This window comes from Nicotiana sylvestris, chromosome 8 (genome assembly GCF_000393655.2).
Source record: "Nicotiana sylvestris chromosome 8, ASM39365v2, whole genome shotgun sequence".
In the NCBI taxonomy this organism is placed as follows: Eukaryota; Viridiplantae; Streptophyta; class Magnoliopsida; order Solanales; family Solanaceae; genus Nicotiana; species Nicotiana sylvestris.
This window is the reverse complement of record NC_091064.1, coordinates 180,912,450-180,970,949: the sequence shown is the minus strand read 5'-3', so window position 1 is coordinate 180,970,949 and position 58,500 is coordinate 180,912,450. Positions and strand designations below refer to the sequence as shown.

Here is a 58,500-nt window from a genome sequence, read left to right as displayed (position 1 = left end):
AATGCCTCTCCTATGGGTGAAACTAAACTTAGGAGGAAATGCCTCTCCTATTGGTTCAACAACAACTTAGGAGGAAATGTCTCTCCTATGGGTAAAAACAAACTTAGGAGGAAATGCATCTCCTATGGGTGAAACTAAAACAAACTTAGGAGGAAATGCATCTCCTATGGGTAAAAACTAAACTTAGGAGGAAATGCATCTCCTATGGGGTAAAAGTAAACTTAGGAGGAAATGCATCTCCTATGGGTGAAACTAGACTTAGGAGGAAATGCCTCTCCTATGCGTGAACCATTTCCTTCTTCCTGAATTATTTACTTACCTGTGTTGTCTTCCCTCGAAACTGCTGGGGATTATTTTGCTGGGGATGACTTTTCCTTTTCTTCCTTACCCACTCTGGGTTGCCCGAAACTCTGTCGAGGATGCTTCTACATCTCGATGATCCACTGGGGATAACACTGCTGTGGATAACTCTGCTGAGTAAATATGTTATCTTACTCCTTCCAAAATTACTTCCTTTTGAGTAGGATGTTTCATTCCTCTCCAAGCTACTTCCCCCTTTTTCTTTTTTCTCTTTCTTTTTTTTTTCTTTTTTTTTTTTTTTTTTTTTTTTTTACATAGCTTCTTTCTTCGAAGACTACCTCCCTTACGACTCGTTTTTCCTTTCCCCGAAAGGAACCGCCGAGGATACTGATTTTCACTAAACTTGTGTTGGACTCCTCGAGACTGTTGGTGATAACACTGTTGGGGAATTATTTACTTACCTGTTGGGGGATAAAATGTTATCAGTTGTGGATAACACTGTCGAGGATAACACTGCTGGGGGATTCTGATTCTTTCAGAACTAGTGCTTCACTCTTCGAAAGGTTGTTGGGAATGATACTGGCATTTTGCTTTTCTGAGCACAAGATTCATCCCTTTGTTCTGTCTGCTGGGGAACAACTTCCTCCATTGAAACTTATTATGTTGGGGGCAATACTAGTTCAGAGACCACTTCCCTTGAAACTGGTGTTATATTTATTCTTCCCCAAATGGGTACCTGACTTCCAGAAAATTTTCTAAATGGAAGGAAAATTTTCTGCCCCAGTTTTGATGGTATCCCTTGTGGCATGCATTTCTGGCATCAATGCCATTTTCTTTACCTGTTTCAAATCAAACAAAATTTGTTAGTTTAAAACGTGGTGGTTGGTTGTGATACTCCTACTGGGATGGTTTTCCCTTTCTCCTTCCTTGTTGTGTGTTCCACAACTTGTTGGGGATAATATTATTTGCTGGGGACAATCCCTTTCTGCTGGGGATATCCCTCTTCTTTCGTGGCATGGCTCGGAAACTTGCATTTTCCCGACCTTTTAGTCTCGCATGAATTTCCCAAATCATGTTCACTGCTCTCCTTGCTTTGTCCACGGGTCTCGGCCTTGAGGTTTATGACCTTTGGTTTTTGGCAAGGATATCCCTCTTGACACTCGTCAGTCCTTTTGTCAATCTCCTTTTGCTGGAGATATCTTTCTTGTCACTGGCCTCGCGCTTGTTCCTTGCTGACTATACCACTTGGATGTATTAGTCAGATCTCATCTTGGAAAGCCGATGGCCTATTTTGAAGTCATTTCTCACTTGTTCTGACCAAACAGACTCTACTGGGGAATTTTTCTATGAAAGGAAAAGATAAAAGGGAACAGAATAAAAAGACAAAGGAAAAAGATGACTCTTTAACAAAAGAAACTATAAATAAAAACCTATCAAACGCAGATACCGACTCTAATGGTCATGACATGCACATATGGCCTATCCTCCGCTGTCAATCATCTTTCAAGATCTTCAATTGGCAATTCCCCATCTGATTCTCAATCTTATTCGACTTGTAGTGCCCGAAGGGTTTTTACTATCAAGTCTCTCTTATTTTGGTTTTTCTCTCAGCTTTCATCGCCTTATGGTGTCCGTGCAGATTTTCACCGATAAGACTCTCTCATTTGTATCACTTTCCAGCTGGGGATTTGGAGTGTTGCCGGTATGATTCTCTCTGCTGGAGATTAGAGTCCTTTCTGCTGTGGAACAGAATGTTATGTTCGCCGGTAAGACTCTCATTCGTCTGACTTGGCATCTTTTGAAGACTTATCAGAAGGTCTTTCTTTGGACCGTAATGTGGGTTTTTTGGATAGGGCTAGAAAGAAAGGGTATTAAAGGCTCAAAAAAAAATCAATTTTGGGTTCAAAGTTACAATCTTCGGAACTAGATTTATTTACAACGAACGCGACCTTTGCCCCAGTTTCTTGCTTGGGGATATTTTAATTGATTTTTTTTTATTTTTCAAAACTATGACCGAGCCGTGAAGCGCCTACGTATCCTCTTTGAGGAATCAGGTCAATCGTAGTTCCTAATTCCTCTTTTTTCATCTGACTTTTTTTTTTGTTATCATTTTTCTTTTTTCTTTTTTTTCGTTTTTTGTTGATTTTTTTTTTACCTTCCAGGCTCATATTTCCTAGTCGTTGCTATTGATTCCGAACGAGGGGTACGAAAAAAAAAACAAATAAAGCTCAAAAGGGGTAACAAAAGATAAAGTGTTTAGGTAGCAGAACAAAATGCCTTCGTCATTCCAGTCTTCAAAACATGCCAAGTGCAAACAACACAATTGAACATAGATTTATAGTCTCTTCCGATGGTGCTGGACTTGACAATTATGTTAAACACTTGCTTTTTCATTTGTCATTTCTAAAGCACTGCTGGGCGACACTCTCACTCTCATGCACGACCCTCATGCCAATTTGGCGAATCTTGCATTTAACGGTTTTCTTTATGTTTTACTTGCCCCAGTTCCACATGACTCGGGCTTCAAATAATCTCAAACCGTTCTTATTTCCTTTAAATGCTTTGATCCCCTTCCCAGGGTTTAATGATTAACTTTTAAGATTAGGCCCAAACTGTGTGCGCATGTCATGTCACTAGAATCGGCGTTTGAATAAAAATGATAAAAGGACTAATCAAAAGAAAACTGAAAATAATAAAAGACCGGCTTTTGTATTAGACTACTGGCGAAATGGTTTGAATAATAAAACAAACAAAACAAGCAGAATAAAATCCTAACACAGCCTTGACAAAACTTAAACAAACTGATATGACAAAATGGAAAGATAAGAAGGTTTGACACAAGACAATATTCGGATTACAACCCTAAGAATAATCCGGACAACAGAAATGACAACAAAATAAGCCACCACAAGCTTCTCTCTTGCTAACCAAGGAACGGAACGTCCTCCCATTTTATCAAAATTGGCATCTTTAGCCACTGAGCTTTGCATCAGTATTGTCCAAACCATTTTCAACTTTGATATCATCATCCTTAGTCAACAATTCCCAATAGGATTCGAGTGCTTCTGTTATCAGGCCTGATCCCTGCAAAGTGTGCTTCTGGGTCTTGTATTTCCGGCTTACCACAAATCAACTACCTTCTTTCTTTGCGATTCAAAACAAAACAGGTTAGAATGGACTCAGTCGGTCCCCATTATTAACAACATCTTTTCCTCTTTTTTTTTCATTTTCTTTTTTCTTTTTTTTTTCTTTTTTTTGATTTTGTTTTTCCATTTTTCATTTTTTCGATTTTTTCTCTTTTTTTTTTGTTGTGGTCCAATCTTATGGAGATTGCCTACGTATCATGACCCCGCATGAATCAGACCTTGCGTAGTTCGGACCAATAAAAGATAAACAATACTAAACATTTTTTTTAATTTTCATGTTAAAACAAACTGGGTTTAAGGGTTTGAAAGATGACCAACAAACTCAAAAATCAAACAACCCACATATTCTAGTCAAAAGATTTATAACCTCAAAACAAAAAGGCCAGCTTCCTTCCTCCGTTTGCTAATTTTAACCAAATGGTTGTTTTTGCAAACGTGGCCCCTTCCAACTTTCACATGAATTTTGAGGCCGGGAGGATTATTTTATGATACTTTACAAACTTGTCCATTCTTTTACGAAAATAGCCTTTCGACAACTGAAAGATACTCTAAGGCTATTTCGGCAAGAACGGTTTAAGACACTGCCGAAGCTGGCTCGGCTTATTTTGACTAAAAATCCAAACAGTATTCACCTGACCGCTGACTCTTTTTTTTCTTTTCAAATTACAATAAAAACCTGGTGTTGCAAACACGACCTTTCAACGTCTCAGGGACGAAGATTTTTAAGGCTGTGTGGGTCAACTGGACCAAATCTTAAATATGACCCAAAAGTGGCTGTTTATGCAAAGTCAGCCTTCCGGCGTCTCCTTCGGGAACATTCGGCTATGTCTTGATAAAACAGCGTCACCCGACTTCTTAGAAATTTTACATATATATTTTGCTATTATTTTTTTTTTATAAAAGGGGAAATTGACATCACCCGACTTATTTATGACAAAATTAAAAATCTTGACATGTTTTTTTTTTGTTTTTTTTAATTTGTTTTTGGCTTTTTTAGCAAAAGGGGGGGGTTGGACCCGATGAGGGTTGCCTACGTATCTCACATCCGGTGAGAATCAAACCCGCGTAGTTCGGGTAAATTAACCGAACTATTTTAAAACATGACTCTTTTCCATTTTTATTTTTGGCATTTCATAAGCGAATAAAAACTATTTTTAGAAACGAGACTCTCTTTTTTTTCTTTTTTTCTTTTCAACAAATAATAAAACAACCTATTTTCCAAACTAAAAATAAAAGACTCTTTTTCCTTTCCTTTTTCAACAAACAATGAAACAACTTATGTTTTTCAAACTAAAACAAAGACTCTTTTTATCCTTTTCTTTTTCAACAACCAACTTTCCAAAATTAAAAGACTCTTTTTTTATATATTTTTCTTTGACTTTTTTTTTAGTAAAACAAAATAAAACATTTTTTTTTCAGGATGCAAGTTCGAAACAAATATATGTACAGAGCAAGTGGGATGCATCAGGATGTTCTTTTCATTTCAGGTTGCTAGTCCTAGACGGACCCAACCCCTGTGTTGAGTCCCCTAAGTCAAATGCAACGTGATGCAAATAAGCGTTCCTACTAGGGATCCGGCATGAAGTCACGTTATTCTATGTTCAAAACCTGGGTCAGTGTTCTAGACTGTGTACCCGAGCGGACAACTCGAGGCGAGGAGGGGGCAACTTACCGGGAACCAAAAGGCCATCCGGCTTCGTAACTTGTCCGGCCTCTTTCTTACTTCAAGGTATGATACTAACAGAATAGGGAGTCTCAACCAGTAAGCACATCCCCGGAGGTGAAGAGATAAGGGTGTCGGTACAATTTATATACAGTTCAGAAAATATCAAAGCGGTACCATTTAGCACATTCAGCACAAAACATGTAGGAAAATCAGATACAATTAAATACAACAATTTATCTAAGCTCGAATTCTGAACCCTGAACCAAAGATTCTGGGTTCAATTCCCCAGAATTATTAATAGCATCGATTTGAAGGGAAAAAAGATATCCCCAGCAGAGTCGCCAGAGCTGTCACACCTCCTTTTTACTACACACCCGGAAGAGGCGTAAAAGAGTTTTTCCATTTAAAGGACAATCGGAACGGGATTTAATTATTAATATTCAGAGTCGCCACTTGAGAGATTAATGGTGTCCCAAGTCACTGGTTGAATCCCGAACCGAGGAAATTTACGACTCTATTAACAGTCCGCGTACCAGAAATCCGAGTAAGGAATTCTGTTAACCCGGGAGAAGGTGTTAGGCATTCCCGGGTTCCGTGGTTCTAGCACAGTCGCTTAACCGTTGTATTTGATTTTATCTGATTTTAATACATGCTAGCTTATGTGTCTTTTACTTGTGAAACCGCTTATTATCATTATTTATTTTAAAAGAATTGCGACGTCGTGAAAACGCGTTTCGAACCACGTCGCAATCAATGCACCCGTGGTTATCAACGTATTTCAACTTCGTCGAGATTTGGATTTGGGTCACATAAATGCGCACCCGTATTTAGGAAGGTAAAATTATTTAAATAGCGGACCTAAAGCAACTAACGCGTTTTAACTTTGCGAGGGCCATGGAAATTTGTTAAATGGCGCGCCTCGAATTCTACGGATTTAAAAGAAATAGTTAAATGAGGGCTACGCATTTGAGATTTTATTTGGCGCGGTGCACCTCAGTTCCAATTCTAAAGGAAATTCAAACTAAGTTTTCGAGGTCATAAACTATATCTTTCCTAAACTACCATTGAGATTGTTCCTGAAGTTAAGAGATTCACGAATGATTATTATGAAAAAAGAAAAGATAAAGCCGAGTCGCACCTCTTCAAACAGATTCACAAACGATTATTATGGCGAACGACTAGACTACTTGGATTACAAATAAAGCCAAACTCTCAGACCAACTCATTTGCTCTACTTGCTTCTACTGTAATTGCTCCTCCAATTGCAGATTACTCAAGCTTATTTCAATATGGGTCCAAACACTAAACTATACATGGAATACATTTCCTATGGAACTAAACCACTAAGGATAACCAAATCGTTTTAAGGAAATTGGCCAAAAACAGCAAAGGATTTATTTATGGATTAATATGAAACAACACATTATTTTGTTCAGAACTTTAAACCAAACAATCAACTACTCATCACAATAAAATCAAATGCATACATTAAATCTCTAACATATTCAAACTTTGAGCAAAATTTTATGGGACAGTACCTTTAAGAATGAGAGGAGAAGCAGAATACAATAGATGTTAAGTGATATAGAACTCAGCAAAGCAAGTGCAACTTCCGCAGCCAACGACAGTGATTTTAACTTTGGAGCAGTGATATCACAAACAAAATGATTCTAACATTTGTAACTTTCATGAATTGGAACTAATCAACAGAACCCCAATCCGAAGTGAATTCAACAAATGCTTCACAATTACCATTGGAATAAAACATGGTATTTTGATATTCAAAAACATTAGAATTCCACCAGATTTCACATGTCTATAGCATTATCACTCAAACATTCTTCAACTAAATAGAGGACAATAGAGAAACGTCAGACTCACCTACAATGGCAGCACAGTAGTAGAAGATTAAATGACGGAATAGTAACAGAGGAACGGGTGAATCAACAGGACAGCAACGAGAGGAACAAACAACAGCAGCGATTCTACAGCTCAAATAGCACGCAGACTTCCAATCGGAACTCGGCCGATGGATAACAGCTTAGAAATCGGCAACAAATTTTGGCCTGAAAAGGGACCACGACCTGAGCTCTGACAACCTCAAACGAAGGGAGTTTCTCAACAACGAACTCGACGGCGCCTTCGAGTTTTAGATGATTACTGACCCCTCAAACGACTTCCGTTCTCACAGTAGGGGAAGGTATTTCTTCGGCTGAAATGGAGTTTTGTTTGCCGACGAAAAACAGAGGTGGACGATGATGGATGGCGTGAAGAAAACGAGAATATAGGGGTCATTTTTTCTGTTCATTATTCATGCGCAGCTTTTCGCTGCTTTTTTTCAGCTTCTTTAAACCAAGAAGCTTTGCTTCTTCATGCGCAGCTTTGCTGCCTTTTCCTCCGCTCCTTCTTCGTTCCTATATTCTCTTTTTATCTCCAAAGTCTGAAGAGGTCCCCCTTGTCCGTGTCTCTTATTGTGTCCGAAGAGTCGTGACTCTTCTAATGTCTGAAGAGTCGATGTATTTATAAGTCTAGGTTTTAGGGTAGGTTAGTAGGTATTGGGCCTAAAAATAGGTCATTTGAACCCAAATATTATTCCTTCCCCGTAATCGAGAATAAAAACACGACCTTATTTAATTAATCCTACGCAAGCAAAATAACTATTAAACTGAGAGTGATAATTAAAACAAAACTATTTTTGGATATTTTTCAAGATAAAAATGACTACAAAACATTAATGAAACTATTTGTTTTTTTTTTGTAATTTTCGTTTTTATATAAAGATAAAAATATAAAGTACTATTTTTGTATTTTTAGAGTTTATGAGAAATACATGAACTAAAATTTATATATCTTTTTTTTGTAATTTTTTTCATTTTTGTGACGAAAATAAAGTAAAGAAGTCAAAAATAGTTGAAATAGCTATATTAGACCTAAATTAAATATTTAGGCAAAATATGCGAAAATTCTCGGGGAGGGTCAAAAATCACACGTCTACAGTACACGACCCCACGCTCGTCGTCAAGCGTGTGCCTCACCTCAATATAGCACTACGACGTGCAATCCGGGGTTTCAAACTCTCAGAGCATCATTTACAATCATTACTCACCTCGAACTGGCTAAATCTTTAGCTCGCAATGCCTTTGCCCCTCGAATCAGCCTCCACGCGCGTCAAATCTATCGGGAAAAAAGCCCAAGCGAAAACAATCAACAAAGCGCACAAATCCTGAAATTACCAAAACTCGAGCCCCGGGACCACTTCTCGAAACTCAGAAATTTTTACATCAATAGATTCCCCATCTTCCCACGAGTCTATACATATCAAGAATACCAAAATCGGAGTTCAAATGACCCCTCAAATCCTCAATTTAAGGCCTCCTAACTCAAGCCCTAATCCTCCATTTTTAGCCCTTTAATTCATTTAATTTCAGACTTAATATATGAAATACTACCATAGAAATGTGTTTTAGTTCCAAAATCCTTACCTTAACGAGGTTCCCTTGAAATCCCTCTTCCAAATCGTCCAAAAGCTCTCAAGCCGAAGTAAAAAATGGTGGAATAACTCAAACTCGTGAAATAAAATGACTTATATGTTCTGCCCAGGCCTTTCCACATCTGCGGCATTTTAACCGCATATGCGGTACCGCATTTGCGGTCTACCCTCCGTATCTACGGAAATCACTTAAGGGACCATAATCCGCATCTGCGATACAAACTCCGCATCTTCGACTCCGCAGATGCAGCTATCCTGACCGCTTCACTGTCCCTGCCAAATTCCTCCTCGTCCGCTTCTGCGGCCATTCCAACGCATATGCGGTGCCGCACCTGCGGTCCCCAAACCACAGGAGCAAAAATACCAGAAGCAGCAATATCAGCTGCTGCAACACAATTCCAAATTTCTCCGCTAACCATCTGAAATCACCCCAAGGCCCTCGGGACCTCAACCAAACATGCCAACATATCGCATAACATCATTCAAACTTGTTCCAATCTTCGAAACACACCAAACAACATCAAAATGTCAAATTTGCATCGGATTCAAGCCTAAGAATCCCAAAATCTTCTAGATTACGCTTTAGATCAAAAATCTAACCAAACCACGTCCGAATGACCTGAAATTTTACACACACATCCCAAATGATACAACGAAGCTACTGCAACTCTCGGAATTCCATTCCGACCTCTATATCAAAATCTCACCTATCAACCGGAAAATGCCGAAATCTCAATTTTGCCAATTTAAGCCTAAACCTTCCATGGACTTCCAATTGCATTCCGATTACGCTCCTAAGTCCCAAATCACCTAACGGAGCTAACCAAATCATAAAATTCCAATCCGAGATCATATACAAACAAGTTAAATATTGGTCAACCCTTTCAAATCTCAAGCTTCAAACTGGGAACTGTTCTTCCAAGTTTATTCCGATTATCCTGAAAACCAAAACCAATGATTTACATAAGTCATATTGCATTACATGGGGAAAGCATGCCCGAGAACTACGAGCGAAATGCAAAACCTCAAAACGACTGGTCGGGTCGTTACAGTCTTCTTAAATCCCTTTCATACTTCTCAATGAACTCATCAAACTTGATCTCAAATGCTTTTATAAAATCTTCTTTCATTTCATCAATTATGGTTTTGATCGCGGCATCCATTTTTCGTTCTTTTTTCTGTTTTGGGTATTAAAACTAGATGCATTTGTGTGAATAAATCGGGAAATGATAACCTACTTATATAGCGGAAAAAAAATTTCTACACTGTATATGAAAAGACAAAATGCAAATTGAACGTCTGGGGTAAACATAAAGATTTATGAATCACAATTTAATGAAAAGAGTGAAAATGTAATTATTACTGTAACACAACTCCCAATGTGAAATATAAAATAATTTTAGTGGTTAAAAATGCATCAAAGACTGCACCTAATAAAGTAATTCAATGTAGACGAAATAATGAAATATTGTAGGAAACTATATTAGAACTACTTGCATGTTACTGTCATGACCCGGATTTTCACCCTCGGGAGTCGTGATGGCGCATACTAGTACGAGCTAGGCAAGCCAATTATTTGCACAACTTACCTTTTTTACCCATTTTATATTCATTAACAATTTCAAAATAATAACATTTAAACAACGGAATTTAACACAAGCGGAAGAAAGAAACAATAAGCTATCTGAACATGAATATCTAATACAACTGTTTGAGTCTCAACTACCTAGAACTGGTGTCACAGTTTCACAGACGGTCTAAGAATACTACAAGTAAAGGGTCTGAAAGGAATAAATACAACATTATCTCTAGAAATGCAAGAAAGAAACAAGATCAGTAGATGGAAGGAGACGCCAAGGCCTGCGGACGCCTGCAGGACTACCTCTGGTCGCCTGATGATCAATAATTATCAATCTTACTGCGGTTCAAAGTCCACAATACTAGGGTCTGCACAAAAGAGTGCAGAGTGTAGTATCAGCACAACCGACCCCATATGCTGGTAATTGCCTAGCCTAACTTCGGCGAAGTAGTGACGAGGCTAGGACCAGACTACCAAATAAACCTGTGCATTTCAAATATATATATATATATATATATCAAATAAACCTGTGCATTTCAAATATATATAGCAGAAAAGAAATACGGAAATAAATAAGTAAAGATGGGAGGGGAAACATGCTTCGGGGAATAACAGGTAAAAACAGAATATCAAGAGAACTATAAAGGAATCAAAATCCAACCACTAACAAGAATAAGGGAAACAAAGGCAGATTTCACTTTCTTTTCACATCTTGTTGCAGGCGTGCAACCTGATTCCATTCCCTGTATCTCGTGGCAGGCGTGCCACCCGCTCTCATTTTATTATATCTTGTGGTAGGCATACTACCCGCTCCCATTTCATTATGTCTTGTAGTAGGCGTACCACCCGCTCCCATTTCATTATATCTTATGGTAGGCGTACCATCCGCTCCCATTTCATTATATCTTGTGGTAGGCGTACCACCCGCTCCCATTTTATTATATCTTGTGGTAGTCATACCACCCGCTCCCATTTCATTATATCTTGTGGTAGGCGTACCACCCGCTCCCATTTCATTATATCTTGTGGTAGGCGTACCACCCGCTCCCATGTACAAGCCAACAATAATCACAAGGAATCCCGACAAGGGAACAATAATATCAACAAACAATATCCCGGCAAGGGAGAAACATCTATAACCAAACTTGTTACAACATCTAACTACCTGAGCTATAACCAAACTCATTACAACACCTAACTACCTCAGCTATAACCAAACTCGTTACAACATATAACTACCTCAGCTATAACCAAACCTTTTACAATATCTAACTACCTCAGCTATAACCAAACTTGTTACAACACCTAACTACCTCATCTATAACTAAGCTTATTACAACATCTAACACAAAGAATCATCAACCTAAACATCCATAATATCAATTAAGAACACAATGCAAGGGAACCACAACTCAGCAATAGCCCGGCAAGGGAACAACATAATGATCTCTTCTCTTTCTCACTTTTACTTCACAATTCACTTTACAACTCGAACCAATACTCTAGAGTTTCAATTATCACTTATACTTTCACAATTCGTTATACAATTGGAGCCAACGCTCCTCAATGTTCATAGGTCACAATTCTTTCCACAACTTTACACAACAAATAGAAATCTTCACCAAGGCATGAATAATACAACGAAGTCATGAAAATCACAATATAAGACCCACGGTCATGCTTGACACCAACGTATAGATACTCGTCACCATACCTATACGTCGTACTCAACAAGAAGAAAATAGCAAATATGACACAACTCATAATCCCTCAAGCTAAGGTTAGACCAAACACTTACCTCGATGCCACGAACATAATTCACGATTTAGTTATAGCTTTACCCTTTGATTCCACCACCGATTCGCTCGTATCTAGTCACAAGTTACTTAATTACATAAATAAACACTAAATGAATCAATTTGAATGCATGAAAATGGATTTTTCCAAAGTTTTACCCAAAAAGTCAAAATCGCTCCTGGGCCCACATGGTCAAAACTCGCGGTTCGAACCAAAACCTGATTACCCATTCCCCCATGAACTCAAATATATAATTCACGATTCAATTATAGCTTTACCCTTTGATTCCACCACCGATCCGCTCGTATCTAGTCACAAGTTACTTAATTACATCATAAACGCTAAATGAATCAATTTGAATGCATGAAAATAGATTTTTCCAAAGTTTTACCCAAAAAGTCAAAATCACTCCTGGGCCCACATGGTCAAAACCCGAGGTTCGAACCAAAACCCGATTACTCATTCCCCCACGAACTCAAATATATAATTTGTTTTGAAATCGGACCTCAAATCGAGGTCCAAATCCCCAATTTTTGAAAAACCTAGGTTCTACACAAAACACCCAATTTCCCCCATGAAAATAATTGATTTGAAGTTGAAATCATGTTAAAAGATGTTACTGATTGAAGAAAACTAGTTAACAACGACTTACAATTGATTTGGAGACGAAATATTGTTTGAAAAATCGCCTCTTATGTTTTTGGGGTCTTAAAAAATGAAAAATAACTAATCCCGTCTAAATATACTGCCCTCAGATGCCCTGTGCGGACCGCACAAAATCAACTGCGGCCGCACAGGCTTCCTGTGTTCTGCACTGACAGGTCTTAGTATTTTGGATATAACTTTATCTACAGATGTCAAAATTATGATTTCATTACCTTTCTGAAAACTAGACACGAAGGGCTACAACTTTCGTTTTAAATCATCTCAAAATTCCTTGTAAATCAAAAGATATAGGCTTCCAAAGTTGGACTAGTGAATTGTTCTTCACCGCGGACCGCACCAAAGCTAGTGCGGCCGCACATGCCTCTCCACGGTAGCAGTCCATATCGTGCGGACTGCACTGGCCTGATCAGAGGTCCTCCACCTCTCTGAGCCTGCAACAGCTCAGTTTTTAAGCTTAAGACACCCCGGAACCTATCCGAAACTCACCCGAGCCCTCGGAACTCCAAACCAAGCGCACACAAAACCTCAAAAACATCCTACGGACTGATTCGTGTAATTAAATAATCAAAATAACATCATGAACATCAAATTAAATCTCGAGATCAATGAAATTTTCTCAAAACTTATTTAAATATCAAATTTTGCGATTTAAGTCCGAATCACGTCATATAGCATCCGTTTTTTCACGAAATTCCACAGAAATGTCTTAAATCATATATAAGACCTATACCGGGCGTCGGAACTAAAACACGCACCCGATACCACCATGTTCTAAGCAAATTTCATTTCAAATTTCTTCAAATAATTTCAGAAAATAATTTTCTTTTAAAAAAAATCGTTTCTCGGGCTTGGGACCTCAGAATCCGATTCCGGGCATACGCCCAAGTCCCATATTTTCCTACGGACCCTCCACGACCATCAAATCACAGGCCCGGGTTCGTTTACCCGAAACGTTGACCGAAGTTAAATTTATTCATTTTACAGTCAAAACATATTATTTTTCACAGATTTTCACATTTAAACTTTCCGGCTACTCGCTCGGACTGCGCACGCAAATCGTGGTGGTACTAAGGGAGGTTTTTTAAGCCTCGGAACACTAATTTTACTTGCAACACAAGTGATGACCTTTTGGGTCATCACAGTTACGTCATAAAATACCATATTTATTACGTAATACAAAGCAATGTGTATGATATTCCAGCAATTTATTTTGGATAAAAAATTTCCGAGTTTTCCATATTTCTTATTATATATATAGAACTCTAGTATAAGATACAAAAAAAATCAAAATTAGACTCTAGTATAATGGATAAGTATAAATGCTCTAATTACTGTGACACAACTCCCAACATATAATATAATTTGTAATTAAAAATGCATAAAAAACTGCACCCAATAGTTACTTAAGGTACTGGAATTTATAGGAAATGATTAAATATTATAGGTAATAATGAAATATTATAGGTAATAATGAAATATTATAGGCAAGTATACTAGAGTCAGTTGTATGTCACGTCAATTTATTTTGGATAAAAAATTTCCGAGTTTTCCATATTTCTTATTATATATATAGAACTCCAGTATAAGATACAAAAAAAATTAAAATTAGACTCCAGTATAATGGATTAATATAAATGCTCTAATTACTGTGACACAACTCCCAACATATAATATAATTTGTGATTAAAAATGCATGAAAAACTGCACCCAATGGTTACTTAAGATACTGAATTCATAGGAAATGATGAAATATTATAGGTAATAATGAAAATTTATAGGCAAGTATACTAGAGTCAGTTGTATGTCACGTCATATAATAGCTATTACGTGATAAAATACTAATTTCTGTAGTCTGATTTATATCGCTTCATAATTAGAATTTTCAGGAACCAACCTATGAAATCAAACTTATTATGCATAAATCAATATACTTGCATATGATATAGCTGCAGCATAATATAATTTATTGTATACATTCGAGTTTAAAATACTGGAGAAAATAATTGTATTTGATATAGCTGCAACATAATATACAGGAACTAAAATTACACAAACAAATGAAAATTAGACTCCAATATACTGAATAAGTATAATCCTGTAAAATTATGATATCCAACTTAATATTCAAAAATGTAATTATTATTTTAACACAACTCCCAACGTATAATTGTGGCTAGAAGTGCATAAAAGACTGCACCCAATGGTCATGAAGTACTGACGAAATGATTAAATATTATAGGCAGCTATACTAGAGTGACTTGTATCATACGCCATAAAAATAGCTAAGGGGAGTAGCCAAAATTGGTCATAAGTAGATTTGCAGCATAATTTATATGGAGTAACCAAAATTAGTCAAATTTAGGGTAAACAATTCTTGATTTTTCCCATCCGGTGTTACATACGGGACATAGTGATTTAACAATATATAACTCCAGTGTAATATACAATAAACAAAATATTAAATTATTTAATTCCTGTAAATTTTTCTAGATACCAAATATCCACTATTTTCCACTTCTCCATTATAATATACGGGCTTATATCACTTCATATGTAGCATTTTTAGCATATTTTATAGGGAGTAATCAAAATTGGTCGAATGTAGGGTAAAAAATCTGAATTTTTCACGTCCAGTATTAAATACGTGATATAGCGGTTTAGCAATATATCCCTCCAATGTAATATACAGGAAATAAAATATTAAATTATTTAATTCCAGTAAATTATTCTAGATACCAAGTATCCACTATTTTCCACTTCTCCATTATAATATACTGGCTTATATCCCTTCATAAGTAGTATTTTCAGCATATTTTATAGGGAGTAACCAAAATTGATCGAATTTAGGGTAAAAATCTGGATTTTTCATGTCCAGTATTAAATACGTGATATAGTGGTCTAGTAATTGTCACGACCCCGGTTTGGCCTCCGTGAACCATCGTGACGGCACCTAGTCTCTATGACTAGGTAAGCCTAACAAATGCGTAAAATAAATGAAACTTGCGGAAGAAATAATCAAAAGCCAAAAATAACCGAATGAAACAATATTTAAAATGTCGCTTGGCATATACAACACAACTTCTCAGAATCTGATACACTATCCCAAAACCCGGAAACTAACGTAACCACAAGCCTTTGGATATCTACAATGTCTAGCTCCAGAATATCTAACAAGGGAAAGAAATACAGAAGGGCAAATGTTTAAAAGCTAGAATAGAAAGGGACTCCTCGGTTTGCAGACGCGGCAAATATACCTCGAAGTCGCTGGAGTAGTCACCTCGCCTCAAGGGTGATAGGACTGGGTCGCAGTACCTGGATCTGCACATGAAAAACATGCGCAGAAGGGGCATGAGTACACCACAACAGTACTCAGTAAGTACCAAGCCTAACCTCGGTCGGGTAGTGACGAGGAAGGTCAGGGCCCTACTGAGGTTAAATAAAATATAAAGTATAACAGTGTAGAGAAAGACAGTATAATTAAGTGCAACAGTAAGAAACAACATGGAATAGAAAGAGCAACAACAACTAGAACAGAGGCAAAATAATCACGCAAAGGAAATACAACTCACCACAGAGATAACAACCGGGGTGCCTTCTAGGATACCATCCTGTAGTCCCAATTACATCTATCCAGTGGATCTCCCGGGATACCGTCCCGTAGTCCATCATATATATCTGAAGGATCTCCCGGTATCCCGTCCCGTAGTCAAACTATCAGTGCGTGGGGATCTACCGAAATCCTGATCCGTAGTCCCAAATATAAATACCTAGTACTGGGAGAATCTACCGGGTGCATTCCCGTAGTTCCATATAACTGTGCAAAGAGATCTACCGGAATTCCACATCCGTAGTCCAAAAATAAACAGACAAGGGGGAGCTATCGGAATCCCACATCCGTAGTCCCAAAATAAATATACAACAGCAACAGGAAAATATATAGAAATGACAAAATTTCATATTAAGGCAACAAGTGATTCTAGCCTAGCATGCTGCACAGAATTCAGGTAAGGCCGGTTGAGCAAATAAAGCAATTAAGTCACTTAGACATGCTTTCCTAAGCTAACAACAAACTTAATAGTGCAAGTAACAAAAACAGGAAAGGAAACATACTAGTGATTACTTAATGAAAACCGGATTTCCAACAATTAGCACAAGTACGCACTCGTCACCTCAAGTACAAGGCATTTCAATTACCAAATATACCAAATCCTAAGGGAAGGTCCCCCACACAAGGTTAGACAAGCCACTTACCTCGAACCGGCTCAAACTCAACCCGAAACCACGCTCTTGCCACGGGTACTCGACTCCAAATGGCCCAAATCTATTCAATTCAATTTCATAACGTAAATAACACTTCAAGTAACTGATCCTACAAAAAAATTCTAAGCTAATACGCAAAATTAGGTAAAATGACCAAAATGCCCCTCGGGCCCATGTCTCGGAATCGGGTGAAATTTATATTTTTAGAAACCTCGTACTCTTATGAGTCTATACATAATAAGAATACTGAAATCAGAGTCCAAATGACCCCTCAAATCCTTATTCAAAAGTCTCTTAAACTCAAGCCCATTTTTCCCATTTTTCTCAAATTTTTCACCACTAATTAGGTCTTTAATCACATTAAAACGAGTTATGAAATCAAGGATGTTACCTGTAGACATGTGATTTTTGACCTTCCCCAAGATATTTTATATATTAGCGTAAAATATTTAATTTAGGCATAATATAGATATTTTAAGTAATTTTGACTCTTTTACTTTAATTTTATTACAAGAAAACAAAAAATCACAAAAATAGGTTCATTAATGTTTTGTAGTCATTTTTAATCTAAAAAAATATATACAACAATAGTATCGTATTTTTATTTTAATATGATATTTGAAAATACCAAAAATAGATTTGTTTTAATGGTTAGTTTTATTTTAATAATTATTTGAATAGTAGGAATAATTAATAAATGGGCCCGTATTTTTAATCTCGTTCGCAGCGAAAGAATAGAACTTGGGCTCGAACAACCCATTTTTTAAGCATAATTTTAGACCTAGCCCACAATTGCCAAACCCATAATTTCTAGGCTCATACCTCTTAACCTAAAAACCCTACCAAAAAACCTAGACTCTATAAAAAGAAGACACCTAAAATCTAAGGAGGGAGGCAACGCCTAAGACTAAAAAAAGGGGGTCTGAAAAGGAAGAATGCAGAGACTCTGCAAATAGCTGAGCGTCGTTTCCATAGAACCCCCCCTCCCCAGTGTTATTTCTTCTTCCTTCTAAAACCAGACACACACCTATAGCCATCACCGACAAAATCATCAGCCTCAACCACTGTTATTCATTTTCCGCCGTCTTCCTCTTTCTCTGTTAGTACTGGTGACAGAGGGTGACAGATTTGGCCAGAGATCCGGCAACCACTGTTGTTTCATCGGATTCGGCTACTGCCTCATCAGAGTTGCTCTCAGATTTCGACCGGAGTTTTCGTTTTCTGATGGATTTCATTAACTCCGGTGAGGCCCCATATCTTCCAGCCCTAATCTCTAAGCTTCAGCAGCCAAACCTCGAGATTCATTAGAAAAGAACCTTCAACGGCGATATCTTTCATTTCGCTCTGATTTTTCGAGAACGATTCGGACACACACACCTACACGCGAAAGCACACAGAGATACATTTGCTTCAGTCATTTTGATTTTCAGATTTTTTAGGGAGTTCATGTTAATTTTAGAGTTTCGTTCCTTCTGATTTTAATAGAAATTGACTCAAGTCCAATCATGGAGTTTTAGCTGAGTGTTATTGCTGCTTCGTTGGTTCGGTGGTGATTGGTCGAGGTAGAAGTTTTCCGTCGAGGTTGTCGTCACTGTCCGAGTTTTCTATAGTTAAACACTTTCAGATTGCATTTGGAAAGTTTGTCTCAGGTCCGTTCTTCTTAACTTGCTCTTGATTAATGTAATTTTGATGTCTCAATCACCTATATGAGAATGAAAGAAAAATCCTACTATTCATAGTTGCTGCTTTATTATCCGGGTACAATCTGTTCTAATCGTTGCCTTGTGGTGTTATTAGTATGTATTTTACAATTCCAGCCTTGCCGGCTTTGGAGGTTATTGCGACTTGCCGTCGTTTTCTTGCCTGTGGTATGTTAATACTTGCGAGGTTCTTCTAGCCGTGAACGAACTGAAGTAGTATTCATGTAAAATGAGATCTGAGTTCCTCCTATATGTTAGTCTTGAAGTAGAATGAGCAGAGAACAACCTTGAAAGGTTTGGTTAATTGAATTAAAGATATCATGCTTTTAACATCAATAATTTCTACTTAAGCTCAAGAGTGTTTCAACCATAGAGAGCCCGCAGATTTAATTTCTCATATGTAGTACTTGCTTTGTTCGCATCACACGTTCGATACAACAATATGAAAATCCTTTCACATTTATACCAAGGTTCAGTCATATTGTTTAATCTTCCTTGTGCTTAAGAGTAGTCCACCATCTCGTGGTGTGCTATTGACGATCAATTCTTTTGCGTGCTTTGTGGATCTTCTAGGAAAATAACGGGATGAATGAGATGTGTGCGTTATGTAGGTAGTTAACTTAGTCTTAATTTTAGCTCTAGAGGTAAAATGCAACCGCCAATGAGCTGATTGGGTTGTTTGAAAGTCTTGTAATGGCTCAGATTCACTTTTACTGTTTGCTAAGTTTCATTTCACATTCCCTTATTTTCATTTCTTTAATTGTTCTAGATGCTGGCATATTGTCACTTTATTCTGGTTGGTCTTGATGAACATGAAATTGTTTGAAATTGTGTCGTAGGAATTGGGAAGAGGCCGAGCGATTAGTAATTAACTTGTTCATGTCCTTTAGGAATTGGGCTTAGTCAAATATATGACACTAGGAGCTTAAGAGGGAATGAGCTTGAAACTTGGTAAAGGTACTCCATAATCTCGGGCCCTTTGCTCACAACCATTGAATTAGGAACTACACATCTTGTAAAAGCGTGTAGCTGCTTTAGGCGCGTTATTTTAATAATATTACTTTTCTAACCTCGGGTGTGCATTTCATGTGACCCAAATCCAAATCGTGATAGTGTTGAATAAAATGTGTTTCGGATTGCGGGTGCATTTCATGTGGCGCGGTCCAAAGACATGTTTTAGACGACGTTAAATTTTCTTTAAAATAAATAAAAGCGGTCAAAAAGTTAAAATCGGCACATAGGTTCATAATTGATTAAAATCAGATAATTAAGGCGAATATTACAGTTAAGCGACCGTGCTAGAACCACGGAACTCGGGAATGCCTAACACCATCTCCCAGGTTAACAGAATTCCTTACCAGGATTTCTGGTTCGCGGACTGTTAAACAGAGTCAACCTTTTCCTCGATTCGGGATTTGAACCGGTGACTTGGGACACCATAAAATTATTCCAAGTGGCGACTCTGAATTTTTTAAAACAATAAATCCTGTTCCGATTGTCCTTTAATTGGAAAAACTCCCTTATATTCATGCCCTTTACGGGGTGTAGAAAAAGGAGGTGTGACACCTCTAGCGACTCTGCTTGGGAACAAACCCAGAATCTCTGGTTCAGGGTTCAAGAATTCGAGCTTAGAATAATTGTTATAGTTGGCTTTATCCATTATCTGAATTTGTTACATGATTTGGGCCTAATGTGCTAATTGATTGCTTTTACCGCTTTGATATTCCGTGAACTGTATATAAACTGTTGCGAAATCCCTCTTCTCTCTGAGTCTTCTAAAGCATGAAGAAGTGTGCACTTCGTGTGACTTCTTTTCTGTTAGAGTCATATTCCAAATTTAGAACGAGGTTCGGACAAGTTGCAAAGCCGGCGAAGCTTCTGTATTCCCGGTATGCTGCCCCCCCTCCCCCTTGGCTCGAGCTGTCCGCTCGGGTAAGCCAAGTCTAGACCAAATAAACCCAGGTTTTAAACCTAGAAAAACATAGCCTCATGCCGGATCCCTAGTAGGAACGTTTGTCTGCATCACGTGCATTTGACTTAGGGGACTCAACACAGGGGTTGAGTCCGTCTAGGACAGGTGTACCCAAAATAACAGACCATCTTGATGCATCCTATGTGCTACATGTTGCATTTCTTCAAGGGTAAAAGGATCATTTGGCGGACCAATGTAATTGAGGGCGAATGAAAAAAAAAAGGAGAGAAAAAGAGAAAAAAAGAGAGGCTGAAGTGTGAGGATGAAGCGAGTAGGGCCCAATTATATTTCTGTTACATTTTATTAAGAAAAAAAGAGCATGGAAACTTCAAAAAGATTTTGCACTCTTTATCATTTTTCAAAAATAAAAAAAAAAATCGAAAAAAAGAAAAGAAAATCCAAAAGATTTTATATGTCAAAAGAAAGAGAAAAGATGTGTTTTCTATGTGGCAGTTATTTTTTTATTATTCTCGCCCGTATCCAATCTGCTCGAACTACGCGAACCTGATTCTCATCTCTCGGGGCGAGATACGTAGGCTACCCACATAGGGTCCGGTCTTCCTAGTAAATCTTAGGTTCTTGGCTTTGCGGGGTCTTAGCCAAATTTTGCACTTCTAGCCACCTTTTGGCCAAATAAGCCATTTTGCAAAAATAGCCTCAATCGTGTCTTGCATGTGTCTTAGGGAATGTTATTGTCTCACATAGTGTTGGTTTAAAGTTTTCTCATACAGGTGTGGATTTATTTACCGAAGTTTGAGCATGACAGACACCCCGTGACCATCCGGTCAGGATCGCTTAGGCAGAAGTTGCTTAAGGAGATTTGTTTTATGTTTATGTTTTGAGTCTATTCTTCATTTTATGTCGTCTTTTACTTTCTAGTTTTGTACAGTAATGTCAAGTCTTTTGTTATTGTATTTTCTGCTTTATATTTGAAAAAATGTGTTGTAACTCAAAAATCCAAAAAAGAGATGTTGCATTTTATATTTCCGTTATAAGTTTTCTTTAGAATACTAATTCTAGAAATGAAAAAAATTTGAGGTTGTTTTTCCTTTACGCAATTAATATCTAGGACTTAAAATGAATTATTTTTATGTTTCCTTTAGTATATTAGGACCAAAATTCAAAAAAAAAGAGAATTTTATTTTAGTACTTCTTTAAAAGCTTTCTTTAAGGTGTTAATTCCAAAATCCAAAAAGATTTTCTTGAGGTGTTTCTTGGGGAAATTAGTGGAAAATGAAAAAAAAAAAATTCTTTTTATTTTCATTAGAACTTTAGGATATTGTACATAGAAAATATACTTTATCTTTTGTTTATTATTAGGATTTTTTTAGGTAATCATAATTGAAATCCAAAAGCATTTTATTTTATTTTTTTCATTGCTCGTTTCGGAATATCGCGTCAGGATATCAAATGAAAAGTTCAAAATATGTTTCTGTGGTTTATTGTTTAGGTTTCCTCCTTTAAAAAAACGAGTCAAAAAAATATTTGTTTTCTCTTCTAAGGGTTTTCCTTAATAATTTTCCATGGAGTGTTTGTTTCAAAAAAAACGAAACAAAAAAAAGAGCAAAATATATGCTCGTTAGGCTTGAGTTTAGAAAGTTATAGAACATTAAGTCTAGAATTTTTAAAAACAAAAAAGAGATTTGTTTCTTTTATTTCACTTTTCTCGTCAGAGTCATTAAGGTAGAAACAGAGAACGTCAGTTTGTTTCCTTTATTTTCGATCTTTTAGAACTACGCAAAGATTTGATTCATGCGGCGTCATGATACGTAGGCAACCTACATAGGGTTCGATCGAATCATTTTTTTAAAACTGTTTAAACAAAAGGAAAAAAAAAAGAAAAAAAAAAGAAAAGAGAAAAAAGAGAGGTGAAATCGTGAGATGTGAGATATGAGAGAAAGAAAGGGGGATGATTAAAAAAAAGAGAGAAATGAAGGAAAATGGGCAAGCCAGCAAGTGCTAGAAAAGCAAAGAAAAGAGAGGTTGAAATGAACAAAATGGGATGATGCCAATTGACCTTTGTACCCTCGAAGTCATTTTAGAACCGATAACTGTGGCTAAGTGCATTGCACATAAAGTGAGATTATCTGATGTTAAATGCCCTAACTCTAACGTGATGGCTTCATTTTGTTATATTCATAGCAGAAGGGTGGTTGGTTTGTGGTTTTTAAAGTGGTAACTCTTCTCTACAACACAAAGTCAAAAGGCAATGGCAGACAACAACAAAACTGAGTTGGTTGATACCGGTGCCCGGAAGTAGTCGGTTGAACAAGACAATGGGTTGGTTGAAGAGGTAAAGATGCTAAGACAACACATGGCGGACATGTAACATGCTTGGATGACTGGGAAGGCACTACCCCCGTTGCCTCCTAGCTTCCTAAATGCTACCCTTACCCAAACACCGGTCGTAGTGCCAGATGATCCCCCATACTTTCCAGATCCACCCGCTTATCATGGCTTTCCCATCCACCCCAGTAGCTCCATCACTCATCTTCCAATTACATTTCCCAAAAATTGCCCTCCTGTCTTATCCACCATCCCCAACAATGAATACCCACTCAAAGCTCACGATGCCCAATATTTCCTCTCAGAGGTTGCCCACAAGGTTCCCAACTCATACAAGCTGGGTCCGCGGAATGGGCCTCATGTTGAAAATGAAAAGTTCACAGGAAGAAAAGGGTAAGATGAGATACCCAGGAAGCCGAAAGGCATAGAACAGTCCTTAAAGAACAAGCAAGGAATGGGAGACCAGGATAGCGTGGCTTACAAAGAACTGTCTGTGTCCCCTGACGTTCGTCTGCCGCGGGATTCAAAGTGCCAACATTTAACTTGTATGATGGGTGTGGAGATCCGGTAGCCCATTTGAGGGAATATTGCAGTGAAATGAGAAGTGTTGGCGAGAAAGATGATTTGTTGATGGCATACTTCAGTAAGAGCCTGACCGGGGCAGCTTTGGAATGGCATAATCGTCAAGATGTTGGTAAGTGGCCTACATTGGGTGACATGACTCAAGATTTTGTTCGATACTTTCAATACAGATCAGGTGTTATCCCAGATCGCTCCTCCCTATCTCAAATGGAAAAGGAACCCAAGAAAAGATTTAGGGATTTTTGGCTCAGATGGAACGAACAAATTGCTCGGGATAGTCCTCCCATTGATAGAAAAGATGTTGGTAAGCCCCGCCAACTACAGGGTCCAGCGGTAGTTCTTGCTAAATGCTTTCAGCCTCAGTGTCGACCTCCTGGATATACTTGTAATCCTCCCCAATGCTACTTCTCCCCACAGAACTCCCAAAGTCGTACATCACTTTCCCAGTACCCTATCCACAATGCACCACCATATGCTCCACACCCATAAGGCCCGCGATGGCCACACCACTTCCCCAAATGTCTTACCCGCCCCCACGAAACTACCAAAAACCCTCTGGATCAGGTTTCCGGCCCAATCAAGCATTTAAGAAGGAGAGGTTGCTGAAAAAAGAAAAGGCTTTCACCCCATTGGGAGTGTCATACGCTAGTTTGTTCCAAAAGTTGAAGCAAATGGACATGTTGAAGCCGATTCATATAAAATGCCAAACCCTCTATCAAAGAAGTTTGATTTTTCTCTAAGGTGCGCATATTGCTCAAATGCCCCGGGGCATGACATAGAGGAGTGTTGGAATCTGAAGAAAGCAATTCAGAAGCTTATTGATGCAGGTGACATTGTCGTGCAAAATCCAGATGCAGCAGACACTAGCCAAAGTCCATCGCCTGGTCGTAATGAGACACATATGGTGAGTATGATTTGTTTTGAAAAGGAATATGAGAATTCTTCCGAGATCCTCGAAGGTCCACGCGCTGCAAAGTTTTCAGTGCTATCAGAGGTTGATCTTAAGAATGAGCCAGCAAAGGGAACCCAAAAGCAATTTGTTAAGAACAATGTGATGGAAGTTTGTGAAGGTCCTAGTAATGTTGATGCAGAATTCAGTGGCTAAAATGCTGAGCTTGGCAATTGGAAAGACGATCCTTTCTTGGTTAGCCAGGGAGGAATTTTTTGGTGGTTTATGTTGTTGTCATTTCTGTTGTCTGGGTTATTTCAGGGTTGTAATCCGGATATTGTCTTGTGACTCAAACCCTTCTATCCTTTCATTTCGCCTAGTTTGTTTAGTCATAGTAGCCCGTCTAGTGTTGTATAGGTTTGTTCTAGGTTTGTAACCCCAGTTTAGTTTGTTTGTTTTGTTGTCCAAACCCTTTCACCATCTGTCTAATGCAATTTTCTATTTTCTGTAATTTTTAGTCATTTTTGTTTAGTTCTCTTTTCTTTTTATAGTTCTTTTCCTATTGACTCTAGTGACATGATATGCACGCGTAATTATCAGCCTGGTTTTAAAAGTCAGTTTAGTCACGAAGCAACGAAACAATGTTGAAGATGTAGGGACATTTGAGGGAAATAAGTGAAGGCATTTTGAGATCACTTCAAGCCCGGATTGTGTGAAACTGCGGCAGATAGAACATAAAAATACACTATTGAAATGCATCATGCTGCATCGGGTAAAGATAACGGCAAGTTTGCCCAAATTTGTAGGGGGCATTCATGGTAGTGAGAGTGAGAGTGTTGTCCAATGGTACTTTGTATGTAATAGATGTAGAAGGTGAATGTGTGGATATGGTCATCAAGTCTGGCGCAATCAAAAGATGTTAAGAATGTTTTTCTTGGTTTGTTTAATTGTGTTGTTTGTACTTGGCATGTTTTGAAGATTGGAATGACGAAGACATTTTGTTCTGCTATCTAAACACCTTATCCTTCGTTACCCCTTTGAGCTTTGTTTATTTTCTTTCATACCCCTCTTTCAGGATCAGTAGCAAAGATCAGAAATACAAGCGTGAAAGATAAGTAAAGGAAAAGGAGAAAAGAATAGAACGAAAAAGGAGAGAAGAAAAATGAAAATTGAACAAAAAAAAGAAGAGAAAAGAAGAAAAGAAAAAAAAGAGGAAAAAGAAGAAAGAAAAAACAACAAAACAACAAAAAGATAAAAAGGAAGAAAGAAAAGAAAAGAAAAGAAGAAAAAGAAAAGAAAAATCACAACAACAGAGCAATTCCTATGTTATGAACTACGTTCGACCTGATTCCTTTTAAGGATACGTAGGCAGCCTCACGGTTCGGTCTCATCAAAACAAAAATCCAAAAGTCCCCCATGCAAGAAACTGGGGCAGAAGTTGTGTTTGTTGTGAGAAACCTGATTCCGAAAGTTGTAACTTTAACCCATTTGAATTGTTTTGAGCCTTTTATACCCTTTCCTTCTAACCCTGTCCAAAAGCCCACATTACGGTCCAAAGAAAGACCGTCTGATCAGTCTTTGAGAAATGCCACGTCGAGCAAGTAAAGGTAATTCATGTCAGGGGCAACACTCTGGTTCAAGCAGGAAAATAAAAATGAGAGAGTCTTATTGGTGAAAACCCTCACGGGCACTGTAAGGCGACCATAGCTAAGAGAAATAAAAATGAGAGAGTCGTATTGGTGAAAACCGTCGCGGGCACCGTAAGGCGATGGCAAGTTGAGAGAAAGAACAAAATGAGAGAGGCTTGATGGTGAAAACCCTTCAGGCACTACAAGTCGAATAAGGATTGTGAATCAAATTGGATAATCGGAGCATTAAAGCCCAGTTTCATGGTTCAGGGGTATAACAAGAGTTGAACATCAGATTTGTTTGACAAATTAGGCCACTTAATCAACATGTGCATGTCATGGTCATTAGAGTTGGTATCCACATCTGATAGGTTTCTACTCTGTAGTTTTCTTGTTAGGAATCACTCTTTCCCTTGTCCTTTACTATGTTCCTTTTGTCTTGTTTACCTCCTTATTCCGAGTCTATTTGGTCAGAACAAGTGAGAAATGACTTCAAAATTTGCCACCAGCTTTTCAATTGCACAAAACGGGATCTGGCCAGTACATCAAAGTGTCATAAGTCAGGAAAGAATAACAAACGCATTGAGCTGGTAATAATCAACATGCTTTGGGATCCTTATGAAATACAAAGGTTTGGTACACATCAATTCAGGAACAATGCAACAGATGGAGGGTGTTAGGTGAACGGATCGAAGGTATTTTCGGTGAAACACGACGGTTTGGTACATATCAATTCATAAACAATGCAACAAGATGGAGGGGTTTGGTGAATGGATCAAAGGTATTTTCTGTGGTAAGATCGACAAAAGGTGTTTAATCAGTGAAAAGCGAGGTCCACCGAGCAGAAATCAAAGTTATCGTGGCAAGTGAAGGAGCAACAGACCTCAAGGCTAGGGCCAGTGGTTTAAGTCAAGAAAAAACAACATACGCGATGAGTGGGTGACAATTGTCGTGCTTTGAGATTCATGAGAAACACAAAGGTTTAGTACATGTCAATGCAAGAGCACAATGCAATAGATGAAGGGTATTGGGTTGGAATGGATCAGACGTATTTTCCGTGATAAGAGTGACAGAGAAAGTGGTTAATCAATAAACAAGCAAGGTCTTCGAATGGAAATCAAAGTTATCATGGGAAGTGAAGGAGCAACCGTCCTCAAAGTCAAGGCCACAAACCAACCACCACATTTTAAACTGACAAATTTTTTCTTTGATTAAAACAGGGGCAGGAAATTTTGGTTGTTTCGGAGAAACCATCCGTGGAGAAAGGCAGTCACCAAACAGGTCTGATTTTTGATTTTTAGGACCCTCCTGGAAAATGGGACCTAGTTTAAAGTTCAGAAATAACATAATCTAGCATAAATGTATCCCAAAGGAACGTAAGTTGGTTTAGAAGTTTGCATGCTTGAGATAAGAATTAATTAAGAGTTTTCAGGACCCTCCTGAATAATGGGACTTAGCTTTAAGATTTCGATTAGATAACAACATTTAGCGTAAAGTCTGCTGTAGGGTAGTATAATTCAGCCATAAAAGTTGTCACTCTTAAGATAAAATTGGACTTTTGATTTTCAGGACCCTCATGGATAATGGGGAGTAGTTTAAAGATCCTCTTAGATAGCAAGATTTAGCAGAAGTCACACCTGTAGAAGATATAACTTAGATTTTAAATTGTCGTTTAGTTAAGAGGTGTCAGGACCCCTTGAATAATGGGACCTAGCTTTCAAATCCTTAGTAATACTTGGTAATATGATTTATTTTACAATCACATCTGTCCCCAGCCACCAAACTGGGCCAGAAAATTTTCTTTGTTTTTGTCTGATTTGTTGAAGTCAGGAGTCCGCCTAGAGAGTAGGAAATACATTCAAGCGCAGCAGTCAGGAGCCCGCCTGGAGAACAAGGGAGTACAATTTAAATTTTAGCTTTCAAATTCCTTGTTTTGTCTATTATGAAGTCAGGAGCCCGCCTGGAGAGCAGGGAATACATTTCAAGTTGAAGGCAGGAGCCCGCCTGGAGAGCAGGAAATACTTTCAAGCGCAGCAGTCAGGAGCCCGCCTGGAAACAATGGAGTACAATTTAAATTTTAGCTTTCAAATTCTTTGTTTGTCTATGTTGAAGTCAGGAGCCCGCCTGGAGAGCAGGGAATACATTTCAAGTTGAAGTCAGGAGCCCGCTTGGAGAGCAGGGAATACTTTCAAGCGCAGCAGTCAGGAGCCCGCCTGGAGAACAAGGGAGTACAATTTAAATTTTAGCTTTCAAATTCTTTGTTTTGTCTATCTTGAAGTTAGGAGCCCGCCTGGAGAGCAGAGAATACATTTCAAGTTGAAGTCAGGAGCCCGCCTGAAGAGCAGGGAATACTTTCAAGCGTAGCAGTCAGGAGCCGCTTGGAGAACAATGGAGTACAATTTAAATTTTAGCTTTCAAATTCTTTGTTTTGTCTATCTTGAAGTCAGGAGCCCGCCTGGAGAGCAGAGAATACATTTCAAGTCAGCAGTCAGGAGCCCGCCTGGAGAGCAGGGAATACATTTCAAGTCAGCAGTCAGGAGCCCGCTTGAAGAGCAGGGAATACTTTCAAGCGTAGCAGTCAGGAGCCCGCCTGGAGAGCAGGGAATACATTTCAAGTTAGCAGTCAGGGAGCCCCGCCTGGAGAATAGGGTCAGTTTTTACTTTAGTCAAGCTTAGTTTATAGTTCTCCTAGTCTATTTTTTTAGTTTACTTTTATCAGTGCATCAATAGTACAAGTGGTTTACAATTTGCTAACAACTCACAAATCTTCCTAGTGCAAACTGGGGCAGAAAAATTTCTCTGTGTTGTCTGTTTTGTTGTAATCAGGCGCCCACCTAGAGAACAAGCGGAGACAACTCAAGTTTCTAGGGAAAACAGTGTCGAAGGAAGACAACTCGAGTTTCAAGGGAAAGCAGTTTCGAAGGAAGACAGTTCAAGTTTTAGAGGAAAATAGTTCAAGGTGCAAGGGAAAATAGTATCAAGTAACAAGAGAAGACGGTTCGAGTTCAACAGTCAGACGTCCACCTGAAGAAAAGGAAAAACATCTCAGATTGCAATTTAAGTCAGCAACCAAAGAATCTCGCAACAAGAATGTGTGTTAACAGTCCGAGGTTATCAACAGAAGTTAGTCACAATAAAGAAAAAGAGTGAAAGGCAAGAAGTGAATCCAAATGCAGAAGTTGATGAAAGATGTGAACTGCTTAAGTCATGATGGAAGTCACAAGCACTACATGTCCGGTCTTGGTCCGAAAATCTGAAGAAGAACGAGCTAGCACCTGCAACTGGCAAGCGTTAAGGTTCAAATCTAAAGTCTGCATGAAGAACCACTCAAGACTCAAGATCAAGTTTCAGAAGACTTATAGATAGGAATCTTGTAACTCGTAGTTGATAGGCTTAGCTAGTCTTTTTCATATTTTGATTTTGATATAATAGCAGGACTGTGGATTGGAACCTCGACGGAACGGCACCTCGACCGCATCTCCACCTCGGCATACTCCGTCATCTCACTCATTTCTAAACTACACGTGGCCTGATTCCTTTATAGCAAAGGATATGTAGGCAGCCCAGATACCAGGGCTTGGTCACATTCCCCTCTCTCTTAGTTTTAGTTTCTCCAAATAAGGGTCGGGTCAAAAACCTGTCTAGTCAGTCTTTGTCTGAAAACTCTGCGCGTTTCTAGTCAAAAAGGGACAACTGTAGACATGTGATTTTTGACCCTCCCCAAGAGTTTTTATAAATTAGCGTAAAATATTTAATTTAGGCATAATATAGATATTTTAAGTAATTTTGACTCTTTTACTTTAATTTTATTACAAGAAAATAAAAAATCACAAAAATAGGTTCATTAATGTTTTGTAGTCATTTTTAATCTAAAAAAACAAATCTTAAAAAAAATATATACAACAATAGTATCGTATTTTAATTTTAATATGATATTTGAAAATACCAAAAATAGATTTATTTTAATGGTTAGTTTTATTTTAATAATTATTTGAATAGTAGGAATAATTAATAAATGAGCCTGTATTTTTAATCTCGTTTGCAGCGAAAGAATAGAACTTGGGCTCGAGCAACTCATTTTTTAAGCCTAATTTTGGACCTAGCCCACAATTGCCAAACCCATAATTCCTAGGCCCATACCCCTTAACCTAAAAACCCTATAAAAAACCTAGACTCTATAAAAAGAAGACACCTAAAATCTAAGGAGGGAGGTAACGCCTAAGACTAAAAAAAAGGGGTCTGAAAAGGAAGAATGCAGAGACTCTGCAAATAGCTGAGCGTCGTTTCCATAGTACCCCCCCTCCCCAACGTTATATCTTATTCCTTCTAAAACCAGACACACACCCATAGACATCACCGGCAAAATCATCAGCCTCAACCACTGTTATTCATTTTCCGCCGTCCTCCTCTTTCTCTATTACTACTAGCGACGGAGGGTGACAGATTTGGCCAGAGATCCGGCAACCACTGTTGTTTCATCGGATTCGGCTACTGCCTCATCAGAGTTGCTCTCAGATTCTGACCGGAGTTTTCGTTTTCTGATGGATTTCATTAACTCCGGCGAGGCCCCCATATCTTCCAGCCCTAATCTCTAAGCTTCAGCAGCCAAACCTCAAGATTCATTAGAAAAGAACCTTCAACGGTGATATCTTTCATTTCGCTTTGATTTTTCGAGAACGATTCGGACACACACACCTACACGCGAAAGCACACAGAGATACAGTTCCTTCAGTCATTTTGATTTTCAGATTTGTTAGGGAGTTCATGTGAATTTTAGAGTTTCGTTCCTTCTGATTTTAATAGAAATTGACTCAAGTTCGGTCATGGAGTTTTAGCTGAGTGTTACTGCTGCTTCGTTGGTTCGGTGGTGATTGGTCGAGGTAGAAGTTTTCCGTCGAGGTTGTCGTCACTGTCCGAGTTTTCTATAGTTAAACACTTTCAGATTGCATTTGGAAAGTTTGTCTCAGGTCCGTTCTTCTTAACTTGCTCTTGATTAATGTAATTTTGATGTCTCAATCACCTATATGAGAATGAAAGAAAAATCCTACTGTTCATAGTTGCTGCTTTATTATCCGGGTACAATCTGTTCTAATCGTTGCCTTGTGGTGTTATTAGTATGTATTTTACAATTCCATCCTTGCCGGCTTTGGAGGTTATTGCGACTTGCCGTCGTTTTCTTGCCTGTGGTATGTTAATACTTGCGAGGTTCTTCTAGCCGTGAACGAACTGAAGTAGTATTCATGTAAAATGAGATCTGGGTTCCTCCTATATGCTAGTCTTGAAGTAGAATGAGCAGAGAACAACCTTGAAAGGTTTGGTTAATTGAATTAAAGATATCATGCTTTTAACATCAATAATTTCTACTTAAGCTCAAGAGTGTTTCAACCATAGAGAGCCTACAGATTTAATTTCTCATATGTAGTACTTGCTTTGTTCGCATCACACGTTCGATACAACAATATGAAAATCCTTTCACATTTATACCAAGGTTCAGTCATATTGTTTAATTTTCCTTGTGCTTAAGAGTAGTCCACCATCTCGTGGTGTGCTTTGGACGATCAATTCTTTTGCGTGCTTTGTGGATCATCTAGGCAAATAACGGGATAAATGAGATGTGTGCGTTATGTAGGTAATTAACTTAGTCTTAATTTTAGCTCTGGAGGTAAAATGCAACCGCCAATGAGCTGATTGGGTTGTTTGAAAGTCTTGTAATGGCTCAGATTCACTTTTACTGTTTGCTAAGTTTCATTTCACATTCCCTTATTTTCATTTCTTTAATTGTTCTAGATGCTGGCATATTTTCACTTTATTCTGGTTGGTCGTGATGAACATGAAATTGTTTGAAATTGTGTCGTGGGAATTGGGAAGAGGCCGAGCCATTAGTAATTAACTTGTTCATGTCCTTTAGGAATTGGGCTTAGTCAAATATATGACACTAGGAGCATAAGTGGGAATGAGCTTGAAACTTAGTAAAGGTACTCCATAATCTCGGGTCCTTTGCTCACAACCATTGAATTAGGAACTACACATCTTGTAAAAGCGCGTAGCTGCTTTAGGCACGTTATTTTAATAATATTACTTTTCTAAACTCGGGTGTGCATTTCATGTGACCCAAATCCAAATCGTGATAAAGTTGAATAAAATGTGTTTCGGATTGCGGGTGCATTTCATGTGGCGCGGTCCAAAGACATGTTTTAGACGACGTTAAATTTTCTTTAAAATAAATAAAAGCGGTTAAAAAGTTAAAATCGGCACATAGGTTCATAATTGATTAAAATCAGATAATTAAGCCGAATATAATAGTTATGCGACCGTGCTAGAATCATGGAACTCGAGAATGCCTAACACCTTCTCCCGGGTTAAAAGAATTTCTTACCCGGATTTCTGGTTTGCGGACTGTTAAATAGAGTCAAACTTTTCCTCGATTCGGAATTTGAACCGGTGACTTGGGATACTATAAAATTATCCCAAGAGGCGACTCTGAATTTTTTAAAACAATAAATCCCGTTTCGATTGTCCTTTAATTGGAAAAACTCCCTTATATTCATATCATTTACGGGGTGTAGAAAAAAAGAGGTGTGACATTACCTCCAAGTGATTCCCCTTTGTTTTCCTCAAAAATCTCTCTTAAAAGCTTCAAACTCGGATGAAAATGGTGAAAAGATCGCTCAAATTCACGAAGACAACTATTTATATGTTCTGCCCAGTAATTTTCACATCTGCGGCTCTGGGATCGCATCTGTGGAAACTACGTCGCATCTACCACATTCATTTAAATCCCAGCTTCCGCATCTGCGAAACTCTAACCGTAGGAGCGGTTGCGCTTCTGCGAACATTTCACCGCATCTGCGGTTCCTGAGGAATTCCCAAATTTCGCTTTTGCGGTCTCTACGCCGCTTTTGCGGCTCCACATCTGCAGTCCCCAAACTGCAGATGCGAAAATACCAGAAATAGCAAAAATACAGCAACTGCAACATGTTCCTCAATTTCTCGTTAACCATCCGAAATTACCCCGAGGCCCCCGAGACCTCAACCAAAAGCACAAACATCACCTAATACCTTATTCAAACTTGTACCAATCCTTAAAACACTTAAAACAACATCAAAACCTCAAATTAACCAAGGATTTAAGCCTAAGAACTCCAAATTTCCTCAAAATACGCTCTCGATCAAAAAGTCTATCAAACCTCGTCCGAATGACCTGAAATTTTGCACACACATCACATTAAACAATACGGAGCTACTCCAACTTTCGGAATTTCATTACAACCCTCAGATCAAAATCTCACTATCGGACCGGAAACTTCAAAATTCAACTTTCGGCATTTCAAGCCTAAATTAGCTACGGACCTCCAAAACATGATCCGAACACACCCCTAAGCCCAAAATTACCTAACGGAGCTAACAGAACCATCAGTTTCCATTCCGAGCCCGTCTTCACACTGTTCCAACTACAGTCAACTTTCCAACACTTAAGCTCTCATTTAGGGACTAAGTGTCCCAAAACTTTTCGAAACTCAAAACTGAACATCCCGGCAAATCAAAATAGCAGAAATAAACTTGAGAAAAACAGTTAATAGGGGATCGGGGCGTTAATTCTTATGACGACCGGCCGGATCGTCATTTCCTCCTACACTTAAACATTTGTTCGTCCTCGAACGAGCATAAAGACATACCTGAAGTAGGGAAAAGATACGGGAAATGGCTGTGCATACCCTGCTCGGTCTCCCAGGTCGACTCCTCGACCGGCTGGCCCCGCCACTAAACCTTTACGGATGCAATGTTCTTTGACCTCAGCTTTCTAACCTGCCTGTCCAATATTGCCACTGGCTCCTCAACATAAGATAGTTCCTTGTCCAATTGGACTGAACTGAAATCCAACATGTGCGACGGATCACCGTGATACCTTTGGAGCATCGAAACATCGAATGCCGGGTGAACTCCGGCCAAGCTGGGAGGTAAGGCAAGCTCATAAGCAACCTTCCCAACACGCCTCAATATCTCAAAAGGGCCAATAAATCTCGGACTCAACTTTCCTTTCTTCCTGAATCTCATGATGCCCTTCATAGGTGAAACTCGAAGCAGAACCCGATCTCCAACCATATAGGAAACATCACGAACCTTCCGGTCAGCGTAACTCTTTTGTCTTGACTGGGCTATACGGAGTCTATCCTGAATCACCTTAACCTTATCCAAAGCATCCTAAACTAAGTCTGTGCCCAATAATCTATCCTTACCCGACTCAAACCAACCCACCGGGGATCTACACCGTCTCCCATATAAAGCCTCATACAGTGCCATCTGAATGCTGGACTGATAGCTGTTGCTATAAGTAAACTCCGCCAAGGGCAAGAACTGATCCCAAGACCCTCCAAACTCAATCACACACGCACGGAGCATATCCTCAAGAATCTAAATAGTGCGCTCGGACTGTCCATCCATCTGAGGGTGAAATGCTGTACTCAACTCCACCCGAGTACCCAACTCATGCTGAACGGCCCTCCAGAATCGTGATGTGAACTGAGTACCTCTATCTGAAATGATAGACACTGGAATACCATGCATTCGAACAATCTCCCAGATATAAATCTCCGCCAATCGCTCCGAGGAATAAGTAGTACACACAGGAATAAAGTGAGCGGACTTGGTCAGCCGATCCACAATCACCTAAATAGCATCGAACTTTCTCAAAGTCCATGGGAGCCCAACTACAAAGTCCATGGTGATCCGCTCCCACTTCCACTCTGGAATCTATATCTGTTGAAGCAACCCACCCGGTCTCTGGTGCTCATACTTCACTTGCTGATAGTTGAGGAACCTAGCTATAATCCAACTATATCCTTCTTCACCGCCTCCACCAGTAGTGCTGCCTCAAATCCTGATACATCTTTGCGGCACCCGGATGAATGGAATACCGCGTGCTATGGGCCTCCTCTAAAATCAACTCTCGAAGCCCATCAACATTGAGCACACAAATCCGACCCTGCATCCTCAATACCCCATCATCACCAATAGTCACATCTTTGGCATCACCGTGCTGAACCTTATCCTTGAGGACAAGCAAATGACGGTCATCATACTGTCGCTCCCTGATATGATCAAATCAGGAAGACCGAGAAACCACGCAAGCCAGAACCCGACTAGGCTCCAAAAGATCCAATATCACAAACTGGCTGGCTAAGGCCTGAACATCCATCGCCTTAGGCCTCTCTGATGCTGGTAAATATGCCAAACTCCCCAAACTCTCCGCCCCACGACTCAAGGCATCAACCACTACATTGGCCTTGGCCGGGCGATACAAAATAGTGATGTCATAATCCTTCAGCAACTCCAACCACCTCCTCTGGTGAAAATTTAGATCTTTTTGCTTGAACAAATGTTGCAAGCTCCGATGGTCATAAATCTCACAGGGAACCCCGTATAAATAATGACGCCAAATCTTCAGGGCATGAACAATGGCAATTAACTCAAGGTCGTGAACATGGTAGTTCTTCTCATGAATCTTCAACTATATGGATGCGTAGGCAATTACCCTATCGTCCTGCATCAACACCGCTCCGAGGCCAATCCTCGAGGCATCACAATAGACCGTATAAGACCTCAAACCTGTAGGCAATATCAAAACTAGGGCTGTGGTCAAAGATGTCTTGAGCTTCTGGAAGCTCGCCTCACACTCCTCCATCCACTGAAATGGAGCGCCCTTTTGGGTCAACCTGATCATAGGGGCCGCAATCGATGAAAACCCCTCCACAAAATGACGGGAGTAGCCCGCTAAGCCAAGGAAACTACGGATCTCGGTAGCTGAGGATGGTCTGGGCACGACCTCTATCTTCTTCAGATCCACCTAAATACCCTCACTCGATACCACGTGGCCTAATAATGCCACTGAATCCAACCAAAACTCACATTTCGAGAACTTAACATATAACTTCTTCTCTCTCAAAGTCTGAAGCACAGTCGACAAGTGCTGCTCATAATCTTCCCGACTTCGGGAATACACCAGAATATCATCAATAAAGACAATGACGAATGAGTCAAGATACAGCTGGAACACACTGTGCATCAAATGCATAAAGGCTGCTGGGGCATTGGTCAGCCCAAATGACATAACCAGGAACTCATAATGACCATACCGAGTCATGAAAGTAGTCTTCGGGATATCTGGCTCCCGAATCTTCAACTGATGGTAACCTGAGCGCAAGTCAATCTTAGAAAACACCCGTGCGCCCTGAAGCTGGTCAAACAGATCATCAATACGGGGTAAAAGATAACAGTTCTTCACTGTAACCTTGTTCAACCAGGGATAGTCAATACACATACGCATAGAACCATCCTTTTTCTTCACAAACAAGACAGTAACACCCCAAGGTGATACATTGGGCCGAATAAAACCCTCATCAAGCAATTCCTATAACTGATCCTTCAACTCCTTCAACTCAGGAGGAGCCATACGATACAGAGGAATAGAAATGGACTGAGTGCCCGGCAACAGATCAATGCCAAAATCAATATCTCTATCAAGCAGCATGCCCGGAAGGTCAGATGGAAACATATCGGGAAAATCTTGTACTACTGGAACTGAATCAACTGAAGGGGTATCAATACTGACATCTCTCACATAAGCTCAATACGCGTCACACCCTTTCTCAACCATACGCTGAGCTTTAAGAAAAGAAATAACTCTATTGGGAGTGTGATCTAAAGTACCCCTCTACTCAACACGCGGTACACCTGGCATATCCAACATCACGGTTTTGGCATGACAATCAAGAATAGCATAATGGGGCGACAACCAGTCCATGCCCAAGATAATATCAAAATCTACCATGCTGAGCAATAATAAATCAGCTTTGGTCTCAAAACCACTAAGAGCAACCAAACACGACCGATAGATACGGTCCACAACAAGAGAATCTCCCACATGAGTAGAAACATAAACAGGGGAACTTAAAGAATCCCGAGATACACCCAAATACGGAGCAAAATAAAAAGACACATAAGAATAAGTGGAGCCTGGATCGAATAAAACTGATGCATCTCTGTGACAAACCAGTATAATACCTGTGATGACAGAATCAGAGGCAACAGTCTCGATATGGGTGGGAAGGGCATAGTATCTAGCCTGGCCTCCCCCTCTAGGGTGACCTTTACCTCTTCGACCTCCACCTCTAGCTAGCTGAGCAGGTAGGGTAGCAACTGGAGCTATAACCGTAGCCTGAGAACTCTGCGGGTCATGCTGTGGCTAAGAAGTCTGTAGATGTGCACCCCTCCCAAGTCTGGGGCAATCCCTCACCATATAACATGTGTCACCACACTCAAAATAAGCTGTGGGAGGACGTGGTAGCTGTGACTGGCTCGGGCCAGGTCTGCTGGACTAACCTCTGAAAGCACCCCGCGCGGAAAGTGCACTAGATACCGGAGGTGCATAATAAGGCTCTTGAGGTCTAGGAGGAGCTGGAATACCACTAGCTGCTGGAAGAGCTGAATGAACAGGGAAACTCATATAACCCCTACTATAACGGCCTGCTGCTGGGGCATGGGCACCAGAGAAATGGCCCGACTCTTGAGACCTCTTGGCCTCCCTCTCCTCTCTTTCCCTAACATGCATACCCTCGATCCTCCTAGCAATTCTCACCACCTGCTGATAAGAAATATCCATCTCTAACTCATGAGCCATGCTAGACCTAATGTTGGGAATAAGGCCCTCAATAAACCGGCGAACCCTCTCGCGAACAGTAGAAACCAAGGCTGGTGCATACCTAGCCAAACTAGTATAACGGATCGCATACTCTAAGACAATCATAGCACCTTAGTGCAAATGCTCAAACACTGCGCGACATGTGTCCCTGAGACTCTGAGGAACATACTCTCTCAGGAACAGATCTAAAAACTGAGTCCAAGTCAGTGAAGTAGCCTCATCCGGACTGTCTAACTCATAGGTGTGCCACCACTCATAGGCAGCTCCTCGAATCTGGAAAGTAGTGAAGGAAACCCCACTCGATCCTAATATACCCATGGTATAGAGAATGCGGTAACTCTCATCTAGAAATCCTAGAGCATCCTCCGATGCTAGACCACTGAATACAGGGGGCTTGTACTTTTTGAACATCTCAAGCCTCAACTGCTCATCCTCGAAAGCCACTACTCTATCCTCGGGCTGAACCAACACTGCAGGCGGCACATGAATAATCTCAGGGACCTACTCAACATGCACTCGCTGCTCAGGAGTGCGAGTGGCGAGAGTGTGTGTCCTCCCCCATCCTGAGATGTAGCTACAGCAAGGGGAAGCAACCCTGCCTGATCCAGAGTGGTGTACATGCTCATGAACTAAGCCAAAGTCTCCTGAAGAGCTGGAGTAGTAGTAGCGGTAGGCATATTAGGTGCTTGGACTCCGGCTATGTCTGCTGGTGGTACCTCGGTGGCAGCTCGCGCAAGTGCTCTGGCTGCACCACGTGCGCGTCCTCGGCCTCTACCCCAGCCCTGGCCTCTGACGGCTGCAGTAGGGGGCGCGGGTGCCTGATCATCTTGAGTAGCACGTGTCCTCACCATCTGTGAGAGAATACAAGACAGAAGTTTAAAATAGTGATGTCAAAATATCGCACGACAAGGAAATCAAATAAAGTGGAATTTTCCTAACAGTTACATAGCCTCTCGTTGATAAGTACAGACGTCTCCATACCGATCAGCGAGACTCTAATAAACCGGCTTGTGATTCATGACTCCTATGAACCTAGAGCTTTGATACCAACTTGTCACGACCCCGGTTCGCCCTCCGTGAACCATCGTGATGGTACCTAGTCTCTACGACTAAGTAAGCCGAACAAATGCGGAAAATAAACGAAACTTGCGGGAGAAATAATCAAAAGCCAAAAATAATCGAATGAAACAATATTTAAAATGCCGATTGGAATATACAACACAACTTCTCAGAATCTAATACACTATCCCAAAACCTGGAAACTCACGGAACCACAAGCCTTTAGATATCTACAATATCTAACTCTAGAATATCTAACAAGGTAAAGAAATACAGAAGGGAAAATGTTTAAAAGCTAGAATAGAAAGGGACTCCTCGGTTTGCGGATGTGGCAGATGTACCTTGAAGTCGTTGGAGTAGTCGCCTCACCTTAAAGGTGATAGGACTGGGTCGCAGTACCTGGATCTGCACATGAAAACATGCATAGAAGAGGCATGAGTACACCACAGCGGTACTCAGGAAGTACCAAGCCTAACCTTGGTCGGTTAGTGATGAGGAAAGTCAGGGCCCTACTGAGGTTAAATAAGATATAAAGTATAACAGTGTAGAGCAAGACAATATAATTAAGTGCAACAGTAAGAAATAACATGGAATAGAAAGAGCAACAACAACTAGAACAGAGGCAAAATAATCACGGAAAGGAAATACAACTCAACACAGAGATAATAACTGGGGTGCCTTCTAGGATACCATCCTTTAGTCCCAATTACATCTATCCAGTGGATTTCTCGGGATACCATCCCGTAGTCCATCATATATATATGAAGGATCTCCCCGGATCCCTTCCCGTAGTCAAACTATCAGTGTACGGGGATCTACCGGAATCCTGATCCGTAGTCCCAAATATAAATACCCAGTACTGGGGGAATCTACCGGGTGCATTCCCGTAGTTCCATATAACTGTGCAAGGGGATATACCGAAATCCCACATTCTTAGTACCAAAATAAATAAACAAGGAGGAGCTACCGGAATCCCACATCCGTAGTCCCAAAATAAATACACAGCAACAACAGGAAAATATACAGAAATTGCAAAATTTCATATTAAGGCAACAAGTGATTCTAGCCTAGCATGCTGCACAGAATTCAGGTAAGGCAGGTTGATCAAATAAAGCAATTAAGTCACTTAGACATGCTTTCCTAAGCTAACAACATGCTTAATAGTGCAAGTAATAAAAACAGGAAAGGAAACATACTAGTGATTACTTAATGAAAATCGGATTTCCAACAATTAGCACAAGTACGCACTCGTCACCTCACGTACAAGGCATTTCAATTACCAAATATACCAAATCCTAAGGGAAGGTCCCCCACACAAGGTTAGACAAGCCACTTACCTCGAACCAGCTCAAACTCAACCCGAAACCACCCTCTTGCCACGAGTACTCGACTCCAAATGACCCAAATCTATTCAATTCAATTTCATAACGTAAATAACACTTCAAGTAACTAATCCTACAAAGAAATTCTAAGCTAATATGCAAAATTAGGTAAAATGACCAAATACCCCTTGGGCCCACATCTCGGAATCGAGTAAAATTTATATTTTTAGAAACCACGTACTCTCACGAGTCTATACATAACAAGAATACTAAAATCGGAGTCCAAATGGCCCCTCAAATCCTTATTCAAAAGCCTCTTAAACTCAAGCCCATTTTCCCATTTTTCCCAAAATTTTCACCATTAATTAGGTCTTTAATCACATAAAAACGAGTTATGAAGTGAAGGATGTTACCTCCAAATGATTCCCCTTTGTTTTCCTCAAAAATCTCTCTTAAAATCTTCAAACCCGGATGAAAATGGTGAAAGAATCGCTCAAATTCGCGAAGACAACTATTTATATGTTCTGCCCAGTGATTTCCGCATTTGCGGCCCTGTTTCTGCATCTGCGGTCCCGCTTCTACGGAAACTACGTCGCATCTGTGACTTTCATTTAAATGCCAGCTTCCGCATCTGCGAAACTCTAACCGCAAGAGCGGTTGCGCTTCTGCGAACATTTCACCGCATCTTTAGTTCCTGAGGAATTCCCAAATTCCACTTCTGCAGTCTCTACGCCGCTTTTGCGGCTGTCACGACCCAATCCCCGAACCCGGTCGTGATGGTGCCTCTCGCGGAGACAAGACCATCCAGACCAAAATGGAACACCTCTTTTAAACAATTTATCATCATAAACAGTAGTAACATATAATATAATATTCATAAATTGCGGAATTTAACGATAATAACAGCAGGAACCATCCCGACACAGCCCAAACCGGGGTGTCACAAGTCATGATCTACTACAGAATTTGCTATAGGTCTACAAAGTACGGAATCCGATACAACAGTTTGAAGAAAACATAAATGATAGAGGATAAGAGAGACAAGGGGCTGCGGACGTCAACAACTACCTCGTAACTCCAAATCACTGCCTAGCCTAGAAGGAATCAGCGCTCAGGTGCGGACTCTGCTATACCTGAATCTGCACACACGGTGCAGGGAGTAATGTGAGTACTCCGACTCAGTGAGTAATAATTACAAATAATGGTTGAAAGTATGAAAACACGTAAAGGCATAAAGCAATTCCATATCAAGCAGTAAAATCACTTAAAGCAGTAAATCAGTGAAGAAATCAAATGATATTCCTTTTTAAAACAAGTAAAACAGGTAATTTAACAGGTAATTAACAAGTAAAAATCCGCCCCTCGGGCGCAGTATCAATCGCTCAGCATAGTATCAGCCCCTCAGGCTACCTCACAATCACTCAGCGTAATGGTCAGCCATTGTTACCTGACCAAATTGCATCATACAGTGTCATTGTTACCACTGTTTCAAATCACATGGTTACCCGCGCTCGCTGTGGGTGTGCAGACTCTGGAGGGGCCCTTACAGCCCAAGCGCTATATCAAACCACCTCGTGGCATCATCACTCAGCATATCCTCACATATGGCCCTCGGCCTCACTCAGTCCAGAAATCATCATAAGCCCCTTGGGCATTAGTAAAACAGTAGTTCTAAGCCCAAAACATGAGGTAGAAATATCATTTAAGTTTCAAATCTGAGTAAAAGTGGCCGAGTTTGTAAAACAGTAGATATCAACAGGACTAAGTTCAAATAATAAGTCAAGCAGTAAGGAAACAGTGATAAAAATCCCCGAAAGGTTCAAATAGTTGGCACGAAGCCCAAATCATGATGATAACAAATGAATTTCAGTCAAATATTCAGTAAAGTCATCAATCGGGATGGACCAAGTCACAATCCCCAGTAGTGAAAGACCCCACGCTCATCATCCAGCGCGTATCTTGCCTCAATATAGCACTACGATGTGCAATCCGGGGTTTCAAACCCTCAGGACATCATTTACAACCATTACTCACCTCGAACTAGCTAATTCTCTAGCTCGCGACGCCTTTGCCCCTCAAATTGGCCTCCACGCGTGTCGAATCTATCCAAAATCAGAACGAATACATCACAATATGCTAAGGGAACAAAGCCCAAGCGAAAACATTCGAAAAATATCAAAAAATTCGAAATTAGCAAAACCCGAGCCCCGGGCCCACGTCTCGGAATCGGGTAAAATTTATATTTTTCAGAATCCTCATACCCTCACGAGTCCAACCATAACAAAATTATCCAATTCCGATACCATTTGGTCCTTCAAATCATCATTTTACATTTTTGAAAGGTTTCACAATTTTCTTCCCAATTTCCATCTCAAATCACGAATTAAATGATGAATTCAGTGATAGATTCATGTATTCTAGCCAAATCTGAGTTAAAATCACTTACCCCGATGAATTTCTTGAAAAACCTTCGAAAAATCGCCAAAATCCGAGCTCTCTAGGTCAAAATATTAAATAAAACCCAAAACCTCATATTTATAGGTACTCCTCAGGTATCAGCTACCGCAGGCCGCACCAAAACTTACGCGGTTCGCGCAAGCCGGTGCGGTCCGCGCAAAGGCAACGTGCGGCCGCACAGGCCTCCCTCTGCAGTGATAGGCTTTAGTATTTTGGCGATAACGTTTGCTACAAATGTCCAAATTGCGATATCTTTACCTTTCTGGAAACTAGACACGAAGGACTACAACTTTTTGAATCACCTCAAAATTCCTTGTAGATTAAAAGATATGATCTTCCGAAATAGAACCAGCGGATCGTTCCCCACCGCGGCCACACACCATTTTGTGCAGTCCGCATGACACCTACCGCGGCCGCGTCCGTTTTTGTGCGGTCCGCACAACACTCAACGCGGGCGCACCTATTTTTGTGCGGACCGCATGGGTGAGTTCTGGGGCCTGCAACCCCTGTAGACCTGCTACAGTTATGATTTTTTGCACTAAAACATCCCGGAACCTACCCGGAACTCCCGAAACTTCAAACCAATTGTACCAACACATCTCATGACATCGTTCAAACTTGCTCAAAACTTCGGAACGCTCACAACAACATCAAATCACCAATTTAACATAGGATTCAGGCCTAAGAGCTTCAAGAACTCTTAAATTATGCTTTCGATCAAAAGGTCTATCAAATCTCGTCCGAATGACCTGATATTTTGCACACACATCCCAAATGACACAATGAAGCTACTACGACTCTCGGAATTCCATTCCGACCCCTATATCAAAATCTCGTCTATCAACCGGAATTTGCCAAAATATCAATTTCGCCAATTCAAGCCTAAATCTTCTCTACAACTCCAAAACCCATTCCGATCACGCTCCTAAGTCACAAATCACCTCCCGAAGCTAACCGAACCATCGGAACTCACTTTCGAGCCTTCGAACACATAAGTCAACATCCGGTTGACTTTTCCAACTTAAGCCTTCTTAAAAGAGACTAAGTATCTCATTTCTTACCAAATCCTCTCCGAACTCGAACTAATAAACTCGATCACATAAAACACGGATAACGAAGCGTAAAAAAGCTGAAATGGGGGAAATGGGGCGGTAACTCATGATACGACTGGCCGGGTCATCACAACGGCTCCGCATCAGCGGCTCCGGATCTGCGGTCCCCAAACCGCAGATGCAAAAATACCAGAAGCAGCAAAAATACAGCAGCTGCAACATGTTCCTCAATTTCTTGTTAACCATCCGAAATCTCCCCAAGGCCCCGTGACCTCAACCAAAAGCACAAACATCACCTAATACCTTATTCAAACTTGTACCAATCCTTAAAACACTTAAAACAACATCGAACCCTCAAATTAAAGCCTAAGAACTCTGAATTTCCTCAAAATACGCTTCTGATCAAAATGTTTATCAAACCTCGTCCGAATGACCTGAAATTTTGCACACACATCACATTAAACAATACGGAGATACTCCTACTTCTAGAATTTCATTCCGACACTCAGATAAAAATCTCACTATCGGACCGGAGACTTCAAAAATTCAACTTTCGGCATTTCAAGCCTAAATTAGCTATGGACCTCCAAAACACGATCCGAACACACCCCTAAGCCCAAAATCACCTAACGGAGCTAACAGAACCATTAGATTTCCATTCCGAGGATGTCTTCACACTGTTCTGACTACGGTCAACTTTCCAACACTCGGCAAATCAAAATAGCAGAAATAAACATGGGAAAAGCAGTTAATAGGAGATCGGGGCGTTAATTCTTAAGACGACCGGCCGGGTCGTCACAACAATATATCCCTCTAGTGTAATATATAGGAAACAAAATATTAAATTATTTAATTCTAGTAAATTGTTCTAGATACCACGTTTCCACTATTTTTCACTTCTCCATTATAATATACTGGCTTATATCCCTTCATAAGTAGAATTTTATAGGGATTAACCAAAATTGAACTAATTAAGGGTAAACAAATCTGGATTATTCATGTCCAGTATTAAATACTGTACATTATGGTTTAACAATATATACCTCCAGTGCAATATACAAGAAAAAAAATATTAAATTATTTAATTAAGGTAAATTGTTCTAGATACCAAGTTTCCACTATTTTTCACTTCTCCATTATAATATACTGGTTTGTATCCCTTCATAAGTAGCATTTCCAGCTTATGTTATAGGGAGTAACCAAAATTAGTCAAATTTAGCGTAAACAATTCTGGATTTTTCACGTCCAGTATTAAATACGGACATAGTGGTTTAACAATATATAACTCCAGTATAATATACATGAAACAAAATATTAAATTATTTAATTCCAGTAAATTGTTCTAGATACCAAGTTTCCACTATTTTTTACTTCTCCATTATAATATACTGTCTTATATCCCTTCATAAGTAGCATATCTAGCATATTTCATAGGGAGTAACCAAAATTGGACAAATTTAGGATAACAAAATTCTGGATTATTCACGTGCAGTATTAAATACTGGACATTATGGTTTAAAAATATATATCTCCAGTATAATATACAGGTAACAAATATTAAATTACTTAATTCCAGTAAATTTTTCTAGATACCAAGTTTTCACTATTTTCGACTGCTTCATTATAATAAACTGGCTTATATGGCTTCATAAGTAGCATTTGCAGCATAATTTATAGGGAATAAACAAAATTGGACGAATTTAGGATAAAAAATTCTGGATTATTCATGTCCAGTAGTAATTACTGGACATTATGGTTTAAACATATATACCTCCAGTGTAATATACAAGAAACAAAATATTAAATTATTTAATTCCAGTAAATTATTCTAGATACCAAGTTTCCATTATTTTTCACCTCTCCATTATAATATACTGGCTTATATGCCTTCATAAGTAGTATTTCCAGGATATTTTATAGGGATTAACAAAATTTGAACTAATTTAGAATAAAAAATTCTGGATTTTTCACATCCAGTATTAAATACTGGACATTATGTTTGAACAATATATACCTCCAGTATAATATACATGAAACAAAATATTAAATTATTTAATTTCAGTAAATTATTCTAGATACCACGTTTCCACTATTTTTCACTTCTCCATTATAATATATTGGCTTATATCCCTTCAAAAGTAGCATTTCCAGCATATTTTATAGGGAGTAACCAAAATTGGTCGAATTTAGGGTAAAAATTTTGGATTATTACAGTCCAATATTAAATACTGGATATTATAGTTTAACAATATATACCTCCAGTGTAATATACAGGAAACAAATATATTAAATTATTTAATTCCAGTAAATTATTCTAGATACCAAGTTTCCACTATTTTTCACTTCTCCATTATAATATACTGTCTTATATACCTTCATAAGTAGCATATCCAACATATTTCATATGGAGTAACTAAAATTGGACGAATTTAGGATAAAAAATTCTGGATTATTCACGTGCAGTATTAAATACGGGACATAGTAGTTTAACAATATATAACTCTAGTGTAATATATAGGAAACAAAATATTAAATTATTTAATTCCAGTAAATTATTCTAGATACCAAGCTTCCACTATTTTCTACTTCACCATTATAATATACTGGCTTATATCACTTCATAAGTAGCATTTCCAGCATATTTTATACGGAGTAACCAAATTTGGACGAATTTAGGATAAAAAATTCTAGATTATTCACGTGCAGTATTAAATACTGGACATTATGCTTTAACAATATATACCTCCAGTGTAATATACATGAAACAAATATATTAAATTATTTAATTCTAGTAAATTGTTCTAGATACCAAGTTTTCACTATTTTCCACTTCTTCATTATAGTATACTGGCTTATATCTTTTCATAATTAGTATTTCCAGCATATTTTATACGGAGTAACGAAATTTGGACGAATTTAGGATAAAACATTCGGGATTATTCATGTGTAGTATTAAATTGTCATGACCTTTTGGGTCATCACTTGCTTTTAAAGTGAATTCTGTGTTTCGAGGCTTTGAAAACCTCATTTAGCATCACCTCGTTTTGCGTGCATTGTCTGGGCGCGTAGTTGGAAAGCCTAAATGTGAAAATCTATGAAAAATAATAAGTTTTGATTGTAAAATGAATTAATTTGACTTCGGTCAGCGTTTTGGGTAAACGAACCCGGACCCGTGATTTGATGGTCCCGAAGGGTCCGTAGGAAATTATGGGACTTGGGTGTATGCTCGGAATCGAATTCCGAAGTCCCAAGCCCGAGGAATGAATTTTTAAATAAAATTGTTTAAAGGATTTTGAAATGAATTTTGATTGAAACACGTTGGTATCGAGTCCGTATTTTGTTTCCGGTGCCCGATACAGGTCTTATATGTGGTTTAAGATAACTCTGTGAAGTTTGGTAAGAAACGGAATCCGTTTGATGTGATTTGGACCGTAAATGCAAAGTTTGATGCTTTAAGAAGTTTTGAAATATTTCATTGATTTTGAGGTTTAATTGGTTGTTATTGAGGTTATTTTGTGATTTGATCACACGGATAAGTTTGTATGATGTTATTGAGTTAGTACGTATGTTTGGTTTTGAGCGCCGAGGGCTCGTGTGTGTTTCAGATTGGTTTCGGAAGGTTTTTGGAACTCAAAAGTTGCAGGTTTTTCCAGTTTCTGGTGTGTTGATACTTTATTCTTCGCGTTCGCGGGAGGACCCTTGCGAACGCGTATCCTAGGTCGCAAACGCAAAGCATTGAGGGGTCTTCCCTTCGCGAGCTCGAGCCTGGTATCACAAACGTGAAGGCTTATAGCTTGGGCAGGGGGAGGGGTACTATACCCTATACGAGCGCGACCACCTGGACGCGAATGCGAAGGCTCGAGGAGTAACTTCTCCGCGAACACGAGCCCACTTACGCGAATGCGAAGGTCTCTCAGGCCTAACTCATCGCGAATGCGAAGACCATTTTCGTCCAGTTATTTTAAGTTTCAAAAACAGAACACATTATGGGATTTCCACAATTTTTCATAAACTTCATCTTCTCCACACCTCTTGGGCAATTTTTGAAGAACTTCTTCACCATAACCTCTAGAGTAAGTATTCTTTGACTTGTTTTCTTCCATTTTTATCAACACCCACTAGATTTCTAGGCCTAAAACATGTGATTAAGGGTAGAAAATTAGGGATTTGGGTAGAGTTAGGACTTTTTGATTATTTGGGAATTTGACCTCATTTTGGGGTCGGATTTGAAAACAAAATATATATTCGGGCTCGTGGGTGAATGGTTGATCGAGTTTTGGTCCGAACCTCGTGTTTTGACCAAGCAGGCCCGGGGTCAATTTTTGACTTTTGGGAAAGAATGATTAGAAAGCTATAATTAAGCATTGGAATTGGATAGCTTAGTGTTTATTGATGTTATGAAGTCAATTATGTATAGATACAATTGATTTGGAACCGAATTCGAAAGGAAAGTCCGTGTTTGAGGCTTGAGTTGGCCCTGGAAGTTCGAGGTAAGTGTTCGGTCTAACCTTAGCTTGAGGGATTAGGAGTTGTGTCCTATTTGCTATTTGCTTCTTGTTGAGTACGACGTATAGGCATGGTGACGAGTATCTATACGTTGGTGATGAGCATGACCGTGAGTATTAAATTGGAGTTTGTTGTGTTTTTAAATGATATTATGGATGCTTTAATTGATAATTCTCGATATTGAGCAAGGATTTAGTTTGATTTCGTGGGAATTTACTTATGATTGAGTATTGGTGTTAGCTGAGATGATTAGAAGTTGGGTAAAGATTGGTTATAGCTGTTTCTCCCTTGCCGGGATGTATTTATTTTTACTTTTGAATCCCTTGCCGGGATAGTGTAGTTTGTAGTTGATCCATTGCCGGGACTCTTGGTGTGGTTGTTGCTAAAGGAATATTAAATATATGGATCGGGTTGCACACCGCAACAATATTAAATATATGGATCGGGTTGCACGCCACAACAATATTATATTAGATCGGGTTGCACGCCGCAACAATGTTATATTGGATCGGGTTGCACGCTGCAACAATGTTAAATTGGATCGGGTTACACGCCGTAACAGTGATATAAATGGATCGGGTTGCACGCCGCAACTGTGTTACATGATAGGGATCAGGTTGCACGCCGCAACAGTGTTATTATTGTTTTGTTTTAGATTTTGAGATGTTCTCTCATATTTCTCTTTAGTTTCTGCTGGACTTGATATTTTCCCCGTAGCATGTACCCCCTTCCATTTAAATTATTTATTTCCGTTTATTTTTCCGCTGTATATATATATATATATAACTGCACATGTTTATCTGGAGTCTGGTCCTAGCCTCGTCACTACCTCGCCGGGGTTAGGCCAGGCACTTACCAGCATATGGGGTCGGTTGTGCTGATGCTACACTCTGCACTCTGTGCAGATATCGGAGCAGCATTGGGACAGTAGCACTTGGGGAGCCAGCCGTCAGTCCATCCAGAGATCCCGAGGTAGTCCTGCAGGCGTCCGCAGGCCCGGCGTTCTCTTCTATCCATTTATATGTTCTGTTTTCACTTGTTTCCGAGACAGACTGTATTTCCTTTTTCAGACATTTGTATGTAGTACTCAGAGATAGTTCGTGAATATTGTGACGCCAGATTCCGGGTAGAGGAGTATATCGGCACTGTAGTACTGATTTTGATTATTTTAGCTGTTTAAGTTTTCCGCTTATTCTGTCATCATAATTTTTTAAAGTGTTGATTTCCTATTAATTCAAGTAGTTAAAAAGGATTAAAATGAAAGAGTTGGAATTTCTATATTTCGTGGCTTGCCTAGCTTCTACGAGTAGGCGCCATCATGACCCCCGATGGTGGAAAATCCGGGTCGTGACAAGTTTCTATCAGAGCTCTAGGTTACATAGGTCTCACAATTCACGGACAAGCTTAGTAGAGTCTGAGGGATCGGTACGGAGACGTTTGTATTTATCCTCCAGATGCTACAGAGTTAGGAAAAACTTCATATTAGTTCTTTTTATCATGTGGTTTGGTTTCTCAATGCTAATTGAACTTCTACTCTGTTCTTTCACAGATGGAGAGAACACGCGCTTCCTCATCCGCCGTTCAGTAGCCCGAGCCCCCAACAGCAGCTCCCACGAGGGGCAGAGGGCGAGGCCGAGGACGTGCTAGAGGCCTAGGTAGGGGCAGAGCTCAGCCCCGAGCAGCAACACCAGTGGCAGAGCCTCAGGTTGACTTTGATGACAAGGTTCCGGCCCCAGCAGTTCCAGTGGGCCCAGCTCAGGTCCCAAAGGGGTTTATTGCCACCCCAGTTCTTCAGGATGCTCTGGTCCATCTAGTGGGCCTTATGAAGAGTGTTACCCGGACAGGCTTGCTTCCTATAGCACCAACCGTCTCTCAGGCTAGAGGAGGAGCCCAGACTCCTGCTACTCGCACTCCGGAGCAGGTAGCTCCCCAGATTCAGACTCCAGTGGTTCAGCCAGTTGGAGCAGTTCAGCCGGGTGTGGTAGCTCAGACCGGTGATAGAGCAACTATGTCTGCCGATGCTTTGTGGAGGCTGGATGGGTTCACCAAGCTCTTTACTACTACTTTTAACGGTGCATCTACTAAGGATCCCCAGGATTATTTAGACAGTTGTCACGAGGTTCTCAGTAACATTGGGATAGTCGAGACCAATGGGGTCGATTTTGCCACTTTTCGCTTGTCTGGATCAGCCAAGACTTGGTGGAGAGATTATTGCTTGGCTAGAACAACCGGATCGCCAGCCTTGACTTGGGAGCAGTTTGCACAACTATTTCTGGAGAAGTTTCTCCCCATCACTTAGAGAGAGGCCTATCAGAGGCAGCTTGAGCATCTCCAGTAGGGTTCCATGACTGTTACCCAGTATGAGACTAGATTCATCGACTTGGCTCGTTATGCTCTTGTCATACTTCCTACCGAGAGAGAGCGGGTGAGGAGGTTTATTGACGGTCTTATTCAGCCGATTCGTCTTTAGATGGCTAGGGAGGCTGGCAGTGAGATCACTTTCCAGGAGGTGGCCAATGTGGCCAGGAGAGTGGAGATGGTTCTCTTGTAGGGAGGTGGTCATGGGTCAGACAAGAGGCCTCGTCATTGAGGCAGATTTAGTGGTGCCTCATCTGGAGGCAGGGATTCGTATGGTAGAGGCCATCCTCCTAGGCCCTTTCAGTCAGCACTTCAGGTTTCTCATGGTGCTTCAGGTGGCCGTGGTTCTCACATGCAGTATTCTGATCAGCAGCCCTATAGTGCACCACCAGCTTCTATCAGTGCACCGCCGCTCCCGAGTTTTTGGGGTGGTCATTCAGGTCACCAGGGTTAGTCTTAGTTTCCTCAGCCGCAGAACTCAGGTGGATGCTATAAGTGTGGTGAGTATGGTCATATCAGGAGGGCTTGTCTGAGATTGGTGGGTACTCAGTCACAGCAGCAGGGTTCCCGTGCTATGGTTCAGGCACCAGGTGTTCCACAGACTGCCCAGCCAACTAGAGGTGGGGGTAGAGGTGCTAGAGATGGAGGTAGAGGTGCTAGAGGTGGAGCTCCGACCGCTAGAGGTGGAGGCCAGCCAGCTGCAGGCCGTCCTAGAGAAGTAGTCTAGTGTGGTGGGCCCCAGCCCCGTATGCTCTTCCAGCCAAGCCCGAGGCTGAGGCTTCAGATGCAGTTATCACAAGTATTGTTCTGGTTTTTGATAGAGATGCTTCGGTATTATTTGATGTAGGGTCTACATACTCATACGTGTCATCTTATTTTGCACCATATCTGGTCATGCCTAGTGATTCATTGAGTGTTCCTATTTACGTGTCTACACCGGTGGGTGATTCTATTGTGGTAAATCGAGTCCATCGCTCTTGTATAGTTGTGATTGGGGGTCTTGAGACTCGAGTAGATTTGTTGCTCCTGGACATGGTCGTCTTCGATGTTATGTTTGGGATGGACTGGTTATCACCTTACCACACTATCTTGGACTGTCATGCCAAGACTGTGACCTTAGCTTTACCGGGTTCGCCTCGTTTAGAGTGGAGAGGGACTCCTGGTCATTCTACCTATAGTGTTATCTCTTATGTGAAGGCTCGACGTATGGTCGAGAAGGGGTGTTTGGCCTATTTGTCATATGTTCGTGATTCTAGTGCTGAGGTTCTGTCACGACCCCAATCCCGGTCGTGATGGCACCCAACACGATGCTAGGCAAGCCCGACCAATTACCACTCACAATACCTTCTTATTAGAATTCATTACCAATATTCAGAAATAGATACCAATTTAATATAAGTAGAAGTCTGAAATAAAAGATTGAAATATGTGGAAGGCCATAATGAAATTTCTACAAATGCCCAATGATCTGGTGTCACAAGTCTGAGCCTCTAATACAAGGTTTCAATAGCCTAATGCAGAAATATGTCTAAAATGCGGAATAGTAAAGAAAGATAGAGGGAGAAATCGGGTCTGCGGACGCCATGCAGCTACCTCGATAACTCCGATGAAAAACTGAACGGCAGGAAAGCTTGCTCTACACCTCAGGGACACCTGTACCTGCACACACGGTGCAGGGAGTAATATGACTACTCCGACCCAGTGAGTAATAACAATAAATAATGGTTGATGGTATGAAATCACGTAAAGGTACTAAGCAGTTCTATATCAAAGCAGTAAAACCATTTAAAGAGCAAGTAGTAAAGAAAATTGAATGAAACTCTTTGAACCAGGTGAAAACAGGTAATTTGACAGGCATTAATCCAGTATAAATTCGCTCCTCGAGCATTTCTGTTCATTTACTTATTTCTTACCCTTAATACTCAATTCATATACTTCTCACAATAACCAATATCAAAACATATATATATACCGCTGCGGCGTACAACCTGATTCGTATATCGCTGTGGCGCACAGCCCGATCCATAATAATAATAGTCAACTACGCTCACTAGGGGTGTGCAGACTCCGGAGGGGCTCCTACAGCCCAAACGCTATATTGCTGCGGTGTGCAGCACGATCTATATATATATATATATATATATATATTTACATATTTGCCGCTGTGCAGCCCAGTCCATTTAAGTATTTGCTGCGGTGTGCAACCCGATCCAATATATGTATTTGCTGCGGCGTGCAGACCGATCCAATATCATATATAATATCCTCACTATTGGGTCCTCAACCCCTCTCAGTCATTATAATCACAGCCTCTCGGGCACAATAATATAAGGTAGGCATCTCAGCCCACATATTTCTCTCAGTTATGGTTAACATTTCATAACCCGGTTCATATCATTTTTAAACAATTAGAAACATGACTGAGGATATGATTTTTAGCAAATAAGTAAGGAAAACCAGCCAAAAATCCCATAAGGGTTATACAGGTCGGCACAAGGCCCCAAACATGGCAACTAGCCCAAGTCAGGATGACAATGCATAAGTCTCAGTCAAAATGTAGTGAAAATATCAATTGGGATGGATCAAGTCACAATCCCTAATAGCAATAAACCCCACGCTCATCACGCATCGTGTGTCTCATCTCAGTATAGCACTACGTTGTGCAAAATATGGGGTTTCAAACCCTCAGGACATCATTTAAAATCATTACTCACCTCAAATTGGCCAAAGCTCTAGCTCGCTATGCCCTTGCCTCTCAAATTGGCCTCCTCGCACGTCGAATCTGACCAAAATCACAACGAACATGTCACATTATGCTAAATAAACAATACCCAATCGAAAACAATCAAAAAATATCAAAATTCTCGAAATTGGCAAAACCCGAGCCCCGGGCCCACTTCTCGAAATTCAGAATTTTTTACATCAACGGGTTCCTTATCTCCCCACGAGTTCATACATACCAAAAGTTCTCAAATCCGACCCCAAATGGTCCTCCAAATCCCAAGCCCTATTATTTCCATTTTTAGCAAGAATTCAATGATTTTCTAGGTGGATTTCACAATATAAATGAGTTTTAGGTCCGAAATTCTTACCTCCAAACGTTTCTCCTTGAATCCCTCTTCAATCTCCTTCAAAAAGCTCTCAAAATGATCAACTATGGCTGAAAAATGGACCCAAATTGCGGACAAGAGGACTTAAAAACATTCTGCCCAGGCTTCATCGAGGTGTACCTTGTGCTGTGCAGGTTGTACATCCTCTTACCATTTTCCCTATTGTACACCTTCTGTTAAAACGCCTCTAACGCCTTGTGGAAATATCCAAATGACAAACGGTTTGAATATTTAAAATCTAGACTCGAAGATATTTCATTTGATAGGTTGTACACCATATAACTCTTTATATATTCCGAGATATGAGCTTCTAAAGTGCATTAGAAAATTTTGTCAAAACTGATCCACCAGCCATATTCGATTCATCATAACTTTCTGATAGAATATTCAAATCATGAATGGTTTAACTTTATGGAAACTAGAATGCAAGAGATACAACTTTTATGTTTTACACTTTTTCTTATTCCTTAAATATTTCAAGATATGAGCTTCCAAACTGGACTCCTCGCACCGGAAATTTTCTGGTGCACAGCTGAAGCTATACAAAAATCTGCAACTTTTCCAAAGATGAAATAATCCGTTTAACCACCCGAAACTCACCCGAGGCCACTGGAACCTCAACCTAAAGCACCAACACATCCTAAAACATCATCCAAACTTGTTCCAATCATCAAAATACCTCAATTAACACCAAAACCATCAAATTACATCGAATTCAAGCCTAAGTTCTTCTAAAACTTCCAAAACACACATTCGATCAAAAACCCAACCAAACCACGTACGAATGACTTGAAATTTTGCACACATATCCCAAATTACCTAACGAAGCTACAACAACTCTCAGAATTCCATTCTGACTCCCGGATCAAAATCTCGCCTATCAACCGGAAATTGCCAAAATACTAACTTCGCCAATTCAAGCCAAATTCTACACCGGACCTCCAAAACCACTTCCTATCACACTCCTAAGTCAAAAATCACCTCCCGGAAATAACCAAACCATCGGAATTCACATCTGAGCCCTCTAACTCATAAGTCAACGTCCGGTTGACTTTTCCAACTTAAGCCGTCTTAAAAGAGGCTAAGTGTCTCATTTCCTACCAAAACCACTCCAAATCAACTCGATCACACAAGATACGGATAACGAAGCATGAAGAAATAGAAAATAGGGAAAACAGGGCGGTAACTCATGAGACGATGGGCCGGGTCGTCACATCCAGGGGCGAATTTACTTGGGAAAGGGTGGGTCACGTGAACCCATCCCCCTCTCCCTAAACTGTGTATAGCAACAATAAATTTCAACATAAAATACTTAAATTTGTATGGGTGAACCCACCCTCAAGTGAGCATTGTAGTGTACTGGTAGAGGAGTGCACCTTCCATTTACCAGGTCAGTAGTTCGATTCCCCACGTTTCCTCTTTTAAAATTATCCATTATTTCACTTTTTAATAATTAATAGATTGGGTACATCAAATGCTCCTGGCCCACCATGTAAAGTTTTCTGCTCCTTTAGCAGAGACGATTCTTTCTTTTTTTCCTCTTTTTATTACCTAATAGTAGTGCACAACTCCTTCTTTAGTCACTTTTCAAAATCCCTAAATCAAAAGCACCTCTCCATAAAACACTCTCTAGCCCCAAGTCTTTTACAACAACAAAATACCAATTTTTTTGCAAACTAAGGTCACATATTTTTCCAATTTCTGGATCAATCTTACTGCTTCTTTTGTTTCTTTATCTTTTTTCTTTGATTTGTGAAGTACTGAAGTTGGGTTGAAATATTATTGATTATTTGAATGTTTAAAATTTATTTTGACAGTCAAGAACGGGAAGAAGTGTTATAATCGGCATCGACAAGCTTTAAATCTCGTCTTCAGCTCTTTAAAATTGGTATTTCTCTTTGCCTCTTCACTTCTTTATCTTCTCAAAGTAATGTCATTCTTGTCAATATTACCCTATCCATATTTGTTTGAATTTTTTGTTTTAAAAGTACTGAAACTATTGATGGCTTGTTGCTGCACTTCTTAAAAAATGACATTAACTTTCTTATTCCCAAATAGTTGCCCACTACTTGTAACTTGTAATTCTTCTAATTGTGAACTTGTGATTTTTGTGATTGTGATTGATTTGTACTTTTATAATTTTTTTGGATTCAATTTGAGTAGAATTGTGAAAATTTGATTTTGTAGGAAAGGTAATCCTGACATTGAAATGGATAAATTTCTCATCAAGCTAAATTTTGGCCAACCAAGTTCTAGTTTTAGTCGGCCATCTACGAGTTCACAAATAAATCCGGAAATTCAAAGGGAAACACATCCTTCCCCACATTTAGAGCTTAATTTGGAATCTCTTGAAGTGGATCCCAAAGAAAGATTACCTATTTCGAGTTATGGTCCTAATATTCGAGATGAAATGAGGAGATATTATATTCAAATGGGGCCTTGTAAACCGATAGGCCATGTATTTCCTAAAACTAAGTTTGGGAACAAAATGCGTCAATTTTGTCCCACTTGGTTCAAAGGACCATATTCTCATGGTTGGAGTATATCATTAAAGCGGATGCTGCATTTTGTTTGTGTTGCTATTTATTCAAGACTGAACTCGAAAGTCGTGGTAATGGGGGAGATGCATTTACAAAAGACGGTTTTAGAGGTTGGAACAAAGCCGTGGAAAGACTTAAGGCACATGTTGGTGATGTGAACGATATCCATCATAAGTGTTTTAATAGGATGCAAGATTTGAAAAATCAACGTCAATCGATTCTTTCTTCTTTTGACAAGCAAAGAGAAAAAGTAAAAAGTGATTATTGTATGCGCTTAAAAGCCTCAATAGATGTGGCAAGGTTTCTCTTAAGATCGGGATTTCCATTTCGTGGACATGATGAAAGGGAAGATTCTGAATATAAAGGCCCTTTTCTTGAACTTTTGGAATGGCATGGCGATATGCATCCGGATGTGAAAAAAGTAATATTACGCCATGCTCCACAAAATGATATGATGATTTGTCCGACAATTCAAAAGGAGATTGTGGAAACTTGTGCTAAAGAAACAACTAAAGCTATTATCGAAGACTTGGGTGGTGATTATTTTGGAATATTAGTTGATGAATCAAAAGACATCTCACATAAGGAGCAAATGGCTCTAATTTTGAGATATGTCAACAAAAGTGGAATGATTATAGAGCGATTCTTGGGTATTTTCCATGTGAGTGACACATCTTCCCAACCATTACAAAAAGAGATTTATTCTTTGCTTTTGAAACATTCATTAAGTCCATCCAAGATACGTGGACAGGGTTATGATGGTGCTAGTAATATGCAAGGGGAAAAAATGGCCTCAAATCTTTGATTTTGAAAGATACTCCATCTGCATATTCTATTCATTGTTTTGCTCATCAATTGCAACTAGCACTTGTAGCTCTTTCTAAAAAGCATTCGAATGTGGATAATTTTTTTTATGTTGTCCCTAATGTTTTGAATACTATTGGAGCTTCTTTTAAGCGCAGGGATTCACTTCGGCAACATCAATTGGATAAATTGGAAGAGTTGATTAAAGTTGGAGAAGTTCTTACCGGACAAGGTTTGAATCAAGAAGGAGGCCTCCAACGACCGGGTAATACTCGTTGGGGGTCTCATTATAAGACCTTGGACAATTTCATAGTTTTATTTTCTTCAATTGTTAATGTGCTTAAAGATATGAAACATGAGTGTCTATATCATCTTGATAGATTTTCCGCACAAAATCTTTTGAGCATGATTCAAGAATTTGCATTTGTATTTATGTTGAACTTGATGTTTAAGGTGTTGTTGTTGACTAATGAATTGAACAAAGTTCTACAAAAGAAAGATCAAGATATCGTTATTTCTATGGGAATGCTTGACCTTGCAAAGAAAAGACTACAAAAGATGAGAGAAGAGGAATGGGACTCTTTGATGGAGGAGGTTTGCTCATTTTGTATTAAACATGACATTGCAATTCCCAACATGGATGAAGACTATGTTATTGGAAAGTCTAAACGTAAGAGATCCGAAGTTTCCTATTTACATCACTTTCGTGTGGAAGTATTTTATGCCGTCATTGATTTGGAGCTTCAAGAGCTTAATAGCCGTTTTGATGTAGTGACTAGTGACTTACTCCTTGGTATGGCTAGTTTGAGTCCGGTTGATTCATTTAAAATTTTTGACAAGAACAAGATAATGAAACTGGCCAAGTATTATCCAAGTGAATTTGATGAAAACAAGCTTCGGGAACTTGGTTTTCAACTTGATAGCTTCATTGTCTATGCTCAAAAGTGTGATAGCAAGTTTCTTAACTTGAAAGGAATTAAAGATCTTGCTAGAGTTATGGTTGAGACAAAAGTTGATCAGACTTGGACACATGTATATTTACTTGTGAAGTTGACTTTGATTATACCTATTGCTACCGCAAGTGTGGAAAGAGCATTCTCATCGATGAAGTACATCAAAAATGATCTACGCAATAGAATGGATGAAGATTTTTTAGACAATTGTTTAGTTTGCTCTATAGAGTGTGGAATATTTAAGACTGTAAGTAATGATGTTATTATTAACCGTTTTCAAAGTATGAAAACTCGTCGAGGACAATTGTAAAGTGAATGATGTTTTTTTTGTGTGACTATAATATTAATTATAGTTTGCTCATGAACTTATTGTCATTGTAAAATTATACTTGTTGTTCCTATATCATACCAATGTCTATAAAACTTTAACGGTGCACCCATTCTCTTCAAATCCTGGATACGCCTCTGGTCACATCCTCCCCAACTTAAACAAACGCTCGTCCTCGAGCGAGTCAAGAAACATACCTGAAGCCTCAAACATGTGAGGATATCTGCTCCGCATCTCTCGCTCGGTCTCCCAGGTAGCTTCCTCTATGGGCCGACCTCTCCACTGCACTTTTACCGAAGATATATCCTTTGACCTCAATTTCCGAACCTGACGACCCAAAATAGCCACTGGC

The 58,500-nt window shown here is 39.6% G+C and overlaps 3 long non-coding RNA genes and 1 pseudogene across 3 annotated transcripts; 3 read left to right on the top strand and 1 right to left on the bottom strand.

Annotated features, from left to right (window-relative positions):
- Positions 1 to 2,990: 2,990 nt before the first annotated feature.
- LOC138876495 (uncharacterized) lies at positions 2,991 to 7,791 on the bottom strand. Its single transcript, XR_011401797.1, has 2 exons — positions 6,994 to 7,791; positions 2,991 to 3,444 (listed from the first exon to the last, which is right to left on the bottom strand). It is a non-coding gene; the product is annotated as an uncharacterized lncRNA (long non-coding RNA).
- A 10,012-nt stretch (positions 7,792 to 17,803) lies between these two features.
- Positions 17,804 to 21,559, top strand: LOC138876490 (uncharacterized). Its single transcript, XR_011401792.1, has 2 exons — positions 17,804 to 18,553; positions 21,295 to 21,559. It is a non-coding gene; the product is annotated as an uncharacterized lncRNA (long non-coding RNA).
- Positions 21,560 to 30,108: 8,549 nt separating this feature from the next.
- LOC138874536 (uncharacterized) lies at positions 30,109 to 49,255 on the top strand. The gene is made up of 2 exons (XR_011401528.1): positions 30,109 to 30,928; positions 48,961 to 49,255. It is a non-coding gene; the product is annotated as an uncharacterized lncRNA (long non-coding RNA).
- A 7,262-nt stretch (positions 49,256 to 56,517) lies between these two features.
- LOC104226964 (uncharacterized) lies at positions 56,518 to 58,130 on the top strand (annotated as a pseudogene).
- The last annotated feature ends 370 nt before the right edge of the window (positions 58,131 to 58,500 follow it).